This window comes from Pezoporus wallicus, unplaced genomic scaffold, assembly GCF_028554395.1.
Source record: "Pezoporus wallicus isolate ANWC-B61680 ecotype Strahan unplaced genomic scaffold, APGP_CSIRO_Pwel_v1 scaffold_7402, whole genome shotgun sequence".
Lineage (NCBI taxonomy): Eukaryota > Metazoa > Chordata > Aves > Psittaciformes > Psittacidae > Pezoporus > Pezoporus wallicus.
Genome location: NW_026641037.1, coordinates 5,674,890 through 5,739,755, shown reverse-complemented (window position 1 = coordinate 5,739,755; position 64,866 = coordinate 5,674,890). Strand labels below are relative to the sequence as shown.

At 39.2% G+C, this 64,866-nt stretch overlaps 2 protein-coding genes across 3 annotated transcripts; both read right to left on the bottom strand.

Moving 5' to 3' along the window:
- Positions 1–9,976: 9,976 nt before the first annotated feature.
- Positions 9,977–23,667, bottom strand: PLSCR1 (phospholipid scramblase 1). Of its 2 annotated transcripts, XM_057421889.1 has the most exons (9): positions 23,601–23,667; positions 19,167–19,198; positions 18,231–18,332; positions 16,192–16,361; positions 15,039–15,081; positions 13,761–13,981; positions 12,849–13,010; positions 11,645–11,806; positions 9,977–10,398 (listed from the first exon to the last, which is right to left on the bottom strand). In XM_057421889.1, the coding sequence occupies exons 2-9, from the start codon at positions 19,177–19,179 to the stop codon at positions 10,339–10,341; spliced, it is 933 nt and encodes a 310-aa protein (XP_057277872.1). In that variant the 5' UTR covers positions 19,180–19,198; positions 23,601–23,667; the 3' UTR covers positions 9,977–10,338. The 2 variants fall into 2 exon arrangements, with proteins under 2 accessions (XP_057277872.1, XP_057277873.1); XM_057421890.1 differs by lacking the exons at positions 15,039–15,081; positions 18,231–18,332; positions 19,167–19,198; positions 23,601–23,667 and having other exon boundaries at positions 16,192–16,325.
- A 19,312-nt stretch (positions 23,668–42,979) lies between these two features.
- PLSCR5 (phospholipid scramblase family member 5) lies at positions 42,980–54,160 on the bottom strand. The gene is made up of 8 exons (XM_057421692.1): positions 54,082–54,160; positions 53,280–53,505; positions 50,550–50,701; positions 46,914–46,956; positions 46,195–46,415; positions 45,091–45,252; positions 43,883–44,044; positions 42,980–43,155 (listed from the first exon to the last, which is right to left on the bottom strand). Exons 2-8 carry the CDS (start codon positions 53,290–53,292, stop codon positions 43,117–43,119), a joined length of 792 nt encoding a protein of 263 aa, XP_057277675.1. The 5' UTR covers positions 53,293–53,505; positions 54,082–54,160; the 3' UTR covers positions 42,980–43,116.
- Positions 54,161–64,866: the final 10,706 nt, after the last annotated feature.

Below are 64,866 nucleotides of genomic sequence, written 5' to 3'. Positions count from 1 at the left end.
TTTCCAGTTGTCCTGGTTTCAGCTGGGATATGGTTAATTTTCTTCCTAGCAGCTGGTACAGTGCCATGTTTTGGCTTTAGTCTGGGAACGGTGCTGATAACACACCAATGTTTTAGTTGTTGCTAAGTAGCACTTACCCTGATCAAGGACTTTTCAGTCTATCATGCTCTGCCAGTAAGGAGGGGCACAGGGAGCCGGGAGGAAGCAGAGACAGGACACCTGACCCAAGTTAGCCAAAGGATATTCACAAACTAGCCAAAAGGATACAGCACATCATGCCCAGTATATAAACTGGGAGGGTTGGCTGGGAGCCACCAATCACTGCTCAAGTCAGCAGGTGGTGAGCAATTGCATTGTACATCACTTACATTTCTTGGGTTTAATTCCTCTCTGTTATCTCCCTTTAAAATCTGAATGATGATGTTCAGACTATTATTAATCATTTACTGAGCCATCATAAATCCTTAGATAGCTGTATAAAGCTGATGTGAGATATTGCTATTGCCACACCCTATTCAGCTTACCATCTTGCCACCAGTCTTAAGGTTTATCCCCCTGGAGATAACAGTAATAGTGTCCCCAGCTTTCCAGTCCAAAGAATAGAAATCACTTGCTCCCAAAACAAATTAGAATCTTTAAATTGGACCATGCCTGCAGTAGCTACTGAAGCTAGAGAAAGCACTGTGATGCAGTTTCCAAAGAACAACAAAGACAAGGTAAAGGCCAAAAACATTCCCCTCTAAATCACAGACATTCAAGAAAACTTATGCTCCGCTAAAGCCAGGCTTCTGCAAAATGTTAGTTGCAGCCTTTTTCTCTTCTTGGTACCTCTTTTATCTTTTTTCAAATCCGTATCAGAGAGGATGAAGATCCTTGTTGTTTAGTAAGAGTAGGCCATTTAATCGTTCATATCTTCCAAGCTCATGAGCTTGGTTCATGAGCATCCCAGCTTGCTGTGTATGTATATGCATTTGTTCTGTTGAACCATTACAAATAATTCTCTAGTTCTCAAACATAATTCCAGTGTTTTATTCTCCCTGTGCTCTAGGATTATAATTGAGACAGCTGATGGTGCAGCTGAATATAAGCTTCCATAAACAAATGCTGTGCATTTGAACAAAATTGCACTTAGGCCATCCACGCACTTTTTCCACTGTGTCTTGTTTCTCCCTGCAGCCAATTAGGGGAGATGTTTTGGCCATGACTCTGCTGTAGATTACTCTACATCAGACCAATGCCTGATTGGATTGAGGAAAAAACTACTGGTTAAATGTCTATGGTTTTCAGCTGGTGTGCCAAGAGCTTCAGACGAGATGCACTTCCTCTCTCTTCAGAAAAGGATCAGCATTCCCAGGGTGACCTTCAAAGCCGAGCTCTGGTTTTGGGAGCACGTACTCTTCACCTCTCAAAGACAGGGAACTTACTGCAGCAGTTGAAATTTTACTGTCTCTGTTTGCTTTTCATATAGTGCAGACAGGGAATATTAGGCAGGGATTTGCTTTACAATCACCGTTTATGGAATTTACTCTTTTTTTCTTTTCATCCCAGAGAAAGCCTAACCTTTTTCCCATGGAATTTCTCTTAAGTGAGTCACAGAAGTTACTGTTGCCCAGGCACTTACAGGAAAGATGGATTTACGTTTTATGTGCATTTTTAGGAGCACTCTTCTGTCACACTGTAGCTCTCAATGACTAAATTAGGTCATTCCTTTGCTTTTTCCCTCTTTGCATTGTAGATAAAAACAGACATGATTTATCAGTCTGTCATTATGGAGAAGGTTTTATTCTGAGTTTATCCGTTCAATTCTAACTCCACATAAACCTCAGTCTGTGATTCCCATCATTTTGGGGCTCCATAACTGGAGAGCATGACTGGGCAGAGAACGGCTTTGATACTTTGGTGATTAAACATTTAAAAAACACCTAATTTAGATGATGCATAGATGACAACAAGAAAGCAGCACTTCTCTGTGATGTGGTCTCCCCATAACCCACTGAAAAATACTTGGCAGTAAGCAAAGATTCATAAAACAGGTACTAGCAAGTATGCTTTGTTTCTGCACATATGCTGTGCCTGAGACGGCTTCATGACAAGTTCTTGGGAGACAGCATATGTCATTGGCAGCAGGACCTACAGCCACTCTGCACAACACCTTGGTCCTCCCCAGCTGCCCCAAGATTGCACCCTATAGCAGAGCTATAGAGAACCCTTTGCCTTTTCAGTGGCGGTAGCGAAAGCGATTACTGCTTTTAAGGGGATGATTCTTTTGAATGCTTTTCAGCCTTCTAAAGATTTTAAATTTATGGAATAAATACTTAATCTTGCACTAAAACTCATTCAGGAGTTGAATATATAAACTTTAAAACCAAAGTAACCTTCTGCACTGGAACTGATGGGACTCAGAAAACTTCGTTACTGCTCCACAGGCACTGAAATCTCCAATAAACAGAGCATTGTTTAACTAAATCTAATAAAATCATTAATTCAAGTATCGTTATTTGGAGAATTCCATCATACATGAAGATATAAAAACCTTTACCACAAAATTGCTAGATTAACAGGAGCATCTTCATAATTCTACCTGGCTGCCTTTTTTTTTTTTCTTTCTTTGGGGGTAGGGTGGGGGGGGGAAATTGGAGTTCTTATATTTTAACATGAGGAAAGACACTTGATCAACCTTCTGACCAGAATGTTACACTCATTGCATTCCTTGTACGTACCCTCATATTATAGCCAAGAACATGATTTTGATTAAAACATTTTGGTCTTCAGCAGAGTAAACTGTTGATGCCATGCTGACAGCCTGTTAACAGCAACCAGCTATTAGTGGAATTGCTGTGGGAGTTTGCAGGAAGGCATTTGCAAATGCTTTATCAATACAGATTTTACCTCAGCAGCCAAAAAGGCAGACAGCATTAGTTTTTGTGGCCTGGGTAGATAAGCCATACACTTCCTCCTCACTGAAGAAAAAGCACTTGAATCAATATGAATTGCAGGTAGATAGCTCAGGTGGAGCAGAAGGTGATGGTCCCAGGGAAGGGATGAGGTTTCAGGAATTGCAACAGTTTTCCACATACCTGTAATCAGGCAGCACCAAAGCACGTCTCCAAGGAAAGCACTCATTATATTCTCTTACCCAGTCACTCCAGGCTGCAGCTTGATTATGCTGAGACTTCAAGTACTAGTATTTTTGGCATCCTTCTCTTTCATTTTTCCATTGTCAGCAGGTATATTTGTATTTTTAAATGTTCAAATTCTAATCTTAAATATACATTAAACAACAACAACAACAAAAAAAGTAATCTGTACCTGGATAGAAATACTGGTGTGGCTAGATCTGAGCTGAGATGCAGACATTTATCAGTTGTGATAGGTGCCCTCTGGACCAGGAAGCAAACTGCCTTTGAGTTTACCAAGCTTTGGCTCAATAGGGGTTTGAAGTCAAACTCATTTCATGGCTGCTTACACCTCATTACATCTTTTTGAAAGATAAAAACTTGTATAGTGCATATTACTGTTTGCAAATTTGGACTGAGTTTATATGATAGTGAAAGCTTTTGCTATATTTCACCACATAATTACTGAAGCACAAATCCCCAGAAAAAAAACCCAACTGCTGTAAAGATTTCATATTTGCACCTCAAGAGGTGTTGATCAGTTGATGTTTTACTCTGGCACTGCATTTTAGTGGCTCCCTTAAAGCATACATAACTGCTGACATTTTTGTAGTTTATTTTTCAGTACGCATTTTTTGCACAAATATTTCCTTTGACTAAACTTTGCTTAGAATGTTGAACACCATAAATACAGCACAAACAACGTACATAAATTTAGTTGGTTTGTTCAGAGATTTTATCGTCTCTGTCTTGCTCTGTCACTGAAATGTTAACTATTTGGTATGGGGGGGTTGGGGTTGTTTGGTTTTTTTTCCTTTGGTTTTGTTTTTCTCCATGGAAAAATGTGTGCTGCAATGCTCAGGTAAGTTCTTGTTCATTTCAATGGCTGCCTTTAATTCTTACTGCATTTTAATATTAGCTTTCTACCTTTCATGGCCGTTCCAAAGTTTGTTCAGTGGAAAAAAAAAGAGGACAGGGCACAGGGAGCCCTTGTCTGTGTTGAACAAATTCACTTGAATTTCTTTGCTGTCCTAATCTGGCAACAAGCAGAATACAGACATAAACAGAGTGCCGGCAAGCCCAGCCTCAGTCCACTGAAAGACCTATATTTTCCAGGAGCCACAAATTCTGCTCCATGGAAAATGAGAAATTTGCTGGCACAATAAAGCAGTGTGCCTGGGTTCCATTGTACAGCCATACTCAGTGGGATAACAAATAGTTTTATAACAGTTGAAGAGTTTTGTACCAGTTAAAAAGCAGGACTGGCTGCAGGAGTGAAAAAAGATGGGATTTAGCTGCTAACATACAGGTCTCTGGCAAATGTACACAACCCTTGCAGTATTAGGATTTATTTTGTTCAAATTCCCCAGGGCAAGTGTTGCTGCATATCATACTGCATGGCTAGAGAGAGCTACAGTAAAACCCTGAGACAGAGCCTGAGCTGAAATATCAGCTGGGAGATTGGGAAAGATCATAAAGAACTGAAGGAACAACTTGCAGAATATAAAGACTGTAGGAATGAGTTCATCAGTGATGTACATGACAGCTCAGTTGTATAGCAGGGTATAACTACATAGAAAGTAGACCAGCACAAAGCAATGACTGCACAAGTTTGGATACTTTGGGAGGGTATGCTGTTCAAATTGTGCCAAAAAAAAAAATCCCAACATACAGGGGGAACTGTACACTTACACAAGAGGGACTGTACTTCAGAGCAGGAACAAGTTGCCAGGATCTCAATTATAAAACAGTATTGCACTGATGCATACATACCAGCAGAATGTTGCTCAAAACCATGAAGTCAAGGCAGCTCCAAAGTCTTTAGTGTCTTCAGGGTCAAAAAGTATGACTGGGTCATTTAAATTATTAAATTAGTATTTGTTTATATTTTTCTTCTTATGAATAGCTTCAATTATAGCCTTCACCACAAGCCCCAGCCTCCCCAGTTTGTGTAGTTTTTGTGCAGCATTTGCCACTCACTGCCCATCTGTGGGACTCAGTGCCTGCTCACTCCGTCACTACAGTGCCATCACCACAGTGCCAGGGCCATCTCCCAGCTTCATATGCAGTGCTATGGCAGCGTTGCAGTATTTGACCACTTACCTTTGAAATACACCTTTGTCCGTGCTCCTTGCAGTCATGATGTATAGTTGCACAGGAATTCTCCTGGTGTTGAACATCTCCATGTCACTCCCTTTCTGTAGCACACACAAGGAATAGGAGGCTCCTGGCAAGAAGGCAGCCAGGCCAGTGGTTCTTGAGTTTTCTGGCATACATTTGTAATCAGGGACTGAAGCTGGTTGCGCAGCAGGGCCATGAACACCAGGAGATGCTGAGGTCCTGGTGGGTACAGCACCAGTGCAGGCTCCCCTCTGTGCATGCTGCCCAGCCTCCTACCAGTTTCTGTTTACTCCTCAGTAAATGGCAATTAACACAGGAGAAATACTGACTTCCTTACATGCTACCAGCTGCCCTGGTTCAATAACTAGGTTAGTTAAAGGTTAAACCAGCCAAGGCATGGGCAACAAGTTTAAACTTAAAGAAAAATAAACAAAAACTCAAACAAACAAACCCAACAACAACAAACAAACCCGAAACAAACAAACAAACAGAACTTAAGAAAAAAAAACAAAACACAGCAAACGGAGAAATAAAGAAAAACATAACTGAAGCCTGGGGGCAATCCTGGAGCAGATTCCCAGGCCCATGCATAGCCATTGCTGTCCAGTCCCTTGCTCTCTTCTCTGTCCCTTGCCCTCTCTTCCACTGCCCTGCCATGCTTGCAGTCCACATCACAGCCATGCACACTGAAGCCATCGCATGTCTTGGGGCCTAAATGCACCTCAGATGAAAATGTGACATCACCACAGCAGTGAAACTAGCCTGTTTTCTTTGATGTACCCTGCTGTGATATATGAATAACTTTTTGTGTTATGTAGTAAATTATACCAGAAATCATAGTCCAATTCCAAATTCTACTATTTACCAAGCCTAATACAGCTTTAAGAACATTACACAGAATTTGTCTGAGCTTTTTTAAATCAATCATGGTTTAACCATACTTTTGCACACATTTTTCAATTTTCCTAGTGGCACATAAGTGCATTTGAAGCTTAAGATTTTGCAGCTTTGGTGGGAAAGACACATCTAACTCTCCACACTCATTTAGGGAATACATACTTTGGAGATAGTGTAATATGAAATTCTTCCACTGAGAAAATCAGAATGACAACTAAGGAACTGCCTGCGAATCTCAGCACAAGGTTTTAAAGCAGTGAGAAAATAATTCCTGTGCTAACACTGCCACCTATTGCCACCCGCTGAAAAACAGAAGACAGCTGTAGATGCCTGTTCTCGTCTCTTCTACCCCTTCGGTATTTGTTGCAATGCTTTAATACCACTTTAATACCACTTTAATAACAGTGTTATCAGGGAAACAACGCAAATAAGCCAAAATCAAGTGATATGTCAAATGTATCTGCAGAACATAAGATAAACTCTGCAGAACAGAATCAGCAATGTATGGAAGTCTTCCTGTGAGATGTGACAGGGAGCTACTAGATTCCTGGTGCAATCTGATCCATAGTATTAATGAATATATCCTGAAAGCACATATAGAGCCCTGATCCAACACAACAGAATTCTCCACGTGAGAAATTCCCTTATCTGCAAGTTGCTCTGCTTCCACAACTTCCTCCCTGCATCATCCTTTTCCTTTACCATTTATCAATTTCATAAGTATTCCTGTCCAAATTGTTAGCATTCATACAATGCAATGCACATCAGTAGTCAAAAACTTAAGTCATGCAATTTTGCAATACATTCCCTTGAAAAAAAGATTTTATTTTCTTTTTTACACCTAGCATTTCCAATGAGTTACCCCTGCACCTTCAGTAAACTAGCTACATTGCAGTCCCTGCTCCCACTGACAGCTTTTGGTCAAAGTTATTACTAAAACCAAGATGAGGTACACGAGGGATGTAAGGGTTGCCCTTGCGCCTACAAAATACCCATTAGGCCTTTTTATGAACTTTACTAATATGGATTAATTAATTTTAGGAGACCAACTATCATACAATACTTTCAAACAACACTCCTGCTCTACTCCAGTTAGTAAAATTATTTTCTCTCCTCAATTAGCAAAAAAACAGATCTTGCTTAAGAGTAAAGGAGGAGTAAACTACTTTTTTTTCATTTATAATTTTAGTTTCTGAAAATTGAAATCAACTGTGCTTTTCTACTGAGACATATCATATAAATTACCCCTTTCTGTGCTTGCAGACCCTAAGGTTTCATTAAGTGCCTGCATCTCCTGTACAGCTGGAGATGAAAACCTTACAGAGATGATACAGATGGAAAGGTCATTAACAGAACTAGAGAAATGCATCGGCAAATCTCACTCTGTAAAGGTTTTATGTAACAGCTCCATCTAACTGAGATGGTATGGAATAACAGGCAGCATGCTGGAAGTCTTCTAATACTTTCCAAAGCCTGGATTTATGGATAGAAGGATAAATCAGTGTATTGCGTATAGTCTGATGGATAAATAGTGGAGATTTCTAGAGTCTCGTTATTTAGTAAATATGGATACTGTTATGGGTTCTTTCAAAAGGAAGAAAGACAACTCAAAGAATGATCTGTTCTGCTTTTAGCACAATCGGTTTCCAAAATGAGCAAGTAAATACAGCTGTCCCCAGAAGTTCTTGAAAAAATTAAGGAATAAGCATTTTCCAATTCAGTATCATTAGGAAAAAGTGAAAGAAATTACAAAGGTGATACAATACTGTTTTGTTAACTAGAGTTACTCCTTAATAGCTTTAGATTGAATTTCTCATGCAATATTTTTACCTTCATGACAGAGTGTGAACCATTTCAGAAGCAAAAAAGGTTGATGAGCTGTGTAATCAGTATCAGCTAATTAACCAGATACCCAACTGATGGAAAATTCCCCTAGTCCAGTGCTCTCTCTGTCCTTTTATGATATGAGGTTGTGGAACTTCTTTCAGGTTCTTACCACAATTCTGGCAAATCTAAGAGGCTTAGCTTGAGCATCTTATACCTTACTATGTAGGTGGATTCACATACCGATTCCCTTGGGATATCTAATTCTTCACCTTATTTACTAATTTTGCTAAATACATGGTAAAGGAATCATCTGTAGCAATTTGACCACTAGACTCAAGCAGCCCAAAATCAAAAAATAAATGGCAACAGCACAACTTACACAACTTACTTCATTGTTGGGTTTCACTGTATTTGAGAAACTGATTGTAAGCAAAGGTATCTTTTCTTTGATTACACTTTACAGAATTATTACTGTTTGCAACTGCAATTCTTCTTATGATAGAAGAGTTGCAACACTTTTTTCCTACATCTTGATGTGAAGCGGATCATTCTTGGCTGTTTGCATCCTCATTTTCTTCCCTTACTGCTCTACAGAGATGTGTGTGAATTAACATGTAATTTGTATGTAATGAATATGTAATTTTTTATGCAAGGTTGTTGGGACATATTATTCTATCCACTCTTCAAACGGCCACAAACAGGCCTCACTCTAATGTAAATTTAAATTCTCAGCAGACCTCTTATGGAGTTAAACAGATATTTTAAAAAATCTCAGAAAGAAAGAGTATGTGGAGTATTTTGAGTTGACTCTGCTCTCTTCTGAAAGTGCTGCCATTGAATGTGCTTGAGCCTGGGACTTCAGAGCCACAGGCAGAACTGAAGCTGCGTGTCACTCCTTGCAGGGAAAATAATACTGATGGGCTTAAGCACACAGATCCCTACAGGACAGGTTTGGACCTGGATGTGTCACTTTGGTTTCTATACATGCAGCTTCTCTTCCTAACTGAAGGAATCAGAAATTTTTAGCAGGTATCAGCAGGACTGAATTTCCAGTATCTCATTAATAGCTGGTCAATTAAATATTTTCAAATTAATAATCATTTAATTCCCTAAGAAAAGTGCTGATGAATCAAAAATGCACCTCCAGCAATCCCTATTATTAAAGACACTATATTTAAGGAACTTCGTCTTTAGCAGCAGAAGCTAAATTTAACAAGGCATAATATATAATTTTGAAGACTTTCTGAACAGTCTAGATTGTCGTCATGAGTTTGTAGAATTCTTATAACATCAAAGAGAATCCAGGTACATAGCAGCCATGGCACTCCTCTTTTCCTCTGCTTTTTGACTGACCAGGAGCAATCAATAAATTGAAAATACTGAACAAAAGGAATCTTTACCGCAACTAAAATACAAATGAAAATATTGGCAATGACCTCTCCCCGTTGCTGGATGAAAAGAACCACTATATGCACATGCTTCTGTGAAACTGTGGTGAGAAACTGCAAGTTTACTCATAGCTTGCACATTTAAATAAAGCTATAAATGCTAAAAAAACAGACCTGCCATTTCATGTATCTGCTTTTGAAGCAGAATTGTTCTATTATTCCTGCACTTTCATGCCTACAGACAGACTTACAATCTGTGAAATACATGGACTAAATAAGCAGGAAAGAGAATTCCTCTTTCTTTTATATTTCCTGTCTCCTCTAAACTTCTATTAATGAAAATCAAAGCCTTAAGTCTCAAAACAACCTGAATTATGAAACTAACATACACTGCAAAAGTCATTTGACAGCAGATTTATCACCATCACTCTACAATTTTATAGTGATTTTTAATAGTTTTCTTCACTTAGATCACAGAATCAGAAAATCAGAGAATATCAGGTTGGAAGGGACCTCAAGAATCATCTGGTTCAAACTTACTTTGGTTTGAATGTGTATGTTTGGTAAGAAGTTGGAAACAACAGAATGTGAACACCAAGGCAAAAGTACCAAAGAAGGATACACAGAAAAAGATCAGGACCTCTTTAGTAGGCTCATTGCTTATATTAATAATGAATATAGAAGTCCTCTTTTTTTATGAATTAAAGTAACTGTAAGTAGTTATTTTACAATTCCAAATTTCTTGTAAAGGTTGCTATATATTTCTGTAAGTTTCTGGTTTGATCTCTACGAAGTGTTCTTATATGAATACTACAAATTATTTACTACTATTTACTACAAAGAAAAACCCACAATAAAATGTAAAGCTTTCCGTTTATAGAAATATAAACTTGCAGTAGCACAAGATACACATTTCTCACATTCTTACTGGAGCTCTGAAATCCACTGGAAAGTTGGGAGATTTATGTTCTTCTTCTATATAAAAGTCTTCATTGCCAAACTCCTGCTCGCTGTTGGTTATCACCAGCATGCTCAAAAAACATGAAGTCCTAAGAAGGCAACAAAAAGCAAATGAAACACTTCTTAAATGTTATTCTTAGTTCAGAGATCTCCTGGTTGCTTCGCAAGGTATTCAAAGTCCCTTCCTCTCAGAAGCCTCAAAAATAAGATGATGGGGCCACCTCCCTCCATCCCACATTACCTGGGTCTCTCAGAATAGGACACCCACAGAGAGAGAAAGAGGTGGTGAAAGACCTACTTGGAAACTTTAAATTATCGCTAGCCGAGGCTATGCTTCGTTTAAGCAGGATTCCTGCCTTGGCTTTGTTAGACTTCACTCAGCCCCTTCAATTTTACCTTAAAGTGGAGTCCATCATAATGATGACTATCTTTAGTTTACATCTGGGGGCCCAGGTTTCTGTGTCTGGAGTACTGGGTTGCTCGCACTCACTAACACTACTTCATGCACATGGTAGCACATGAATGAACACAGCTAAGAAAACCTGTTTCATGCATAGCTGTTAGAGGCTGGTGAGAATGCTCCAAACTCAAGGTACTTCACATGCCCCTTTCCTCTCCCTCTGCAGCTCTGCCAGCACAGAAGCAGAGCAGTTTTTGAAATGGTACCTGATGCTGAATTGCCCTGGTAAGTGGAAACATGAGTGTATCGCATACACTCATACACATGCACATACAAAGAGCAAAGTGAGCTGCAATGCAATATTTGACATGGCAGAGTCAGAGTGCAGCTGAGAAGTGCTGTATCAAGGTAGATGTGCTTTGCCTCCACAGAAGTCCTTTGCATTGGAAATGACCCCTCTGAGAGCATTTAATCCTGTTCAGCTCAGTTGTGCACACACTTCCAAGAAGGAGAGTCAGGAGGAAATAGCTGCCATATTCAGCTGTCCAGTTCGCCAGCTCAGCAGGCTGCTCTGGTTTGGTCTCTTTGCAATTGCTGATGTGCACTTTCATGGTTTCACCATCCACATAAACAAGCTTTCCTCTATTAATGTAATGTTAAAGACTCTGTAAGGAGTCTTCCCTTTACAGGGTTTCTCAGTCCCATCAGATATGTAGCTCTTCTTAAATGCAATTAGCACTTCATGTAGTCTAGAACAAGCTTATTATCTGAAATAATTCCTTGTTGTCTTCTGCGTTTAGTTCTACACATAGCAATTTCACAACAAGTTATGGCCCATTTCAAGGAGCTCAGAATCAAATTCTTTAACAGTACATTTTGAACACAAAAATGAAAAGGCCAGTCCATACTCAAGTATCAGTGAATGACAGACTTACAATAAGGAAGCAAGCACCAATCATGACAGCTTTCATTTTTACGTCAAGGTCCATTGGGAATGTGATTCCAAAGTTATCTGCATCTGTAAAGGCTTCTTTCAAAAATCCAGTCCACTGCTTAGAAATCCTTCCAACAGTAGCAGTCTCATCCACAGATTTCACCTAGTTACATACAAAATTAAAAAAAATATAATCTGTCATTCATAATATCCCCAAATCCCATTCATCACAGATCCATGTGAAAGCTACAGATTGTGTTATTTGAATTAATGCAGTCATTGAATGTAACTGTACCAAAAAACCAACCCTGACTATCAGAACATCAGTCTTAAGTAGCACAGACATGAACTTAATTCTAAATCTAACTACAGAATTCAGTGCTTTAATGGTGTTGGAAGACACCTACTGCACACATATACACACACTGCTGCAAGTGTTGTCTTTTAAGCAAGAGAGCAAATCACTTTCTCCTGCCATGTATCAGGTGCTGCTGGAGTGAAAATTAAACAAACTACACTGTTCTATTACAAAACAGAAATTAGCCCTTTGGTATTTCCTAAAGTTAGATGCAGTTGTCAGAGTTGCAAAATCTATTTGCAAAATAAAATTATACTAAATTTGCTTTAGCAACTCTTTGCAACATCATTTTAAATATTAAATGATAAACTAGTGTATCTACTAATTAATGTGTACGAAAATAATGATGCATTAGTCACTATTATTTTTAAGTGAAAGTTGTAAGTCTTCAGTCATTCAAATCTGTATTTTAGGTCTAAATCATATTGATTTACTTGGTCATTGCATGATTATTAAATTACTAAATGAGTGGTTGTAGGAAGTGATTTTAATAAATACATGACACAGCTGAGAATAACATCTTTTTTAGGGACAAACACAATAGAGTCAAAAAGATTTCACTGCTAAATATTTAAATTAACAGATCTGTATGCAACCTCAGGGAATCAGTTTCACTGATTACTGATGAGTGGCTTTAAGACATCAATTCTGGAAGTTTTTCTGGTTAATCTAGAGTAATCTACATATCTAGAGAAGTGAATTGATTATACTAGCATGAAAGTATTCTGTACTAATTACTTAATATATATTACAGTTCAGTTGACAAGTTCAAGCAACAATTCAAGCAATAAATTACTATCAAACTACTACCTGAAAGAAGATACATACAACTTTTAGCCTTGCATACCTCAAAATTAACATCATCACAACAGCTGCAGGCAACACATGGGCCAGAAATTTTCAAAATATCCATTCTTTTCTCATCTTGAATGGTAAACTTTGGCAGGCAGGCATGCCAGTTCTGGACAACATAACCAACTGGTGTTCCTGGCGGTGCCTGAACTTCCATCTTCACAGGAAAAAGAAAATCTCCAAGTGAGCAGTCATGCTTTGTTAAGCTTGTTCGACAAACCCCACCATAACATACAAACCAAGCACAACTTATTTTTCCACAACAATCTGGCTTCCCAATGGATGAAGCTGCGTGGGGTTTTCTGTGAATGTTTTCAAAAAATTGCACACAAATTTCAGACCTCATATACATCTCCAGTATAAAGATCAAAGTCAAAGAAAGGCTTTGAGCATCCCAAAAGCATTCACTGAACACATTACAGGATGCAGCTACTACATATCTCTCAGTAAGAACCTCAGATCTGAGATTTCAGAAGTTGCATCATCCCATAATTAAATTAATATTAAAAAAGCTCATCATCTCACGTTGAATTTCACTACAGGTTTCACAGCAGCAGTAAATTGAAAACTCTAGCTGTTACTTTATGAAAGCCGCTGACTAACTCTTACACTGCAAGTTCATCTCTAGCACAGATTTTGGTAAAGGCCACAAGTTGCCTGACATGCTGCTTCATCAAATTTTTCATTACCATAATCAGAATGGCCACAGTGAATCCAAGTGTTGCAGCGAACTTGCTTCTTCCCAGACCAAGGACCCCATAAGCAAATCCCACAGCCCTCTCTCCCCACAATTTACAGGGAAAATGTGACGTGTTTCACCTTGCCTAACTCAAGACAGCCCCATCTCAAAACTGCGCAGATGGACCACTTCCCATGTGAAGGAAGAAAGTGAGAGGGAGTAACTCACCTCCTGCAAGCAGCAGGGAAAGCAGCATGAAGAACACCGGAGGGGTCTCTGCAGTGTTATCACCTCATGGCCCAGGTTGTCTATAATCCGAATGGTGAAGGGTCGTGATGGCCCACAGCAATTCCTGGTACAGCAGCCAGTGTCCTCTGCTGCAAAGTACACCCTTTGCCCCAGCGTATTCTTGATTTCGTATTTGTTGTTTGTTTCAAAGCCAGTCAAAACTGAAAAACAGGAACAGAACGGTTAAATTTCCGAGGTGCATCTGGTCAGAAAAGTCACCATGCTAACTCTAAAGCTACCCTTTGGGAAGGCAGGCCTCCCTCAAAGTCTGCCAGAGGCAGCTACTGGCAAAATGAAGTGGTGAAGGACCTTTGAGCAGAGCAGCCTGACAGAGAAGTACAAAGAGAAGCTACCATGCACATGACAAGGCAGAAATTGTAGAGATGTCCATCAGTCTCCTCCCACCAGACAGGGACACTTACTGCCAGAGCAAGCACCACAATTATATAAATAACACAGCATGGAAGATTCCCACGGAAGGAAGAGCTGAAAGGATGAGAATTAAAAAGAAAACTTGTGAATTTGGTGAAGCAAGAACATTCAAATGAAAAGGCCATAAAAAAAGCCTCACAGTCAAGATTCACAGCAGCACAAATGGAAAACAACAAGAGCCAGGACAGAAATTTTGATTAATTTCTCTAAAAAATGAAAGCACTCTTTGAAGCACTACGGAAAGAAAAGGCAGCAACAGTAGGCATCAACTGAGATGGATGTTTCATTTTATTTCTTCCATTTGAAAGACACTGATAACATGACTTTGATATTCTTAAAGTGAACGGAATAAGGGTAGTAGAAGGAAAGCAGTTCAATTCACTAAAACAGCAGGATTGCCTGGAAACTATAGACTAGAGGTTCATGCCAGTCTGTAGAGTTAGACGGAGTAAGAAAGCACAGAAAATGACATCTTTAAGCAGGGAAGAGAAGCAAGTAGAAATCATGTGGATTAATAACATGGGAAGCAGAACTTCAGCTTTAACTATCTACCAAGATACATTGCTATATATCTTTCAAGATACAGAACCAGTTTAAAATCCCCTGCCCTCCTATCTTCTTGTTTCTCTCCTCCACAACTTCTGCAGAAACTGATACAGATAACAGAGGCAGGAAAGAGAAAGGTTGTGATCCACCTTAAAAAGATAGTATCAAAAGTCTAAATTTTATCATTTCATGGGATTATTGGATTTAAACACTTCTCTGCCATAAATACTTTGCACTTACTCTCAAGAAGTTCAATTTGTTGATGAATTAATATCTGGTCAATCTGTTAATGGTTGAAAAAATTAAACAGAACAAATAGTTAACAAGTTGTAAATAAGAGAAACCTAGTTTCAAGAAGCATTACTGTTTCATTTCAGAATTCAGATTTATGGATCAATATATTGCCTAGAGGCAGATCATCTACTTGTATAGCGTGCAAGTAGCTCATGTACTCCCATCCTGTCCTCTGCCAAATTAGCATAACAGTGTTTCAGGGCACTGGAGCAGATGACAGTTGTTCCCAAGTTGGGCTAGTTACAAGCACACAAGGGCTCAGGCTGGCTCACTTACAGAGCCCAAGAGAGCCTCTGACACCTCATATCCCAGCCACTTATACTAGGAGTCCATACAGACAAAAGCAGGAAAATAATAAATTTTAGAGCTACTGCTCAGCTCTGACAGAAACTCAAGGAATGCTAATAGCAAAATAAGAACAGTTTCCAAATTGCAGAATATGTCCTTGTACTGTAAAAATACAGTTTATCTTATCTCTGGGAGCAAATATCAAGGCTTAACACTGATAGATTTTTGCCAAATCTGCAAATTGCTGAAAAAAAAAAAGAAAAAAAAAAAGGGCACCAGTGAGGGAAGGCCATGAGGCCATGTATCCTGAGTTTCCCTGTATCCTGAGTTTCCCTGTATCCTGAGTTTTCATGTATCCTGAGATTCCCTGTATCCTATGTTGTGAAGTCTGACTAGTATCTCTGCTAACAACATTATGAAGGTGTGAAGAAAGCACCATGTAGAAAACTAAGCAATTTTAATGTGCTACAGGTGCATATATTACATACTTTTATTATAGACACTGCCAAATCTCATTACATCTCACAAATGGTACCTTCAGAAATAGGAAAGATCTATGATAGCCCTATGCCCCTAGTAATTTAGCATCTCACTTGACAGAAGAGTACTACATGAAGTGCTGCAACCATAACAGGCATCTCCACACTGAAACACGCATCAATTCCATTACAAAAGGCTTCACTTAGCAGCCCAAAAGTGGCAACCCACGGAACTGTAACAAAGCCACATACTTTTTTTAGCTTTTTCACATATGCAGGCTGCTTCTCAGGTGAATACCTGTTCTCTGGGGAAGAAGGAAGGGTGCAGGTACCTGAGTGAGGTATTGCAGTCCAGGAGGGCAGTTGGGAAGAGGAGGAGGGATAGGCATCCAGATTGTCCCCTCCTTCACAATGGGCTGGTTCTGTATGGGTGGAACAGCAAGTTCAGCTGGGACTCTCATGGCCTGTACCTGAAAGCCATAGCTCCCTGCACCTGCAACACCTGGTGTGTTTGGAGAGATGCAGTTATTAAAGTTAGATGTTAGAAAAGAATTGCCCCATGGATCTTCAAAAGATTAATGTATTCACTATTTTGACCTACAAAGATCCTTGTGCAAAGTTATACTGGATATGGATGTTCTAATCCCTCCAGACAAAACCAAATAAAATCAGTAAATGAATCATTATAGAATATAGCAGAAATTTTATTCACATAAAGACAGGCAATTCAAATACTAGAAATAAATAAATGAAGATTATTTCTAAATAAAGATGACAGAAACCTTAAAATAGATAAAAAGTATGAGCATTTACAAGTTGTCAGTTGAGCAAATGGGGAATTTTCAGACAAAGTGTTCTTGGAATCATACCTTCTAGTTATGGGTTAGGAAATGTGCTTTTAGAAAGTTCATCTGCAGTTTTCAAACTATACGAATGTGATCTAAAACCAGCACTTTCCCATTCTCTTTCAAAATTCAGGAAATCCACAACTCCTTCATGGAGGAGGTGCATAGTAAAGGAGGAAATTGTTCCACATTTTGTGAATGCCAAGTAAATCTTCAGTTACCACTCAATAGAAAACACAAACTCTCATGAAGCACTTCAGGGTCTAAATGCTCAGCACCCCACCAGATGGCACACGCAGCACTGCCTTGGTGCTCACAGCCTACCCCACATCCCTGGCTGAGCGCGGAGCCCTGCCTTGCCTTCAGCAACAGAGCCTTTGTAGCTGAAGCTGCTGAAGTTGCTGTTGAAGTTACAGAACAATAACTGTATTTTTTCCCTCACTTAATACTTCCCTGGTAGGCTGTAGGTTTTCACTCTGATAGAGGGGAATTTTATATTTTACTTGATTATTTATAGCTCGAGTTACTGACTTGTAGATTTTAGCCCAAAACTGTTCAGCACCAGTGTTTCACATTACACTCCAATACATGGACTGTTACATATGAAAGCTCACACTGTGGCCGTAAATAGGACAGTACTTCAGGTGATGTAAACAGCTGTAGCTTAAAATTCATAGGTGGCAGAGGCCCCCACTCTAGAGAAGGATTCACCCTTACAGAATACAAAATCGCTTTTATGTTTGAGCACAGGCTTCACACACAAATGATCTACTGCTCTCATGCATAAGTATATGCATGCTCCCCTGACCTTCATCACACAGGCAGCACATGCTCATTCCCTGCTGAAGCTAACTGTACTTTTAGACCTCAGACTGCCCTGCCACAACATGCACAAGCTTTAACTTATGAACAGCACAATAACTCAGGCCAAACGGTTTGCATTTTATCTACAACTTATGCTTTGAGTCTGATTGTTAGACTTGGTTCTTCAGAAAGCAATTAGTTGCCAGAACATGAGAAGCTATTTAGAAGTGCTGCATTTTGAATGTGGAGCAGGAAATGAAATAGGAGAGGAGAAAAGCAAATCAGTGCAAGGTATAATCACAAGCAAAGTACAGCAACAGGGTAGGAAACAGACAGAAAATCGCAGAACAGGCAAGAGGAAAACAATTCTTTCTTCAGTTCTGGATTTCTAGAGAAAAGTAAAGTGAAATACTGAAATAGCATATTAATTAAAAAATCTGATCATCAGGAAGAAGCTACCACACATGAATTGCTTTGCATAAGTAATACCACCCTAAAAAACTCCACACAGTAACCACTGAGGAACATTCAACGTCTTTAACTCCTACCACTGCTGGTACTGCTCAGCACCACAAAGGAAAAGATGACATTTTAGCAAAACAGAAATTAACAGAAACTCTACAAAATTAACAGCAGAAAAGGAAATCAGAGATGGTCACCCTGGTGAAATGAAATCTCACATTTCCTGTCCCTATTTCCAGATCTGTAGACAAGCAACCTACCTTGGTAAGTCCCAGGTGCATGCTGAGGGTAGCCATAGGGGACTTGATATCCTGGCACATGGTTAATGTTTGAAAATCCAGGTGCTAGGTCAGGTTTATGTGCTGGAAAAATGGAACATAAACTCTGAGTATTGCGCATTTGCTCCTGCCCTACAGTGAAAAATCCCCAACACTGCCTCCTTTTTCAGGCTAGATGTAACAAAATTAAGCAGCGGCTTTCTGTATAGCAAAACCTGCATACCAAGTTCGTATTTATGCACAATACGTATATTAAACATCAGCATAATGTTTAAGAACTTAAAGGAGTTCTCATCCTTAACATGCAGAATAAAAGCAGGTATTGCACATGATGTCATAAAGATATCACAGAATCACAGGAGCATTTAGCTCAGAAGGGACCTCTTGAGATCACCTAGTCCAAGCAGGGTCAGTTCACTGTCTGGACCAAAAGCGCCTTTGTTCATCTATATTTAGAAGCAGGCTTTAATACAAAGAATTGCCAGAGAACTGACAGGCTGCCCTCCTGTACAGAAGTGACTGGCAGTGAGTCATTCTTCATTATATAAAACATTTTCCACCAATTTCTTCAAGTCAGGACTACACTAATAATGCCTCACAAGCAGACTTGGAGGGTTATGCATTTAAAACATTTACTAAGTTCTTTTTGTAAGCAGAAATAACTTGAATTTCAAGATGATTTATTTGTTTTATTTAACTTTAGAAATCACAATCTGAAAATGTAAGCTATATTTTGGAAATTATTAAATTTCAAAATGTAAATAATTTCAATTCAAAACATATTCAACAAAAATTCATACATATTTCATAAAAATAGAAGGTAAGTAAACTAATAGCTAAGCTAACATTGCTTGAACACTGTGGAAAGACACATATTATCTTTTGATACTAACAAAAGATTGTTTATATTTTACTCACCTTGCATTGCCATGGATGTGTTTATAGAAGTTCTGCAAAAAAAAAAAAAAAAGGAGGAGGGGGGATTTTTAATACATACATACAATTTTACACAAGAGTTATTCAAAGTTCTGTATTATTGCTAAAAGATGCTTGCCTGCCTAAACCGTACAGGAAAACTGAATTGCAAATGCAAGTATCTCTGCTTCCTCCTAGGCTGTCTCCACCACACCGTAAGTCTGAATTATCTATGCCTGTATTCATGCTTTGAGTATCCTGAAATTATTAAGTCAGAGGAAAGCATTGCTATGTGCAGTTATTTCACTGCACTACAAGACTATTGTGCAGCCATTCAGAAACATCATGCAATTCATATGAACAAATTCCTGCAGTAATTTCGCAGCAACTGGTTTAGTATATTGATGTTGACTACAAAACCTGCTTGGGTAAATCCTGGAGCAGCCCTGATGCCATGCTGCCACCTATTCAGTTCTTTATGCTACTCCACTTCTGACATGGTACTACTAAATATCATGTATCCAATATTTGTCTTAACATGATAATGATGGGTTTGCACAGGGGAGTGGGCTTCCACAGCAGAACAGCATGAGTAAAAGGGCCAACTGCTTGTCTTTTTTCCTTATACTTTTCCAAGTATAACTCCAAAAGGAGTTAAAAAAAGGCAGAAAGAACATTTACTGATGCCAGCATTAACCTTAAGAGATATTCCTTTCTGCCTCTGGAGTAATGAGAGAAGGAAAACAATGGCAGCAACTTTTACTTAAGACAATGGTCCAAACCCACCAGGAGAGCCACAAGTGGAAGTACAGAAAAGAACAGCATAGGAGCTCCTTTTTATAAGATTGAAAGCTTTATAACAAATGATAAACCTAGCTATTCTTTAGACAGAATGCAGTTCAAGTTAAACTAGCAATATATTTTGTCTGTTACGACTCTTCCAACTAGAAGATGGCCATTCAAAGGGAAGGAAAGTGAAACTGAAAATAATTCCTTCCTGCTTTTTACTCCCGGAGTAAAAGCAGACATCACACTAGGATGTTTAATGGTTCTGGAATGACATAGTATCTCTCTCACATGCCAGCTTGCACACAACATCCTCTTTCTTTAGTGTATTGGTCTTAAAGTGTTCCTTTTTCAAACCTTGTTCTTGCAGTTGATAATACAAACTGACAAGTTTAATATATGACCATATTAAAATATGTTGAGAAAACTACCAGCTTGTAGGCATAGCACAAATTAAAGATGAATTAAAAAACATAATTTAAACTAAAAAAAGCTCAATTTATACTGTGAGGTGTCCCAGGTACCTGAACTTTAGTGAAATACTGAGAATTCAAACTGAACCCTTTGGTAAAGGAACGGTAGAGACCATATCATATGATTTGTTTATAAGAAAGGCTTTACAATAGCCCAGAATCTTTCTTCTCCCTACAACCACACATATATGCCACTGCACAATCTAGGATTTAGAAAATGGTGATAAGCTCTACGGCAAGAAAAGTAATAAAGATTTTACATTTTACAAAGTTCAACTCCCATTTGATCAGACATTATGTTAAGAACGGTTAAGATTATGTCTTTTACTAAAATTGTCTTTCTTCTTCTATTGCTTTTTATGTAGACTCCTTCTATCACATCCAACTCAGTCACCAAGATTAGTACATTGCCATTCATGCCTTTCTTTTAATCTGAATAATTTATGAAGATTGTGAAATAACATGAAATTGTGAAATACCAAAGGAACGAGGAACAAATACTCACTTTTGTCAACTGTATGTTGCACAATATATTGTTTAATGATGTCGCTATGCATGGGGAAATTCTCACATGGTGAAACCTCAGTCAAGAAACAGCAGTAACAAAAAGACCAGTCACTTAGAAATGAGTTGGTTCCAGCTACCTGGGTTACACAAAGCAATGAAGACTACATTTTCACTTCAGTTTAATAAAATAAGGCTTTACAAGCTGCTAGGTGTTACTAGTTCTAGTAACAGTTTTAAATATAGGGAACAATCACTGAAACATTACTTTGCAAGGAAAAGTAAAGGTATTTGCATTTATCTTCCACTAACACAAAAGAGGGAGAATACTATTTCTTTTTAATGGAGTTAAAATTCCATAGAACTAAAGAAAAAAGGGAAAAAAGTGCTTCAGCAAGTAAAAGTTCATTACTGAATTAACTCTGGTTTGATAAAACAGTAGCTGCATGAATCCCTCTCACTACACTGGCCATGTGCTGCAACCTGAATTTACAACATAAATCGAGAGTAAATTGTGTTGTAGTGAATAAGCTGGACATGGTGGTCAAGAAGCAGCTGTGAATCTTTGCATACACTTGATAAAAAAACCTTTGCAAGGCTCTGAGCAATCTGACCTACACGTGAATTTAGGCTGGCTTTAAGCAGAGGAATGGACCAAATAACCTCCAAAGGTTATCCTTTCCAACCCAAATTATGCTAGGATTATAAGGGTCCTTCACATTTTATTACATTACTTGAGATATTTGCTGATCAAACACTCACCAAAATCCCCCAGCTGAAGCACTAAAGGGCAAGAGAGGATAGTGGGGTCCAGGCTCCAGCTCCCATCACCTCACCCCCCTGCGGGGGCCATTATGTTTAGGGCTATGCAAGAGAGCCTGTGCCAGAAAAAGCCTGACAGATTCCTGTAGTAACTTATAGCTCTGGACCCATGCTCCCAAAGGGAGTACAGATAAGATATAAAGATACCTTGGTTCAGCTTTACACAGGGGAAAGGAGAAGTGATTTTGCTGGCAGAAGGGAAGCACCAGGGAAACACTTCATGGACAGCAGCTGTCTGATAAGGAATGACCCTTATGAAACAGTCTCTGGATGATCTGAGGTACCCCCACTGCGCCTGTGCAGTGGGAGTGGGAAGGGCAGGGGCTGCCAGCTGGCTCTCCTGAAACACACTACTTGAACCCTGCAGTATGACTGATGCAGAGAGGAAATGAAAGGCAAAAGAACACACACACCTGCCCCCAGCAGTGCTTCTACTGCCAAGAGCAACCGTTGAGCCATGGGTTATCAAGCTGACAGCAGATCCCCAAACCTCATCTGCTGTAACGCTCACAAGAGAAAGGAATTTGTGTCAAGAAGTCTCATTCTTCACACCTTGTCCCTATACACTGTACTACCCAGAACCCATATTGTCAGCCTTCCTCCTCATCCATAGGAGGTCCCCATACTTCTTCCCTTTGCTCTCAGAAGTAGCAGTCAATTGCTGCTAAACCCTCTAACCCGGCACCAGCATACCGCCACCAGTTCCTCACTCTCTCTTTACTTTCTTGAATCATTATTCAAATGGGTAATGCAGAAACAGTGCATCCAGGTGCCCAGGTATAGTGGTTTTTCCCCTCCAGGAGTTTTGAATCAGGACACTTAAGGACAGCCAAAAACTTTTGGAAAGGAAATATAGGAAATGTTCCAAAGGAAGTCAGAACAATACTGTTCTGGTTCAGAGAAAACTAAGGAAATAACATTCCTAGCTTGCTCTTTTTTAAGGAATGAAAGAATAACTGTGTTCCTTTTCTGTCACTTTCCATTTTCAGAACTGCATTACACATATTCTTTATTCTGATACATATCAGTAGGTACACTGTAAGTCATTTACAGAGATCTTAATTCAGTTAACTACAAAGCTTCCCGGTTTTATTAGAAAACCAGGCTACTAGCACGACAATCAGTTTCAAATCTTCTCCAGCTCGCTGAAATACTGCCAAGAGCATACTACCATAAGCCCTCAAGCACAAACATCAAGCATGGTGCCATTTAAATACCGAGCCAGGCCATTTCCAAGAAAGCTGATGATTTAAAAAAAAAAAACCAAAAGCCGAACAGCTGTAAGGCATGCATTAGTTCACCCTAGCTAGCTTTGTGGCACTTCATCATTAGACTATTCAGCCACTGGATTTTAACCTCAGCTACTGCAGAAACGGTATACTTTAAGACAATTTAGTTAATCTAATTAAACAGGTTATTTTCTGCTAAAGTTAATAAAACAGCCTTCAGAGAAGGAATTAAATGAGATACTCGTTGGCATTATTTTCTTCTGATGCAACAGGGCACCCTCTTTCCTCTGACATTGCCATCTCTCCTGCAACCTGCGAGTGCCAACACCCAAGGGCCAAAGAAAACAGGTCATGGTCTGGGTACCCAGCCTCAGGGACATGAAAGCACGTGCCTAACGCTGCTCATTTCACTGCGGGATGACACGACCACCGTTGCCCGAGCCATGCCTGCTGCTGCCAGCTCTCTTGAGCACAGCCTCGGCAGCAAGATCTTAGGTTTCTTAAACCATTTCTTCAAGAGCGAGTTACTTTGCTGAAGACACATTTTCTAACTGGACCACCGAGAAAGACCACCGAGAAGAAACCGCACACGGTAAAGACACTTCTATCCACAAAAAGAATACCCGTTCCCAAAGCCGAGGAGCCGCTCCGGCACCGAACCCCGCTTCCAGCCGTGTTGGCCCCACTGCTGCCGAGCCCCTCTCCGCTCTACCGGTCCCCGTCCCGTCAGAGCGCCTCCGGAACCCCCAGTGCCGCGGGGCGGAAGCTGCCCGGGTCCGCCCTGAGGGAGGCCGCCCTGAGGGAGGCCGCCCTGGGCGGGCCGGGCCACCACCACCCCTCCGGGAAGCGCAGGGTGAGGGGACGGGGAGGTCTCCTGTTTCCAGTGGAGGAACCGTGTTTATAAACCGCGAGAAAGGGCGGTGGGACGTTCCTCCGACCGGGGCTGTGTCGCGCTGGACGCTGTATACGTGAACGCTGCTTTCTCGGTTAACCGCTGTTTTGCTACGGGAATAGAATGGAAGGTCAAATATTTGCTTAAAATTGAGCGATGCACTAGTTCTAGAAGGTAGCAATGTCTCTTGCAGTATAACTGCTACAAATGAAATAGCGTTGGTGTTCTTCCATTAAGGAGGCAGTTCACGCTTTACCATGTAACTGCTGTCTTTGAGGTGTATATGAAATTATTATTCACAGTAAAATATAACCTAAAAAATAATTTAAAAGTATGTATCTTAGGTTTCCTGTTATCTTTACATTGTCATCTTCGCCTTCAGATAAAGCTTCCCCTGTCAGCTAAATGTTCAGCAAAGACAGCTAGTTTCTGTGAAATCATAGAATCATAGAATCGTTAGGGTTGGAAAGGACCTTAAGATCATCTAGTTCCAACCCCCCTGCCATGGGCAGGGACACCTCGCACTAAACCATATCACCCAAGGCCTCGTCCAGCCTGGTCTTGAACACTGCCAGGGATGGAGCATTCACAACCTCCCTGGGAAACCTATTCCAGTGCCTCACCACCCTAACAGGAAAGAATTTCCTCCTTATATCCAATCTAAACTTCCCCTGTTTAAGTTTTAACCCGTTACCCCTTGTCCTATCACTACAGTGAGCAGTCCCTCTCCAGCATCCCTATAGGCCCCCTTCAGATACTGGAGGCTGCTCTGAGGTCTCCACGCAGCCTTCTCTTCTCCAGGCTCAACAGCCCCAACTTTCTCAGCCTGTCTTCATACAGGAGGTGCTCCAGTCCCCTGATCATCCTCATGGCCCTTCTCTGGACTTGTTCCAACTGTTCCATGTCCTTTTTATGTTGAGGACACCAGAACTGCACACAATACTCCAAGTGAGCTTTCACAAGGGCAGAGTAGAGAGGCAGGATCACCTCCTTGGACCTGCCAATTGAAGCAAAAAAAAAAACAAAAAACCCCAACAAAACCAAAACACTAAAATCCTTAGTGCTTACCCTGATGGGCTGTTTCTGAAAGACTGAAAATACAGGTGAAGAAATTATTGCCTTACCTTTGGTTCATTCTAATACCCGGCACTGCATTAGTACTTAATGGTATGATACTAGAGTTTGGATAGTGCAGTGCATTCATGTTGCTTGAGGAAACACAAGTCTGAAAAGGTTTCTAAAAGTTGTGTAAAACTTCTGAAGTGCGTTTTTGTTTTTTTTTTAATTTAAAAAGCATTTTACATTAGATAGGTACCCCAAAAATGAGTCTTACAGAAAGGAAAAGTTTCATGATGCAGAATCCAGGCATATGTGGTGGTGAGAGGAGGGGTAAGGAATGGGGGCACCATTCGTTTACTCCTTTGATAACAAATTTAATTGTACACAGTGAAGCCCAAGAAAGAGAGATAGCATTTTAATTTCAAACTGGACTGTATACAAGTACATTTTGTGCATGGTCCTAGGTTTATTGTACTTTCCTGTTTTCATATAGACACTGCAGAGCCACTCGCCATCCTTAATCTATTAGCAGCCCCATTTAGGATAAAGAATGAGAGGTCCAAAAAGAGAGTATCAGTAGAACTGATGAAGGTCTTTCACGTAAAAGCAGCTGGACTGTTAGGCCCAGATTATCACTATAAAACAAAGGCTTATCAGGTTTTCTGTTAAATAAAGCATACCGTAAATATATTAAGAAAAAAAAAAAACAACTATTATATCTTAAAGTGCCCCATTTGTTGGTGGATTTGCTGTTGAATCATGCTAGATTAAGACAGGGGAGCATTAAATCCCTCACTTTCAGCTCAACATTTTAAGAAAGCAGCTCTTTTATTACAAAATGTGTTGTATATTTGTCCTGGGTTCAGCTGTAACAGTTTTGATTTTCCTCCCTATCCTGCCTGGAGCAGGGGATGGAAATGGGGGAGTGAGAGAGTGGCTGCTTGGTCCCGAGTTACCAGCTGGGCTTAAACCACAACAATATTCCAAGTATTTTCAGGTTGAAGATGATGAAAAGATGCAGTTAACACCAGTGTCATGTAGATAAGCCATTGCGTGAGCTGGCACAGGTAGGATGCAGGAACAGCTACAAAACCACGGAGGAAATACAAAGAATAAATTTAATTACCTCACCAGAAAGGGTGTCCCCAAAGCAGCACACAGGCAGAGGCACACGAGTGAGGACATATGCACCACAGAGTTTGGTCCAATGCTAAAGGATCACTGAGCCTGCTGTGTTGGCCTGTGTATCAGGGATCCACAGAGTGGTTTAACACTGTGCTTTGATTTTTCCTGCAGCTGGGCAGGAATCTCAAGCGTGTTCAGTAGGGTGCCTCCCTATGTTGGCCTGTTATCCAAACACGGATGACTAAACAACGATTAGTATATGTGTTTTTCTACATCCCAGCTGCAACTCACTTGAGCATGTTTACAATCCTCCTTACCAATCTTCTGTTATTTTTGCACAGCCATATATATTAAACCATAATGCCTGATTTTACAAGGGTCATTTTAGATTTACACAGTGCTTGTTAATGATAATCATAAAATGTGCCAGAAAAACAGGTGAGATATATTTTAGAAGATTGGCTTGTGGAGACGTTTCTTTAAATGTCACTGTTAAGATTCACATAGAAGTCCTATTGTCTACAAACACGTGGTCTGTATTTTCACTGTAATTCATTTTCATTTACATATTAATGAATCTTTAATATTGAGGTTGTATTAAAAAATTACAGTCTAGGACTTTTTCTAACACATCACAGTGAATAACAAAGTATTTTCTTAGGTTTTAAATCTAATACTGAAATCTCCTGTTAGTCTCTTCAGTGGTTTTGTGTCCCAGATCATTCAATAAACATGATAAATTGAGCTTAAAAAAAAAAAGTATTAGGGTCTTTCAAATTTCTGTTCATACTGTTGAAAGCCCTGTCTTTCATTCTTCAGGAGCTTTTGGATATCATTACATGTACAGTTGTACAGGTGCAGATAAAACCTAATAAGATGCAGTATGCAAGTCTTATTTTCAGGACAGAATTATAAAACAAAGCAAAGAATGGTTCTGTTCTGTCAGAGGGTCTAAATAATGGATCTGTGGTAGCAAAATGCACTTTTGATATTTGCATCTCTAGGCTGCTGCTATCCTTTTCTTTCATTATCCATTCCTACTCCACAAGGCCTGGGAGTACTCCCAGACAAGTACTAGTTACCTATGAAGACAATCCTGTTTGAGAGACGAGTAGAAACAAATATGTATGATGTTTTCAAAAGAACGGAAAAAGCTTATCTCAGAATCAAATGATCACAGTGTCGAGTAGGCTATAATAAGTAGCCTCATTCTGGAACACAAGGGATTTTGGATGGCATCAAATAAAGCCCCTTGCCCAGACAGCATAACAGTTAGATCCCTCAGCTTTGAATACCTTTGCAGCAAGGTTTTCACTGCAGTTCAGCTTGGATCACATTATATACCTTGAAGCAGTAGATGGAGGAATTTGATGCTGTATTTGATGTTATAGTGCCTAAATTAGAGACTTATAGTAAAAAAGCCAGCATCAGTCCTGACAGCTTCTCCAGGAATACCAGGGACACAGGGAACTCCTGGTGGGTAACCCAGAAAGACAAAATTGCTTTGTCCTTGGTAAAGAACAGAACTTAAAATTAAACATTAACCTCACACCACTCCTAGGTAGAATGCTAGAAAACAGTATGAAATCCTGTCCCCAAATGTCACCTCTTACAGCTACCAAATTAATAGCCCAGTTTTCATGGCCTTCAGTCTGACCAGGAATGCACTCAGCTACACCAAGGGCTGAAATCTTGACAAATTGCTCCTGGAATATGGGGCTTTGAACTTCCATAGAAATACCTAAGAGCCTCAGCATGAACAAAACAGTGAAAGTGCTGAGGGCCTGATGAGCTACACAAATTAGTACTTTATCACATGAAAACATTCAAATGATTCAAAATGATGCTTTGGTGTGCTCCTGCTATCATCAGGGAGCTGGCCCTTGATGCCCATCCTAGCTTTTGGAAAACTTGGATACATCTGGAAAAGTACCAACTTTTCTGGATTGCCTTAAAGGCAACCTTATAATAAAACTCAGCAGAAAAGAGTAGTAGGGATGCTGCCTGCAGCCTCCCACCGCTGGCAGGCAGCCAGCCCTTGCTCTCCCCACCCTGCCTCCCTGAGTTGGAGCCACACACTTACATGGGTGCCAGGGCAGGAGCAGCACTTGGCTGGGCTTCAGCTCATTCCCATAACAAAGTCATGCCCTCAGAAGAATGACATTATGATGTTGTTGATGTTGAAGTCCATGCTGTTTACAGAGCCACATGTTTAATATCCACTACAAACAAACAAACAAGCAAACAACAGAAAAGCAACACACAAAAAAACCAAACAAGGGAAAAAAAAAAACAAAATCACAAACCCCAAACCCCAAGAAAACCAAACAAAGCAAACCCAACCTGCTATCAGAATGTATTCCTCTGTTTCAATAGGAAAGAAGAAAAAAACAAACCCAAAAACAAACAACCCAAAACTCTTTCTCTTTTCAGGGTTTTTGTCCTCTCTCAGAGTGGGAGGGCAGAAATGATATTTTGTTTCTGAGTGTAAAATCCAAAATATTTCTAAAGATTTCATAGCTTTTCTCTTTATGATTTTGACTTTTTCCATCTCCAAACTTAGAATATAATGGCAATTCAGTGCCTTTTTTTTTTTTTTCCTTCACTTTTTTAGCCCACAATGCATGGTCCCCTGGAAAGGAATCCAAATTGTATTTGGAACAACTTTACCTTGCATATGAGGCACTACCTCAGCAAGAAAGTATATTCATGTGGACTCCATATTTACAGGAACATGAACAAACAAAGACCGAATTGTTTGGGGAAGAAAGCTCTTGGAGCTACTTGGCTCGTGTCCTGATTAATAGCATTGGTGAACTGACCTTTTCCATCCTTTTGCATATATTCACATAATCCAGACTGAAACTGCCAGTGTCCTTGTATGTCTCTGCAAAATAAGCTGCATTTAATCTAAACCAGACAAATCTGATCACAGTAATTTGTGCATGCATGAATTCCAAGACTGGAAATTAAATTTGAGACTTTAATAAAGAAAAGAGAAATGAGCAAGTGCAGATCATTTTGAAGCTTTACATACTCTTTCTCTTCTAACTCCCAAAATAAGGTCTCCATATTCCACTTCCCATAAACAAAAAATACCTATTATTCTAGCCCTACACTGAATTTAACCCAGACACCAGATATGTCAAGGATTCGGGAATTTTGCTAGTTTTTTCAGGTACATAAGAATCTAATCTAAAGCTGACTAGCCTTTTTCTACACATCTGCATTGAGTGTCTTAAGAGGATTAATACCAGTCACCAAGAAATAGGTTTTAAACACTTTTTAAGAAATAGGCATAGAATAATTTTGACATGGTTTGGAAATTAGAAATACACAGTAGCTTTTGATACTACCTTTCTTTTTTAACAGGAATATAACATAGTTATATTTAGCTCAGTTCACACTTATACACAGATTTTATTGCCCAACAAATGTGACTTTTTGACATAGGAATTAATGTTATTTCTTACATGAGGATATCTTCATCTTCCCAAAGAGAACAGAGATAGCAGCATATCTCTTCCATTTCCTTTCAGGCATTTATCAGTAGGAAAATACCTATTTACCTGCAGTGGCAGAAAAAAGATGCCATGATTCACACAGTACAAAGTAAATTATCAGGTTTTGCCATATCAAGTAATGTTCCACTTATATCCAAACTAGGATCACTGGTGTTATGACTGGCAGTCAGTGCTTTTTTGTTAGATCAGTGGGTTGAATGCCCAGTACCTTTTTATTTTCTCCAGTGAGCAGATGTAATCAGAGCCACAGGCGCAACCCTTAAACATTAAAAAGAAAAGTTAGAATTGCTTCATAGGAAGTGAGAAAGGAATCAGGCTCCTAATATTTTTTTTTTTTAGGTTTACCTGAAAAAAAAAAATAGATTCTTGACCTCACTTTCTAGGTATGTTGCCTACAGTCTGCATATTCAGAATATCACTTTCTGCCTCTTTGGCTTCTGATCCCCCTGAGTGGCATCTTGTCTGATTCCATGGTGCCCAGCACCAGAAATGGGATCGCTTCCTCCACCAGCTTCTGACACAGTCTCCAGTAAACTGATTTGCTGGATGGAGTTTTGTTGGCCAAAACAGCTTCATCTTTCTTCCTAACATGACCTAAGCAGCTTCTTTTTCTGTAATGCTCAGGCAGCACAGTCCTTGTCATGGAACATGGAAGGAAATCCATTCATGGCTGTACAATAGAAGCAAATAGCTTTTGTACAGTTCAAACCACGTATAACTGAATTTAATGTCAAGAAAGGCATTGTTTGCATGCCACAGGAAAAACAGCGGTTACCATCAGGTTTTCCTTCTGTATCCCTGGACGTAATCCCACAGAAGACACAGAATCACTTCTCCAGTGTTTGTGAACTTGGAAAGCAAATCCAGAACAGCAAACAGCCCTGGCAGACGCAAAGAAAGGTTAGCTGTGAATAGCTGTTATTGTCTTAAATACAGAAAAGACAGACAAAATGGGGCTTGAGGTGCAAACTTGAGGGTGCTGCCAGGAAATAAACAGGGGAGAAGGGAAAAAAAAAGAAAAAGAAGAAAAAAAGACATCCTCCTCCCCACGCTAGGCCAGGAGGGGTTCCTGAGCTGCAGTGGCAGCAGCCCCAGTGAAGTGGTACACTTTCCTTCTTGCTGTTTCCAATCCCTCACTTGCACACAGCTCTGAAAGGCTGCTGTCACTCAAACTGCACACACAGAGGAACAGAAAAGGTACTGAACAAAACCAGGACCTTCAGTTTTTGACCTATGATTTAGGACTTGCTGAGCAGTGCTTGGACACCTGCATTGTAAAATCCTTCCACCCCACTGCATGGAAACTGGTGTAGGGGTGAGGCAGGATGGAATAAACTGAAGTCAGTTTTATCATCTGTGAATGATGGGGCAAAAGAGAAACAGTATCAGCTATCAGAAACATTTGGGTAAATATGTACCAGAGATTGCAATGTTGGCTGCTCTGGACTGTTCAGGCTTTGCTGGCAAAGACCACACAATTTACAGTCACACAAAAACACACTTTTAAAATCTGACTAAAGTGACAGTTGTCTGATATGATTCTCACAATGCTTGAACTTGTTGGGAGAGTGTCTTATAAAAGGCTAACTCCACCCCCGATTTATTCACGTTTTAGGAATCTTATCCAGAATCAATAAATTATTATTTGCTTATCTGTTTTCAAAACCACTGCTAGTTTGGGTACAAGAAGAAACATAAATACAGAAAGGAAAATAAAGAATTCCAATAGGTAAAAATCTGCATCTTAATAAAACATGATGAGTCTAATATCAGACCACCACCAGTGTGTCAGGCATGATGTACATACAGTAAAAGGCAGTTTAAATCCAAATATTTTTAAAAGTAGATAAATTACTATCATTATTATTTCTTTGATGTAGAACTGGGGCAAATGGATTCCATCATGCTAACAGCTGACAGGCACCTGACATCTCCCGAGTCCCAGTGTAGCTCTCTTTTTGGTTCTGTAATAAGGCCTTCACTAAGATAATAAAAAATGTATTCATGAAACCAGAAGAGGCAGCTAACACATTATCTCTGTATTAAAGATTTGTAACTGTGGTAACAGGGCTGTTAGAGTATTTGATTTCATTTAACGATGTCAAGTCAGTTATCAAGCCTGCAGTATAACAAATGAGTTTTAGGTTATCCTTTGAGAGAGAAACTGGGTGAAAATGGTTTTAGTATTGTAACATCTTTGTTAATTTAGCATCCAGATAGCAGGATTGTATAGTTAAGAGTTCGAAACTCCATAAAGCAGCAGTCCTTATATTTTTTACACATGCTGACCAGCAACATGTCCCCTTAGGTTGTCACTAAAAATCATGATAATCATTTCAACAGGAAATGCAATTCCCACAGTGAACTGTCAGCCATCATCATCAATCTTTCCTCAAGATATTTGAACACAAGGGGAAAAAACAACTAAACAACAATAGAAACAATAAGACACAGTTGATTTTGCTACTGAATGTTTTCGTGCCAAACCAATTTCTTTCTTAAACTGAGAAAGAGGCTAAATAAAATTTTACTGCTGCCTGTCATACAAGTTCTTGAATGTCAGCACTGCAGCTGAACTGGCATAAGCCGCTTTAGACTCAGAAAGCAGGTTATAGGGAGAAAAAGAACAACCCGACATAAAGAAATAGGCCATTACAGTTTACAGCATTTAGGATTAACCATGGTACCAAGAGTTTAAAACGCAGCGTGTATAAATCCTGTTTTCTGCTAAAGCGATATTGATACTGCAAATAGATATTTACAGGGAACATTTTCCTAGGCATGATTTATTGTCCTAAAAAGCATACTTATGACCAGCTTAATTAATACAATACACTAGGAAAGCAAACTCAGGCCAATTCCATGCACTCCATCCTGCAGATGTCCAGCTCTGTGTGTCAAAGCTGGCACCTGGAATTTCCAAGCTGCTTAGAATTGTCTGTATTTGGGGTTTTGGTTTTTTTTTTTTGTTCTTTCATTTAAGCAGTGCTACCGGCAACATTAGATCAGACAGCAGCAATGAAGTGTTACTAGTCCTTAAAACACTCCCTCCCTCCAATACATTTCCTCACAAGCAAGGAATGCTCATGGGTGGGATCCACTGGCCAAATTCCTCTAGAGCTGACATTGCTACAAAGCTCACATAATCACAAAGCTATGAATCACATAAAGCGGTTATGTTAGAACATCTGGTTCCTTGAACAGACATCTGCCCTTTTAAAAGCCATCAAGCAGCAGCCCAATCCCATGATGCACGGGGTATCTTTGGCTCCAGGGGAGGAGTCCTTCCACTTCTTTTGCCCATCCTCTGGAACCCCCAGTCCTCAGTCCCACCTCTGGTCCAGCAAAGCAAAGAATATCTGACAGCACTCAGGCCCACATCCGCTTAGTTTATAATATTTTCATCTTTCAGATGCTAGCATTGTATTTGAATACAGCAATATAAAAAAAAAAAAAAAAAGGTACCCTAGGTTTTATCAGGGAGCTGCTATAAAAGGGGAAGCTTTAAATGAGGTTGGTTGACTGTGCTGTGATATACACTGGCACTTTTACCAACCTGAAGATGAATAGTGCAATACCTAAACACATAACCAGGCTGAGGAAAGGACATTGTTAAAACCAATAAAGTCCAAGGTAATAAATTTCATAACAGACTTGTCTGATAAAAATGTACTGGGGACATTGAGGCTTTCATTAATTAAGAAGATAATTTAAAAGTTGTGAATGTAGAAGGGCTACTAGATCTGCAAGAGTTTATGAGGTGAATTTACAGGACAATTAAGAACAAGAATAGAGGAAAGCCAGCACCATGCACTGTTTCTCACACAGAGAACCGAGGAATCTGGGGAGGTTTGGAAGCTGTGGAGAAGAACATATAGGAAAAGGAAAACAGAAAAGATTTACATCAGACATAAACCTTATTCATGATTAAGACCTAGCCACTAATGTCAGGTACAGTAAACTCCTTATAGTGATTACTTGGGATGAGGAGTAATTAAACATGAAGAAATTGCTCATCAAGGCAGTGACATCATGCTTAGGCCAGGACTGTTCCTTAGAAATCCTGAGCACAGCTTTCAGGAGATTTACATTTACTCCTCTTATTTCTTAAATCAAGTTTGTCAGATTTGCTACTAGCAGTCCAGGAGATATTTCTCCCTGGTTGCTGTATCATGTGGTATTATAAATTGTATTTGACATCCAGCCCTTGATTCAGTTGTTTAGGTGATGGTTCCTACTGATCAAGGGGATGCTCTCTCCTCTCCCCTTAACAACATCCCACTTCCGGCAAGGCAAAAGCAGGATATATCCACCTTGCATACACAAGGTCTTGTTGGGAGCTCATGGCTAAATACTGCAGTTTCTCTTCCAGCTGCAGAACATTTGCAACGTGCTGCTGGAGGACACCTCGCTGGCAGAGATGCACACCAGGAGCCAGCCCACGGTGCTCCTGTATTGCTGCGGGAGGAGGTTTAGTGCCCCATGGCCCCCGATCCTGAAAAACAGCCACTCTCCTGCTGGTAACAGGAGGTCCAGACCCCTGGACTTGCAGCTTCTGCAAGTTGGATGGGATAAATTGGCCTATAACTCTATAAGGTGGGTTCTGCAGGCTTCTCGAGCAAATATGCTCCTTAGGCAGGTCTTCAAAATGGAGGTTAAAGCCTTTTTTCACACTGGTATTTGCAATTTTCTATATGACTCGGTTTCAACCATCATTCCCAGAATTTCAAAGCATGTGATTTCTACTTAAGTGGATCTGTGTCAGCATTAATCATTATTTTCTACAGCTTTAGAAGTAAAACAAATGTTTTACACCATTTACTAGTTATTTTCTCTGAGTTAGTAATGTAAAATACTTCCTGGTAGAGCTGCATACAATTACTCTGGACTCACCTGACAGAAGAACCCTTTAATGACCTGATCTGAAGGCTAAACTTCCTTTCATTGGGCTTTGAATGAAGCCCTGTGGTTTTAATGCTTCACTGTAGTGCTGAAGCTCTAAATCCTTCTACCTTAACCAAGACTGCAGTTAAGATGATGTTGCTTCATAACAACAAACCAAACAAAGCTATTTACAGAATTTAATTTCCAGGACAGTGGGGGAGAAGAGAGGAGTCTGATCTGTTTATACAAGTTACGTTTTTCTTTTTTTACTTCTCCTATGATGCATCTTCCTTGTCTCCTTCAGTACACCAAGAAAGCTAACATGCTTTTGTACTAATAAATATATATCATGCCAAGCACATCAATGCTGCATGATGCATTTGCTTCTCTGCAGATTTTCTTAAGACATTTTTTCCTTCTTAATCACCTTCTATCATCAGTATTTCTGAAGTACAAGATAAAAGTGTTATAGCATGAACAGATCAGCAGTGTATTAGATAACCATGACTTCATCAAGCAGATGCTTGCTCTGTAATGAAGATCCATTATCCTTTTTCCAATGAGCACCTATTTGTAAAGACCATATGAGACTTCACAGTTAGTTGAAGGCATTTACTTACTTTTGATAGAAGCATTTCATTCTCCTTGTCCTCTTCTGCCCCCTGGTTGTTTTGTTCCCATGGCACCCTTCGTCTTTCCTTCAGCTTAAATTACCCAGTGGGTTACAGGGATTCATGTGGGTCAGACTCTTCCCAAGCTCCACAATCATTCAATCTTCTCCTGATATCCTTGCCAACAGCCTTACCCAGGGTGGTGATAGTTCAACTAAAACACCATGTTTGTTCTCTGAAACGTGTCAAACCCAGTACTGCCAAGAGAGGACTGAGCAAAAGACCAAAAATAATTAGATAAATAATTTCAAGAAATTGCTTATACAATCAGGTTAGTCTGAAGTTGGGTCACACACTTCCCACACCCCCACCTGTCTATGATAACAGTGTCCGCACTGGTGTGCATATAGAGGTTACATGCATATACCCATAGGAGGAGATTGAAAAAAAACAACCCAAACCACCAAAACTCAGGACAAAATGGCTAATCCCACTGGTTCCAGCTGCTGCAGCTAAAAGCAAACAGTTTCAGTTCACAGGAGTTTTTATAGATTACATGTTTTCTTTCAATGTCGCACTTGCTGGCATATTTGTTGTCAGCATATCAGTCAGTGTTTCTCTTCTCTTACAGATCAAAACCTTTCCTAAAGACACACCTGGTATGTCTCTTGGCCTTAGCTCATAGTTCACATTATTTCCTCATGCTTGCAATTACTCATCAAAGCAAGACACAAATGCATCCATTCAAGCTTTCCTCAGTGGCCAGCACAGTACCACTCCATGTTGTGTGTGTTTGTAACAAACGTGAGCACTGGTCTGGCATCACAGTGATGAGCATCCAGGAGAATGAAAGACATTGATAATGACACATCTTGCAGATCTTTGAAAGGAAAAAGACTTTAATTTTCTGTTGGGCACCACTAGAAAATGAAACAAACTGCAGGACTGTATTGACTTTGCTGGTCCAACAGCCACAGCATGGTATCAAGAAAGATGAAATACATCGTAAGCTACTAATTTTTTGGGGGGTTTCACTTTTCTGTGAGTTTGCACTAGATGACACTATCTTATATCAGGTCCTTGATAGTCTGCAGCAATAAAGGCAGAGATAAAACTGTTCGTGTTACAGAATTAATTTATTCACTTACTTGTCAGCTTAAGTAGTAGCATGCTTGTCCTGGCCTCCACTAAACTTGTTTGTTTCAGAGCATTGGAGTGATGCTGCTCTGATATGGTAGGCTCTGTTTCTGAAAACAAATAAAAACTTTTCCAAACTCTAGGGAGTTTAAAATGCATGTCTAGATGATTTAAATACTGATATTTAAGAAAATTCCTTGAGTGGCAAACTGTAAGGACTTGTCTAAGCCTAGTCTTATTTTCAAGGGAAACTTGCTGTTCCAAGTGCAACATTGCTGCCTTGGTGCTGGAAAATGCTGGAGGCTAGAGAAAGCATCACTTATGGCACCTACTTAGTTCCCAGGTGTTCTGAGCCTTAATCTACAACTATTTGTAAGTAGAGATAAGACAGAAGCTAAAATAAGTAAACATATTTTTTAAAAATCTATTTTATTCCTACTCTATACACACAACAAACTGTCCTATATAATAGCCATCGTGGCAAAGCAAATAGGATTTTGCTTTTTTAAATAAAATGGTATTTTGACACTTTGGGTCCTTCATGAAACCCAGAAAGAATTAAAAAAACAAACAAACAAACAAACAAAAAAATAATCCAAAAAAACACCCCACCCCAACAAAAAAAAAACTAACTCAAAGCTTTAATTTGGCATGTAGAAAGATGTGAAGCATGTAAGGTACTTCTAGTAGTGAACCTTATTTTGATCCTAGGCTGAATTTCTTATTTCAGTCCTTTTTAGTGTATACAAGGGCATTATCATGACAATTGCCCAAAATTATTCCTGATGGCAAAATATAATTCTTCAAGGGTCTAGAAAAAACACGTGGATTGAAAACTAGAACAGTCATTAGCATTGTCCAAAAATTCCACAAACGTCTGCAAGCAATCCATAAATGACTACAAAAAGACTTAAAAAGCAAGACTGAACCTTAACACATGCACTGTGCATTTTCTTTCTCTGAAAATGCTTACCAGGGTGTTGGTGGTAGGGAAGTCCATGGTCATTTCTAGATAGAAACAGGTATTTCTCGATAAGAGCTATGGGGGTTTTTGTGGTTTTGGTTTTGTTGTGTTTGGGGCTTTTTGAATGCAAAATATCAGTAATGTAAAAACTTACCTGATAAGGTTGGCACAGAGCAAAAGGAAGTTCCTCAAATTAATATCTTAAGTGGAAAGATACATCAAACTAGTGAGTCCTGTTGAAATGACTTGCAGGAAGATTTTTCCTTCAATAGTGACCCAGCTGCCAGAATAAAAACGTTATTAGAAACATTGTGACTGGAGAAAAAATATGTGGTGTGTGCTTCCCTATTTTGAAGTTTCATATAGCTAAAGTGCCACTTGCCCTTTAAGCAACGGAGGAGAGGGTGTCCAAGCCCTGGGGTGCTGCAAGGCTCTCCTGGTGCTACCTCATGGCTCTCCACACTCACTCCTATCCTGTATTTTTGCACAGTACAATTTTATTTCATTGCATACTAAATCTATTTTGTCAGACTTTACCAGGAAGTATCCTTACCTTACAAGGAAAAGCGAGCAGCAGAACTGAGGTCACTCAAGTAAGAGGGGACTTTACTCCCAATTAAGATTTTATGTGAGAGCTCAGGAGTTCTTGTCAGCATTTTTTATTGCATAGTTATGCAAGGATTAACCCTGTAAGGTGCTGGCTTCTTTAGAAACAAAAGCAGACAAAGTGCTCACTTAGCTTTAAGCATCTGAGCAGGCTCCATCCTTATCTGCTTTCCAATATCCAGATTTTAGGACTTATTCTGTGCAGAGCCCACACAATAAGAAATATACAGAACTGAACTTGCAGCCTGTAAAAGCACTGAACTTGGGTCTATACAAGATTGCCTCATTTATTCCTCGTGAATGAGGATATTAAGTGGAGAGGATAGATTTAATCCATTCAATACAGTAAATTTATTTCAAAACCAAGATGGGCAAACCAGCTGTGCAAGTAACAGTGCTACACAGCTTTGAAGCCAACCCTGGGACTCCACACTGGAAATAGACCCTACCAACATGTGCTGTATACCTGGTTCAATTATCACTGAGACCTGAGGTTCATTGGATTGAATAGTCCTATGTACCTTAGCACAGAAGGTTTAATATGAAATCTGTAGTTTTCAAGTAGGTTTGCTGGGTATCAAGGCAGATGAGGTCAGGACTCTGATTCTTACAGCAATACTGTAATAACTATGTTTATACTCCTTTGCCAGAAGAAAATGAAGGTGAGAATACTGGTGAGAAGTCTCTGCATTGGTGTTTACAAGAGAGACTGGAGAATAAGACCTAATTGTGAATTGAGATGAATTTTCAATGGCAGTCTAGGAGATAGCACAACTATATAAGGTTACCTGCAGGTCTCCTTTTCACAGTGGCAGGAATTCACTGTCATTTGGGAAAAAGGAGTGAATGAACCTTGAGGGCACAGTTGCTGGGCACCCATCTGTCTCTGTCCTTCTGACTTTGTTTTCTAAAAGGTTACTGTGCTTTTGTAAATATAATACTAGGAAATTTGGAAAGAAGGCAGAAAGTTGTACCTGGCCAGGGCTGTCTCACTCGAAAAAGTAGGCATTAGTCTCTTAAAAATTGGTTTGTTAACTTCATTTTACATGGAGGAATAAAGTAGTGAAGTGCTGCCAAATCATAAAAAAAACTGTTGTCTTATGGCAGATGCTAAAGAGTACTTTTTGATTTGGCTTTTAGGAAGCGATTTGATCCCTCTTAGGAAAGCACATAGAATTCTGGGGCAGGTGTGGGGGGAAGAGGGGAGAAGGAGGGGTAATTCTCATTTCACAGGATATGGGATAATTTAATTTTCCCTAAGGAATTGGAGTCTTTTTTTGCTCCTTAAGGGAGCCATATTTAGGGAAGAAAAAAGCATATTAAAAAAACTGAAGTTATCTTTGAATTAAACTAGTATGTATTGTTCTAACATAGAACATACCCTTCTAATTGAAAAGAAATCAATAAAACTAAGAAGAGAGTCAGGAGGAAGAAATTATATTTATTTTTTTCCCAAACAAGTACCACTTAACTCCATTAGAAAATGTGTATTTTGGATCATTCTAGGTTTGTTTAATTAAAATCGAATAACCCAATTGAAACAAATTGTTTTCCATATACATAAAGTGTACAAAGCCGTACTTTTGCATCCACCACATTATCAGATAAAACAAACCAAAACAAAACAAAAAAATAAACACCAAAAAACAAACGAACAAAAAAACCCCAACAAACCAAAATAACGTCAGACTTACAGAGATTGTGTTGCCACACTCTTACTAAAAGCGGCTGATCTCCCCACAGACAAACTAGCTCCTTCCCACGTACTTGTGTCACATACGTGTGTGGCATACTAGAGGGGGTTTCCGTGCCTATACTCCAGGACAGCGCATAGTGATGGACCGTGATGACATGACAAGGGGCAAATTTGACTTCCACACTCCTAGGGACCCCACCACAAAGCAGGCTTCTTTAGACACAGCCCTGTTTCTGCAGAGGGTGGGGAACATCCTGGGAGTTCTCCTCTGTCCACCGGTGGAAGCTGGAGAGATGTTCCAGGTGCAAAAATTAGGCTTTGGGCTGACCAGAAAAGCTCACTTTGTGGTAGAGTGGATTCTGCCCATGCACCTGCCAGAGCTCATAAAATACCAGTCACCAATAATTCAGCTGCAAATTGAAGGCAGTAAAGATAACCTAGCATCATGTGACAAAGATTGAATAGAAACGAAAATAGAATCCTCCAGATAATGGTAGAAATCAATTAGAGGTTAAAGGTGTGTTGATTTTTAATCAGCAGCCTGGGTACAACTAGTGATATGTGGAAAGCTAACCACTGTAATAATGAACTGTTGCTGCCATCTACTGAACACAAGAATTATATACTACTCAGATTTGGCTAGTGGTCAACTATGAAACTGTTCACTCGGCTGCATTAAGTAAAATTTCTCTTTCATTGGAACAATCGTGTTTCTTTCTAGAAGATGTTCAAGCCATGAATCTGCTTTAAAGAATAGCTGTTTCCCTTTGGGAAATACAGAATTCTCCTTTGGAGAGCCACTCCTAGCCCATTGGGGAATCAAGAGAGTTGGGATTTGTAAAGAGCACATATAGCTCCCATAATGTGAAAGCTATTAATAAGAAAGAGTGACTAGTTAGAGGTGCTTGTTAGCTTTTCTTTAGTAATATCCCAGAGAACTCCATCATCTTTGCCAAGGATGAATACCTGCCCTCATATGGCAGCTGTGATTTAGATGAAGGAGCTTCTAGTCAAAAAAGTGCTGGCATTGGCACGGAATTTCTACCAGGATGTTGAAGGGTAGGACCAAGGTCAAACAGGCTGCTGAGGAAGTTCTAATCATCAAGAGCTATCCCAACCCCAGTGCTTTGTTTTATTCGGGGACTGAACCTGTTCTTGTATGTCCCAGAAGCTGCCTCTCATACAGCAGAGGCATTCAAATATATTCATACAGGCATGCAAGCATTACGCTTCTTTAAAAAAAGGGTTGTACTAACACAAAACCCAGCAATGATGTCACTAAGTGCAAGAAATAATGCTATCATCTGGTTACAATACATAAAATCTATATGCATTGCTTACCTACAAGGTATATATGTGGACACTCAGCCAAATTTCAGCCCCACAGGTAAATAAGACCCTATTTTGTATTGACTTCAGTGGCAGTTGCACACATCTGCTTCAAAGAGGTCTTTAGCTTGTTAAGGGTCATAAGAAGTCTGGAAATAGCAGAGGAAGTGGCAGATAGCAAGGGAGCACACTGATCTCACCAGGCACTACATTTAGCTGTGCATTAAGATATATACAACTCGGTAACAGTGAAGAACATGTTTTTGCATGAGACTAAAGAATGTTGGCTACAAAAATAGTCACTTCTGCCTAAGATAGAAAAGGGATTCAAAGAGAAAGATTACTATTAAAATCTGTCTCTTTTTCTCAATTTGCATTAGAGTAAGTCAGGAGTGAAAGGACTGAATTTTATAGAATTACACCAATGTGAAACTAGTGAGAATAGCAAATTGGCATCAGTCATCTGTATTCTTCTGCAAAACTATGAATTTCCACACGAGGGAGCCTCTGCCCACAAAGCTCACAAATTGCTTCCTCCTGGGAAAGGTGATGGCAATGGTTCCCTGTGAGTTCATAACTTCTGCAGATTGCAGCCTGATTGCACTGCTACGAATCACAGCAAGAGTCAGTAATAAAATGGTTAAAAGATAATGATGATTGTCAGAGCTTGTTAACCACAATTATTTTGAAGACATATGTAAATCTGTATAAATACCTAAGTGTGGTATATAATCTAAAACATACTGTTTAAATCTATAAGCAATCCTGAGTTAATTTCACTAAGGGAACATTAGTTGCAACTTCCTGACTTCACTGTGTTTGAATTCATATCCATGAACATTAATTTAAAATTAGTCTAAATATTTGTTGAGAATTAATCACCTGATAAATTTAGCTCTTTTTCATTTTTTATGAATTATTCATTATCTCCTCTCCTTTCCGTTGATGTGTTGGTTGTTTTCAAGAATTGAATTACTAGTTCATGATAAAAAGAAATATTCAGCATTCCCTGATTTATAAGATGCTTCCCTTGGAAATTTGACCAGTGACTACAACAGGATTTCTTTTTTTACCACCAATATTGTATCCTACTAATTTGCTTCTTGAAGGACTCGTTGGAGTTTTTAGGAGAGGATAAGCAAGTTCATACAGAAAATATTTCACAACAAAAATTATTCTGTTCATGACTTTCATATATATCATGGATGCTTCTACAAAGAAAGTTTGTATTAATAGAAGCCTGTTGGCGAGAATGTTTGGGAATTGTATAATGAGGTGTAACTGCAGGAATGAACAGCTATGTAAAGCTGCTATCTGAAACAGAAAAAGCTCTTACTGTACAGTCTTATCATAGAAAATACCTGAGCTTGCCAAAGGAAAAGAATAATTCTGTTCTAGGGTGGCCTCAGGCAAGTCTGAATGAAAAGTTTCTAACCACCAGATATTATAAAGAAGAACAAACCTTTTAAGGGAAGGCTTGAGTCAATGGAAGCAAGAATCAATGCTGGATAGTTCAAAGTGCACCTCTAGCACATAGAGGTCCATCTCTCAAACCTTATGGCCTGCCTTCAATAAAAATAGTGGAAGACCAGATTTTCTGAATAGAACTTATGTTCCCAAGCCTAATGCTGGAGGCCTAATTCCTGGCTGTAACAAACAAGTCTTTGCCATAAAATTAATTTAATAGCAAACATAGCTTCCCTTCTTTCAACTCATTGCAACAGATAACATCTTAGGCTTCCCATTAGGTGATGTCTATTTGTTACTTTCCAACTCAGTTTGCTACTATTAATTAAATAACAAATCAGAAAATTGCTTCTAAAATTACGAGAAACAAAACCCCCGGAACACGCTTTCGTGTGGTTGGTAACTGGTACTAGCACTTGCAAAACATCAAAGGCTTCTCTAAACATAGACTTTCATCAGTGATGCTGCAAGCCTTCATCAAATCTTTTATGATTTCCCATGCAGAAACATCAAAAGAGAAAGAAAAGAATAGCACAATTCCAAAGCAAGTGCTCTGTGTGAAAAATATGTGTTTAGCTACAACACATATAAAATGTAAAAGGGAAATCATTATTTACGTGAGACGTATTTTAATAAACATCATCATTAGCTCCCTATCTTTTCCTGTAAGGAACAAGGATTTGTGAGGTTCAAAATCATGTCCAAAGCTCAAGCGATTTCTGGAAGAAAATGAAAAAGAATTAGAAAGTATCTAATGTATAAGTCTTCAAAGCAAGAAGCTCAATTTATGTTCATTTTTACTTACTGAAACACATTCTGCATATTTTATTGTTTCTGTCATCTTGTTATAATCCATCCAAAGAGTTTTCAAAGAACATTAAGTCCTATAAATAAACAAACTGTGAATTATATGTATGGTACAAAAATACAACAACTGCTATCAAAAGTCTTACTTGTAGGCTTTTGTTACATGAAGTAATTAGATTAGTCAATCATTTTCTATTACTCTGCCACTAAACAACACAAGTTTCGGAAGACACAATCCAAAAATCTTAAGTATCATGAGAGTTACATTTCTATTTCTGAGTTGTGGCTATTTCGTTCCCACATGAATCTTAACCTCATCCTTACCCCTAGCAATGAGTATTCACTTTTTCATATAACTCTTATCTTCTTTTTATCTTCACAATTAAATTTTTCATAGGAAATTTCATATGACCTGAAAGTCTTATATGTAATACTTGATAGAAGTGTTTAAGTGGCACTCACAGTTTGAAATTACCATTACCATACCACAACAGATAAGGGGGTTTGGGGAGTTCAGTAGGTTTGACGTTTACATTGATATTTGATCCTGCCATGTGAGATATTGAACTATACATGGAATACTATTTAAACAGTTTAATAAAACATTTAGGAACCTAAAGATTCTCAGCAATTAAGAAAAAAAAAAAGCAGACATAAAAACTAAAAGGTTTTCACTTAAGTTCAGTTAACTGATTAACTTATTCTTTTAGATAGCAGGTTTGGCCTTCCACACTTAGAGCTTTGTAGGTTCACAACTGATAGCAGAGGCCATATTGGGTCTACCTCTTTATTTTGCATACTTACAATGAGGAAACAAGCACCAATCAGTATTGCCTTGATTCTCACATCAAGATCTACAGGGACCTGGATCCCAAAGTTGGCAGTGTTGGTAAAGACATTGTTTACAAATCCAGACCAGTACTTGGAAATTTTGCCAATCGTTGACATCTCATTGAGAGTTTTTACCTACACCAATAAAAAACAGGAATACACCTAACTGTAAATAAATCTAGTACACACCAATATCTCCCCACAATTAATGACTGTGCCCTGACACACAGAGTATGCTATAGTTGTCAGGTTGTTCTTTTATTCTTATCATTGAGATGCTCTATTAGTGTCAGATTTTCCTTTAGGAGTGGCACACAAGAAAGGGTCTCAAGTTTGGAAACATCAGCATCTTTAGAGCTGACAGAAAAGTGGAGGAAATGAGATGTAAAAATTTATACCATACTTTTGCTCTTCTTTCCCAATGATTTTGTTTTCTACATTGCGTTTCTGATATGCTCCAAATCATAGCAGTACCAATGCTGTGGACCACTTTCCCTTACAACTGACAGGTAAGTTTTCAATTATGTAGCTATCTACATGTTTCTCACAGTATATTGGGACTTTCAGTCAGTACCCAGTGAAGTCTACTTATTTGGCTAACAAGTTGATCAATGAAGAAGCTCTTTTATGATTCCTTAATTAAGGAAAAGCACTTTGTTCACATCAGAAAACTCTGTGCAGGGTTTCTTTGATTATCTCCCATTCTCCCTGTCATCCATTACATACCTCAATGGCTCCTCAGAATTATTTTTCTCCTGATAAATGTTGTCAACTGAATTTAGACATATTGGACAGTAGTCCTCCCTGTGGTTCTCAGTCTAAAAGTGATGACAGCAGCAGATTCAATGCCACAGGATTCAAGGGACTGTTTCAGGTAACAGTGAATCCATGTGGGATAAAACCCTGAGTTTATAAAAAGCAATGGCTGAGTGCTCAAGGACTATAGAATATCAGGACTTCACCTAGCAACTTGTTTATTTCCTTGAAGGGACTGTCACTCCTGTCCAGAAAACATCTGTAGAAATCTGAGTGTACAAGTCAGGAACTCCAATGCATTTTGTTGTAGTTCTGTTCCATAATTATAGCAACATATTTTTAAGGCTAGAATCACGGATTTTTGAGTAAGAAATTTATTCAATGTAGTAAAACCTTAAAATTCTTAACTCTCACAAGAAACATACCTCGAAGTCAACATCTTCAAAACAGCCACAAGTTGCATATGGGCCAATTATTTTTAGTACATCTTCTTTACTTTCATTCTGTATAGTAAACTTTGGCAGAAAAGGGTCCCAGTTCTGTACAACATATCCAGCTATTGTACCTGGTGGGGACTGAACTTCTAACTAGCAAAAAAAAGAGAAAACAAAGATCTTCTAAAGTAACTTTATAGTAGTATATTTTAAAAGTGCATTGTTTATATAATGAAAAAATATATAACTTTACCAAACTGTCAACTTGATATTACAAGGCTGTGTGATGGTGGGTTTAAATATATTGGACAATATGAAAGTCAAAAGCTACACCAGAAGCTAATAGCTTACGTATAAAAAACTATATATTGTTAAAAAATTTTGTCATTATAATCAATGAGTAGGTATCCTTATAAACTTTTTTTATACAGTAGCTGTGCTAGCAAAGGACCTCTTTTAAAAAGGATCGATGCAGTACTGAGAATGTAGGTAGATGAGTCAACTCTTAAAGCATTTTCATAAAACAAGAAAAACGTCTGAATAAGAGAGAGTCTGAAACAATAAAAGACCTGGTATGTTACAGGATCTGTGGTTTTCTGTAAAAGCAGATTATTTTCAAGAGATATATGGCCTTGAGGAGAAAGAGCCATGGAGTGAAGCATCAGCTGATTCAGAGGGGTGCTTCCCAGTCATACCCACACATACTAATGGTTTCCAGGGATTGTCTATCCTTCACACTTGGGGAGTATAGTGGGTGATTTCCATCTGTAGCACTGATACTAGTATGTGTCGGGCCAAGCAGTGTTTTGGGGTGTTAGCTGACTGGAGGGATAACTGTATCATTAGACACAAAAGCTTGGGATGTCAGGGAAAGTAAATACCCATGAAAGAGGGGAGGCATGCTGGGAATATAACTCACAAAAGCGCTCCATTTATCAATAGTTACTTCTAAGCAAAGGCCTCCATGCAGTCCTCCAGGCTGAGATGTGGGTGTAAATCTCTTCCTGCCATCCTCACAGGGGTTGCACAAGGCTTTCTTAATGCTGTGCACATACAATGAGAAGCTTGGACAAAGGGCAGTTAGGATTCACTCACCTCTTGCAGGAAACAGGGGAACCAGCAGCTGTTGCATCTCAAGGGTCTGTTCACTGTAATCACTTCTTGGCCCATGTTATCAGCAATCCTTATGGTGAAAGACCTTATAGGCGAACACAGATTACGATCAAAGCAATCATTTTCTTCTACTGCAAAGTAAACTCTTTGTCCCAAATGGTTTTTTATCTCGTATTTGCTGGAGGTCTCTGTGCCAACTATGGCTAATGAAGCAAAATAAGTAGAAAATTGCCTCAATATAATATTAGCATATATATTAGAATATATTCTAAAAATCTATGGAACAAAGTGTAATAATTGTTTTGAAGTAATGACACAAAGGAAAAATGCAATTATAAGGAAATAATAATAACAGGTCTGTATTTTGAAGGAACATTTAGTTCAAAGATTTTGATTTGCTGTACACTAAATCGCATTATCACAGAACAGAATTCAGTTGAGTTTTAGTTTGAGCTTTTCCTTACTTTATCATCTGTGAAAAGTAAAATATGAGGCTGCCCCACTTCAGCAAGCAAAACTTTCACCCAGTTGAGGTAGCCAAAAATCAGGACATAAACACTTTGAAGGGAGAAATGCATTTTAAAATGTTTTCAGTTCAGAACTTAATACTTGTTCAGTACTTTGAAATTCTGAGGAATAGAAAACAGATGCCTCCAAAAGGCTTCCAAATCCTTCCCCCCACCTCACTGAAGTCACCGTACCTTCAAGAAGCTCCACTTGCTGATGAATAATTATCCGGTCCAGCTGTTAAAAATACAAATAAATAAACAAGATGGTGGGTGCTGGAAAGGTCTGGGGCTACTGGTGATCACCATCACCTGTCTATTTTTATTGCTTATCTCCCTTTTACTAGGTTCCCTTTCCTTCCAGAGGTGCATAAGTTGGGTGCTCAAGGTCTATCTCAAGTCACACTTTAGACATCTCTGAAATGATGACTGAAGAGTGTGACATTGGGTGTTGTGGTTATATAATTCACACACATATTTGAAGAAAAACAAGCTTTGAGGCTCACGGGAGACCTTATCACCATGTTCCAGTATTTAAAGGGTGGTTACAGAGAAGATGGAGACTCCCTTTTAACAAGGAGTCACATGGAAAAGACAAAGGGTACAGGTTACTGCTGTGGAGATTCCGATTAGACACAAAAGGAAGATTTTTCATAATGAGGACAATTAACTGTTGGAAAGTGGTGGATTCCCTGACACTGGGAACTTTTAAGATTCAGCTGACAGGGAGCTGGGACAATTAGTATACATCAACTAAGAGAGGTTGACCTAGTCACTGGACCAGGTGATACCAGAGGTCCCTTCCAACCTGGCATTCTATGGTTCTACAATTTGTCACTGGGAGAATGAGGAAGGCAACAGCAATGGAAAGATGTATGTGAAAAGCAGGACCCGTTTCAGACTCCTGTGCATCCCTCCTGCTCTTGGCCCCTTACCCCAAAGCTAAGGTTAGTGCGGGGCACCATGGCAGTGAAAGAGTGAATTAGTTTAGACTCAAGCTGAAAACATGCTGCAGCCACATTCAAAGGGCCTTGCTAGAGCAGCCTATCAAGGCAATTAGATGATGCCAGCAAAGGCACACACAATCTTTAACACTCTGATCTCAGGCACTGGTAGTTCTGCACCCTAAATCTGGCAAGCAGTCACATTAGGGTGCCAGAATGGGCAAAACACTCCCCAGAGAAACCCTCAGCTTACTGAAACTGTCTTCCCCTGTGGGCTGGTTACAAATGCAGGAGAATAACTGCCACAATACCCTTGCTTTGCTGTGCTTACAATCCCTCCGACGTTACTCTTCTTTAGAGAACAGTCATTAGCATTATAAAATCAGCAAGACTTAATTTCAGTCTACCTTTCAGTTTTATGTGACTTTTTATGCCTGTTTTATGCGATAGTTTAGGCTTTGCTAATCTTTTTTTCCTTAAATTCCTGATGGGCAAACACGTGGCACAGGATTTTGCTGTTACTCACAGCTGCAAACAGAAAGCACACAGCGACCTTCTGAGACCAGCATGTCACTGCTCTCCAGCGTCTGTATATTTTACAATTGATAAACCTTGCCTGGTACGTATTCAAACTGTTGCAGCCATTTGTCAGTTCTAGTCATCTCCTGCAGCTAGTTCAGGCTGCAAAGAAAAGCTGGTACAAGAGAAACTTCTTTATCCCTTTCATTAATCTCTGAAATGTGCATGCCAGTAATTGAAATAATAAAAAATATTTGGACTTAAAAATTTTCTCCCAAGGATCTCTGCTGTTTGTTGTTTAGGTTTTATGAGAGATGTGAACTCTTGGAACTCATGGGAAGTGCTCTGATGATATAAAAAGAATAAAAACGTTAAAGATGGTAGAGCTGCTTCAGTATTTTAGTTTTGATTTTAGTATGGATTTCTTTGCCCCACATAGACTTTCACAAGGAAAACAAAATGACAGAGACTGAACAGTTAAAAGCTTTGAGTGATTTTGATCTGTTTATTGGTTTATTGTGAGCAATGTATAAAAAATGTTGAGACAACACGGCAGTAACACTTGTTAGGCTTGTTTTGCCTTCCCTGGTTTGGGCAAGACAGCTATTCTGAAGCACCTTTTATTGGGACACTTGTGGATCAACTGAATTCTGCACTTGCATTTGAAAGATGTAAAGCCCTTTTTTTTACAAGGATATGAGCCCTCTTGAGTTCAGATATGTTAAAATTCCTTATACACAGCTAATTCTTAGTATTCTGTTTTGTGGAAATTAAATTTACATCTGATCAGTCTAACCAAGTCTAAACCAAGAAGCATTTACAAAACTAGTTAAGCCTGAATGGTGGCACAACATGCTGTTAAGCTACTTGGAAAGTTCTCCAAGGTCTGATCTGCATATTTCTGCTACGGGAAAAGGTTCCCTCGATTTTTGTGACGGACACTGGACAATTCCTCAAACTATGGCTGTGATCTAGAAGATAATAATGAGGTTTGGTCAATTTTTTTTTTTTGGTAGGAAATTGTTTAGAGTGTCGCTTCTGTGACAGTGAAAGAACAGTATCTGTCTGCCAAGACAGAAGCAAGTTATTGGCCATTTTTGATGCACCTTGAACAGCTGAGCAAATCACTCCTCAGTCTAAAAAATGTAGCTCCCACGCTCTGTGATCAAATGCTCATGTAATTGACAACTGATATTTTGTGCATGGGCACCATGAAATGAAAATCATAGCTCCACATGCAAGATGATACCTGTAGTGACTCCCAGTTTCATTAGCTATCTGGGTAACTTAGATTGAAATATAAGATGTATTCAATTTCTGTTTCTGTGCAAAACTACCAGAATTGTATATCTAAAATACACACCTCAAGAGAAATAAATATTTCCCAGCACCACCAAAATACAAACACAGCAGAAGTGTGTGTATCAGAATCACAGCCTGACTATCCTGAGGCCCAGTTCTGTTCCTGATCATACCAGGCAGGGTGTATGACCCATTGCTCAGCATATGTAAGAGCAGCAGAATCCAGCCACACCTGAAATGCAAACAGGACTCAGTGTCAAGGCAGTAGCAGGGAGTGACTCTCCCAGTAAAAAAGTGTAGGAAGAGATGAAACTTCTGGAACAAAGTTGCAGACCATCACGGGTCTGAGCTCCAGGGACTGAGAGTTTTCACACAGCGAGATGGACAGCTCACATTTAACAGGACAGAGAAGACTTTAGCATTCCTTTTCCCTCCCCTGCCTGTGACCTACTGGTCTGCTTCCATTTCTAAGCATTTTCCTCTCTTGGGCAGTAGCACTTTCCTGCCCCATGACCCAACACAATGCAGGTGCAGGTTTGTAGCTGCCCAGACTTACGCTCACAAGTTGTGTCCTTGAGAACTTTTCTCCCCAGGACCTTACATCCAACCTGGAGAGCACTGTTGTGGGCAGCAGTTTGCTCATGAGACCTTCATGTTCCTCAAAGGATGGGTTGCAAGGAGGTGATAATTCCTTCACACGCTGCCTGTTTTAATCTTTTTGAGGCAGGCCAGAGTTTGATAGCCATTTCCCTGAGGGTGAGCTCTTAAGCAGCTGGAAGAAAACTGGGGGGACACTGAGCAGTATAATAATATGATCTAGAAAAAGTCCTAGAGGGAAGAAAACCATGATTTTGGTGCAAGAAGAGATGCTTGCACAACAAATGGATTTCTGTGCAAATGAACAGCCACAATGAAGGAAGAGCTTGTCACTCCTATGGCTCCTTATTTCATAGTAATATCAAACAACAAAAAAACCTTTCCATCTCTGCCTGTCCCTCCCTCAGGAAAAACGAAATAAACAAACAAAACCCCCAAGACAATTCTAACATTTGGAAAGATTCAGGACCTGGTTCAGGTACTCCAGACCAGGTGGCAAGTTATAAGGGTGTGATGTTTGCTTCCAGAGGCTTGTTGGTTCAACAGGTTTATTCTGTCCAGAAAGGTCAGAAGAACCAGGGAGGTGATCCCTAAAAATTGGGTTGGTTTGTCCCTGATATTCTGCAGGGAAAGAAGAAAAATAATAATTACAATCAGAAAGTAACAGGATCAAACAGCAGCTAGCTGTTCAGATCAAAACTGGAACAATATCATATTCTGCCTGTGACTATATCAGCATTTTGATTCACATCAGGAGTGAGGATCTGAAACAAATCTTCTGATGGTCCCACACTTACAGCACTCTGATTCAATTTATAAAGAAATCTTAAGAGTATGCAAAGTGGAATTGAAGCTAACCAGGAGATATGTATGGTCTTGGATGGTAGCTAATCCACTCTGACAGGTTGCAAGCACTGAGTCTCTGTGACAAGGCTGGATGGAGCTGGTCTGGATTCACACACACGGGATGGCCATAAGCTCCTCAGCACAGGTTGCTGAGCCCTGCTCCCCATGAGCTGCCCTGTGTGTTAACGTATACCAAGTTGCTGAAGGCTTGCTTCTAGCAAGATGCTTTCTAGCATCTTGAGGGTATGCATATTTTCTCTTGATTAGAGATAATCTTTCCAGAGATCTCAGATACCCTAAGCTAGATGTTACAACTCTGGTATCAAAGTCTAAACAGCCTCTTACAGTGTATTATTCATTATTATCTTAATGAGAAGATCAGATATCATTAAGCTGTGTTTTCTGGTTTGCTATTGCAAACTCATCCTTTAGGACAGTGATGGTTACCTTGGCTAGTGCTGCGAAGGTAATGAGAGTATTTACTGTTACAGGCACCTGAATGCCTGCACCCCTTTATATGCATAGGCACAGTCTCTGAGTGGACAGTGATAACCTTAGCCATTTGATTCTCAGCAAACTCAGCAAAGCCAGTAGGTTTTACTCCAAGCATCTTTCCACAGCCTTCACTAAGACTGGCTCTGCCAGAGCAAGCAAGAGCAAACTGAAGCTCTCTGCAGAGAAAATGGCAAATCCTTCTAATAGTAAGCTGAGCCTCTGTGCTTCAGCAGTAAAGCAGTACCCAAACTGATCATTTTTATCTCATGTGTGACAATACATAGGCATGATGGGATTTGAGGTCCAGAATGAATTTTGGCTCTAAGTCTGAAGCTCTCTTTTGCTGTTGTGGGTTTAAATGAGATCCTTTAGTATTATTTGAACTCACTGTGGCTGATTCATCATTTAATCATATTTTGATCTTAATTTGTCTTTGCAGCTACTGCTTTCTTTCAAAGTCTGAGACCACAGGAAGAAAAAGTAACCTCTTTGAATTTGTAGCTGGCTTTTAAAAATGTATAAGTGGGTAATAAATATTTTATAGGCTCTTCTGCATCATTTTACCTCACAGGGTTCTGTTACTGCCGTAATTCTTGTTGTTACATGAAATGCCATGAAGTGGCCGAGTGTTAGTGTTATTCTCGAATGATAAAGAGGAAAAGGAAGACAACAAATTGCAGTTCTACCTGTCAAATTTTAAGCTATACAAAAATCAAATAGTAAATACATTAAATATTCATGACAGTCTGACACTTTGTCTATTTTCGTGGATGTTTCCCATTTCAATTATGGTATGGGAAAACTTAAAAGTTAGCATACAATACAATGAGCTTTCTGTACAAACATAATTCGTAGCGTTACTTGTTCCTAAAAGAAGTATATTATCAAATTCCTTCATTTTTAAAACCATATTAAACAACATTACTATTTTCATACTTATGTTAACTACTTTGCATTAAAAATATACAAACCCAGATCTCTTATATGGCTAAAGGTACGCAAAGTGTATATAAAACCCCCAGTATTTTGCAAGAGTACAACAATGCCATAAAACCTGCTTGCTGCTGAATACCTTTTAATGTTGTAAATGCAGAATGTTGTCAGTATTTTGGGGGCAAAGAGGGGTAAACATTTGAGAAACTTAAACAGACATTGCTGAAAGTCCCTAGGCCAATATTTGCCTCTGTACATCACAGCAGGGTGACCTCTGTGGAGTTGTATTCATGTTGAGAAAAAATAGATTTGTATCCTTCTGCTTAGTTTAAGTATTTGAAAGCATGGAGAAAATAAATTTAGAAGGCTGGTTAGATCAGCATGCTGCAAGGTTGGCCAATAGCCCTGAGTACCCACCCAGCTGCAGCTAGAACACAGTGTGTGACAAAGATGAACCCAGATAGGAGTAATCTGATTAAATTCAGTTATTCTTAAGATATTTGTTTTTTCCCTACATGGTTATCAGGACTCTGGCCAGTTCTGAAAGTGAAAAGCATTTGCTGATTTGGTATTTTTGAAGTGGAATAAGAAAGAAGTGTGCAAAAATAGTGGTACCTTTAGCTCAATACCTGCCCTTCCCAAGCATTCTGAACCAACAACTTTAAGAAAAAAAAAGACAAATGCTATATTTTTGATTGAACGTAGATGTTAACATTTTATTCAAATAAATTCTCGTATAGATTTTAGTCTCCTTAGGAGCCTCCTGAATTCTAAAAAAAAATTAAAGGAAGCCAAAACAATTGTGCTTTGGCTGATGTGGTTTTAGCCTGAAACTCATTTCATCAGACTGCTGATTGCTGGAAACGTACAAGACTGTAGTTTTCTGTAAACATGATCTAAAAATACAGACTATAGATGCACTTACCTTGAGAGGCCATGAAGCTTCCTGAGTTACTTCTTCAAAGGAAGCCAGGTTAAAAGAAAAGGCTTTTCTTGTTGCAGCAAAGAAAAAAAGAGCACAGCATGCACAAAACTTCAGAAGGTGTCTGTCTGCTTCATATCAGCTTACAAAGAACTGGAGGAAATGTATTGCCTTTCTCATGTTCCAGAACACTGCATTTTATGTCGATGGACAACAGGGGGAGATGATGCTAACAAACAAGAAAAACACTATTCATTTCAAGTTGTTTGCACCAATGGAAAAAAGTGTTTTGTGAATACGAAAAGGCACAACTTCAATGTACCTACTGGCTAACTGAACACATTTGACCTAAAATTCTGCTTTATATGTACATATTCTGAGACTACACAAATTCTGTCTTTATAATTCAATATTTATGTTTCCATTTCTTCAGGGTATCCAGTAAAGACAGAGGAGCTAATTACCTGTATTTCCCTACTGCTAGCCCCCAGTCAACTCTTCCAATGCACAAAGAAAGAAAATCTACCTTGGATATATCACTGTATTCCACCTATGCAGCATAAGCCTCCCCTACAAGGGGTGTCATGGCTGCATACAGAGCCAAAAATGGTTCTATAACCCACCCCCTGCACACACACACCCCATGCATCTGTGTGAGGTGTTTAAACTGGATTTGGAGAATTAAAACAGACTCGCTGTGCTTTGCTCCAGACAAGCACCATCCATACCAAAACGTAACGCATGTAATAACTCATACTGAACTGGGAGGAAAGGAGGAGGAGGAGGGAGGATAACCTTGACTTACCAGCTCATATTTCTGCCTCAAGTGCCCAAGTCACCATGGAGATCCTCACGCACATGCGATCTGCAGACAGATAAGAAGCATGGCTGCAAAAATGGCAGAGACTATGCACAGAGCCCAGCAGAGCAGACTGAGATGTTGGGAACCATTTTCTGTTCTCCCCGCTAGTACAAGTCCTACTGGTTTGAAACAGTCTCTAGGAGCATGTCTGAGCAGATTTAACTCCAGAGTTTGTTGTTCAAGAAGATGCTGATGAGGATTCCCTGAAGGAAGAATACAGGAAAACCCTCCCCCCCCCCCCCCCCCCCCGAAAAAATATAAAAAAGATATGGCAGCTGATTTTTACTGACTATTCACAAACGCAAGGGCCTCAGGTCTACCTACAGAATGTGTTTAAAAAATTTAGCTATGTGAAAATTCTGAGAAGTTTATCATTGCCTGCTTGGGAAGTCCTTGTGCACTCACCCCTGGAAACTCCAGTGAAGGGAGAGCAGCCCACAGACAAAATGGTTGTGTAAAATGAGCACTAAACAACCCTTTCTGGACTGGGAAGAAATTTGACATCAATGGAAATAAAGATTAAGAATGACTAAAAATTTTTGCTTCTTTTCTCCCTGTCAAGGACGTGCTTCTTTGGAGCAGAGGATCTAACCTGGAGAGCAAACACCAGTAAATATAGTAAACCTAATTATGAAAATGACAGATAAAAACTCAGGCAAGACAGTATTTATCTACCTTAGAAAGGAATAAAGATTCATTTTACCTCCCAGAATACCAAAGGAAAAAAATATCCCAGTAACTAAACCAAAGAAAAAAAAATCCCAATAATTTGGTCAAGGCATAAAGCAAGTGCAGAACATCAAGAAAGGTGCCAAAAAAATCTAAAAATAAAATGTGCTGAAAGAAGATACTTCAAACATTTTAAAGGCTTTTTGAGAAGTCCAAGTAGCTCACTTGTTGATCTGGAGAGGCACAGAGGTGCCAAGGCAGCCTGCCTGTGCTGTACTCTGTAACATGGGACCAGCCCCAGTCCTTTCCTGCAGCCACTGAAGTCTGTGGGATGGAACAGCCTGGCTGTGCTGGGAACTGCTGGCACCATGGAACAGGCTTCCAGGAAAGAGCCATGGTGGTACAGGCAGGTTCACCTCTCTGCAGCAGCCAGGTTTCATTATTCCTCTGCTCATGAAATAAACATTTTCCTGAGGCTGTTCTGCCCCCAAAAAACTGATTTTCTGACATTATTTACAAAATTGCAGTAAATAGTTAATAGATAGAAAACTTGAAGTGCATTTTATATTTTTCCATTTCTTTCCCAGATTTCCACATCTTTTGCAATGTCTCCTCTTACCTTATTCTTATAGTTTTATTCTGAAGCAATAATTTTAGTAGATTATATCAATAGATTGCCGCAGGATTTGTAAGCAATAGTCTTTTTGTAAGGACAATTGGCATATGTCCTTACAAGTAAAACTATGTTTAATAATTTCTTTAATCTGAATTTTTGGCTTTTTTTTTTATTTTTTAATAAATACATATTGGTCAAAATCTGCTCCATCTGTGATTAAAAGTGACCTCAAATAAGGCCTTCCAGAACAGAAGACTTAATCATACTTATCCAGACACAACTGCAGCCATACTTTGGTGCTATTTAGAATTGCACAGGAAAAACTACTGAAGAAATCAGGACGAACCTTTAAAGAATTGCATACAGCTATTTCTAGTTAAGATTTAAGGACCTCAGAAGGCAGAGTGGCAACATCCAAAGGGGAATTCTGCCAAGTCACAGAGCTTGCTGCCTCTGCCCTTGAAGGCGGCTCCGGGGGATCACAGCCTACATTTACTCTATCATCAGGAGCCTGAGCACTAAAATATATTACCTTCCTCTGTACAAACGTGGCAGACATCTGTAACACATTCACAGGTATTAAAAATAAATAAATAAACAAACTGAATTTGTGTATATATATCCCCTCTACCTATAAAATACACTTGCTCTATCCCACGCTGTACAGCCTATAAAAATTGATGGGCAAATCATCAGAAGGTGCAGCATGGATCCATTAAAATCAATGAGACTATTCAGATCAGGGCAAGCAGTGCTTGAGTGAAGGAGTTTATACATCTAGAACCATCCGTTTTGTCCTGTTGCATTCTATAATTACGACTTCCTCAAAAGCACTGGGATGCATCCCCACTAAGCTTATGTACAAACACCACTGCAATTAAAGCCTATTACGCAAACTACTGCAGCCTGTAGAAAACATAACCATGGACAAAGACATCATTGTCCCAGGACAGCACAGATCCAAACCACAGATTTTCATCCAGAAAGCATATAGTAATAGTCAGCCAGGTAGATCAATAGGGCAAAGATACCATATGGCTCAACATAGGTGCTGCTTTTCTGGAGCCTAATAACGCTTCTATTTTCTACAGGCACCAGAGCCAGAATATGGCAATGGTTTCACAAAAAACAAAACACTTTCACTAGTGATCAGAAGTGCCAAGAGACAGCAAGAAAACTCAAAGTATTAGGGAATGCTGATTTCTTGTCCTGCTCCCTTCTGCTTGGAAAACTGCCTTATAAAGCTGGTGCAAGATATTTGCCCTTGTACACAGTGGGAAAAAGACAACAACGCCCTTTCCCCACTGTCTCACTATTGGCTTCCCCAGGTAAGCAGGAACTGTCTCTTCCCTTGTCCCCATAGTCTACACGTTCAGGCAAGAGACCTCAGCTCCTCCTCTCCTGCTTTTTTTGAAGTCCAAGCAGCCAGGGACGCCTGGTGCTATCCAGCAGGCAGGTTGAGGAGAGTGTGCAGATATCACGACATGCATCCAAAACATCACCAAGCAATGCCTGATCTTCCCTTCTACTAAGAGGGGTGATCACTAATGCCTATTTCCATTTAAAATTTCCTTTCTTTAAAATATTAATTTTCACCAGCATTAAAATACATTGTTATTGGTAGTATTTTAATAGAAAATTATATAGCCTTATTCCTTTTTATAGACTTGCCTTTAGTACAGGAAGAAATGCTGAGCATGAGTATATCAGACTGTGACCCTGTGCAATAAGAAGCTCCAAGGATTTTTACAGAGTATTGCTTTCTGCACTAGGGAAAAAAAAAATCAAAAAAAGAAAAAATAAATTTCTAAAACCAGCTACTGTCAAGTATGGAACTCACCTTGAACTTTGGTTTGTGAGGCGTCTTGCTTCAGCTCGTGTCTACAGTAACTCCTCCCCTCTGAAGACGTCTGCAATTATGCTGAAATACTGCAGGCAGCCGCCTGGCATCGGCAGTGCTGACCGGCTGGCTCGCCAGTCAGTTCCCGTGCTGGCAGCACACGTATCGCAGACCGTGCTGCAGAGCAGGCTTCTCTCATTTGCCTGTCGATGGTAGGTTTACCGTAGCTACTCAACAAGGTGACTACTGTGCGTGAATTAATAGAAAAATACAACCTTCAAAATAACAACTGCTCAGCAATCTGTTCTTTATTTTGCATTTAACTGAACTGAAATGGGTTCAAAATAGCAATCTTAAAATGACTGCATAAGAAAAGATCAAGAAAGAAACCTTTAAAGTATTTGTATTTAGAAATGGTAAAAGGGTACTGAATATGTACCAGAAATTTTAATGCTGCACCTAGCAAGTACTGATACAGGTCAGAGCCTGAATACAGATGTCAGCAAAATGCAGCAACCAGCTGGAAATTCATAACCCAGCTTCCATACCCAATTTGGACACAGTAGATGAAGAAGGCTTTTGGGTGTTTTGCCTTTTTCCTAGGGTTTTGGGGAAAGCAATGTTTGAGGTTTGGTTTTGTCAGGTTTTCATGGTTTTGGGGGCTTGGGGATTTTTTGGGGGGAGGTTGGGAGTAGCCTGTTTTTGTTTGGTTGGTTTGGGTGTTTTGTATGTTTGTTGGTTTGGGGGGTTATTATGTTGTTGGAGTTTGGGGGGGAGTTAGGTTTGGGAGGGGCTTTTGGGGGGAGTGTTTTGTGTTTTGGTGATTTTTGGTGGGGTTGTTTTTTTTGTTTTTTTTAAACCACATGTAAAATCTCATTCTCATGAAAGTACAGCATACCGAGGGACTGTGGGTACTGCTGGTGAACACTGCCTCATGTACATTCTTGTTTCCTAGCAGTTCTGAAACAGCTGCATGAAATAAAATAGTGAATTCAAAACCAAACTCAAATATTACAATTTGAATCACATTTAGCATGTTTTAGGATAAAAGAAGAGGAGGTGTGGACATAAGAATGTTGATCTATGTAAGCAGACCAATGAGATTTAAGCAAAAATAAGGCCAGGAGGGAGCAGCGCGCAAGACCTGAACATTCATCTTTCACCAAACCATGTACCAAACCTTCTCTTTGGTCATGAAGGAACTCTGAAACTGATCTCTCATTTGAATTTGCCCTAATGAGCATGCTGAGGGAATTTTTAAAAAATGTATCCTAAAATTATTCAGCTCCAGGTAAATACTTTGAATATTCATTAGGTTGGAGCGTCAGAATAACTTTATAGCTATGTGGCAACAGCACTCTGAAGGTATGTAAGTTTACTGCTTTAACTGTGAATTGGACACAAAGACATTTCATATATCTTTCCTGCTTCTTTAGTAAACAGTACTGTGATCTGTTTTAAGAAGCTGAAGTGAATTTTATGTGACTTTCTTTTTATTTTGGTTTGAAACCATTTGCCAAGTTCAACTGAAATTAAAAACCATCTCAACTTCTTTTTGCTTATTAAACACAGACTCAACAGTAAAAGAACTACATCTTGCCCTTCTTTACATGCAACCAAATCACTCTGAACACTTTTCAGGCTGAAAGCAAACAGTAGGCATTCTTCCTTGGAAGTCATAAGCTTTCACAAGTCTAATCAAACTGCAACTGCTCAGCAGCCTCTAACAATTAGATATAGTGCTTATGTCTAATTAAATTTTACCCATTCAAACCAGTGATGAAACAAGATAAAATACTCAAACAATACATGCTGGTATATTGATAAGATTCTTTCTTTCAGTACATTGAATGACAGAAGTTGTGGATACAAATGTAATTAACACTTTCGGTGATGATGCAGAGCTTTGCTGGTCTTAAAAATTCATTAGGTAAAATTAGAACAACTGTGCCTTGCTGTAGAAGAAAAAACAGTATTTCTGTCATTCGTACCTGTCATTTCCCCTTTCTTTACATTGTGAAACGTTTAAATTGCAAGAAAGCATACTGGGAGGCCAGAGTATCAGAAAACACCAGGTATACTTTTGGTGCTTTTCCTTCTGTAAAAATTACTTAAAATCAACATTTGCATCCACCATCATATCAATAGTCTGATCTCTTCTCAAGGCACTAGGTAATGTCTATGTCAGCCAACAGCGCAGTGCAAGCAGTGCTACAATAGCAGCAGACCTACAGAAAGAAAAGACAGGCACTGAGGATTCACCCATGCTCAGTGGCTCTGGGTTTTGCTTTGGTTCTTGTGTGGCTCTTCGGTTGAATGCTATTGGTGGTTCTTGGTGTGCTCCTGGAGCACATCTTCCAATTTTGTCCCACCCAACAGGAATCAGTTTGCACACTCCAGGATCATTTCAAAACTACACTCAAGCACAGCAAGTGAGGATGACTAAGAGATTCCCTTTATAAACTGTGTATGAATTAAATCACTAACATGGACATACCCACCTGACCAGATGATTATTTGCTGTCGGATGATACCTTCTATAGAATCATAGAATAGTTAGGGTGGAAAGGACCTTAAGATCATCTAGCTCCAGCCCCCCTGCCATGGGCAGGGGCACCTCACACTAAACCATGACACCCAAGGCTCTGTCCAACCTGGCCTTGAACACCGCCAGGGCTGGAGCATTCACAACTTCCCTGGGCAACCCATTCCAGTGCTTCACCACCCTAACAGGAAAGAACTTCTTCCTTATATCCAATCTGAACTTCTCCTGTTTAAGTTTTAACCAGTTACCCCTTGTGCTATCACTACAGTCCTCATGAAAGACATTTCATTAAGGTGCAATAGATTGTTAGCAGTCATTACAATGTATGCCTTATGGTTGATTTTTGCTAGTTCCATCTCTGGAAAATACAAGCCAATATTACTAAGTTACTGTAGTACACTACTGAAGTGACTGTTTACAAGTTAATCACTAATAACACAGATCCAGTGACCCAGAGGCGAACAGTTTTGTACTCATTTAGAGCACGAAGTGAACAGTCCTGGCACTCCCATGGGCGCTACAGCTATTCCAAGATTATCAGCTGATCTCCACTTCTTGAGAAAGTCACCATTCAATATTCTAATTCTAAATTCAAAGTAAAGAAAACATTTTTCACTTTTTGAGGGAAGAAATGGATAAGACATCCATAAGATTTAACGATATAATGGTAACTCTATTAGGACATCAAAATTAATTTCAGTTTCCCTGAGGTATCTTATTTTAATTAACAAATCCATGATCCTTCTCTATTAATTAGCATAGTGAAAGAATAATAAGTTTCAGATGAGAATTCTAATACAGCTTTTCATCCCCTAAAAAAATAATAAAAGGAATTAAGGATCTTAGTCCAATTTGTTTTATATATTTAGAAGCAATGTTTAGAATTTTACCTAATAGTACAGCACAACTATTAGGCATTTGTTTTAATTTGAAAATGTTTTGGGTTTGCAATTATTGCAAAATCATTTCAGACATTCAACCTATCAAAGGGATGACAGTGGCCCACTACGAAATGTAATTCGTGCAGAATACCAGGTAATTTTATTTTTCCTTATTATTTCCTACTGTTAAAACTGAGTGACTGCTATACTACTGGTAAAATCACACGTTTTTATAGACATGCTAATTCATTCATTACTCTGCTCAAAACAGATCTGGAAAAATAACTTTCTTTTCTCAAGTTTGGTTTTCTTTTCCTCTCTTTGTATCACAGTTCACTTACTAGTTGTCATGGTTTACACCCAGCCAATAGCTAAGTATCATGCAGCCACTCACACACCCCTGCCTTCCCACCCCTGGGTGGGATGGGGGGGGGGGAGAAACAAAAGAATGTATAATACTACTAATAATAATTATTATAAGGGAAATAACGAGGGAAGAGAATATAAAACTAAAATGGGAAAGATAAAAAAAGAAAACAACAATAAACACAAGTGATGCACAATAGAATTGCTCACCACCCGCTAACCGATACCCAGCCAGGATACCCAGCCCGACCCAAGCAGCAATCGGCTCTTTCCAGGTAACTCCCCCCCAGTGTATATACTGGGCACAGAATCATAGACTCATAGAATAGTTAGGGTTGGAAAGGACCTTAAGATCATCTAGTTCCAAACCCCTGCCATGGGCAGGGACACCTCACGCTAAACCATGCCACCCAAGGCTTCGTCCAACCTGGCCTTGAACACTGCCAGGGATGGAGTATTCACAACCTCCCTGGGCAACCCATTCCAGTGCCTCACCGCCCTGACAGGAAAGAATTTCCTTCTTATATCCAACCTAAACTTCCCCTGTTTAAGTTTTAACCTGTTACCCCTTGTCACTACAGTCCCTAATGAAGAGTCCCTCCTCAGCATCCCTGTAGGCCCCCTTCAGATACTGGAAGGCTGCTATGAGGTCTCCATGCAGCCTTCTCTCGAAGGCTGTACAGCATGACGTGCTGTACTATGGAATACCCCTTTGGCTAGTTTGGGTCAGGTGTCCTGTTTGCTCCCTTCCAGCTTCTTGTGCCCCTCCTCACTGGTACAGCATGAGACACTGAAAGTCCTTGATCAGGGTAAGTGCTACTGAGCAACAACTAAAGCATTGATGTGTTAATCAGCATTGTTCTCAGACTAAAGCCAAAACAGCACTGTACCAGCTACTAGGAAGGAAAAAAATAACTCTTACAGCTGAAATCAGGACACCAGTGAAAAATCACAAGTTTTTCCATTTGTTTTTGATTCCCAAAAGCCACAAGTTTGTAGATTAGATTCCTGCAAAGTACTTTGTAGATTCCCTGTTATGTGAAGTAAAAAGAGAGAAGAAAATATTAGCAAAGCATCAAAGGCTTAGGTTAGCAAAAAAACAAAGTCAAGGAGAAAACTTCTGCAGAGATGAAGATGTATTGATACTTGTAATTTCAAAACTACTTGCCCTTAAAGACAACCTGCTTTTTTGACCTAGCACCAGTTTGTAAAACAAACAAGAGCGAAAGAGGACATTAGGAAGTTATGTGTGCTAGTGTATCTTGATAGCTATTTTGCTTATATATTTCAACTACCAGATTGAATATTTTCAACACTTTTCTGTAGAACAAAAGTCAAAACAGTTTTTATGTAACAGGAAAAAAAATAGCATTAAAGTAATACAGAAAATAGAAAAAGAGCTGAACTTAAAAATACGAGTTATAATGGAAAATTCATGCGAACTTCATTAATCCTTCTGCCAGCTCTGTCACTGCACAGTCCCTTTCTCTTCCAGCACTCATGGAGTGGGGAAGGGTAGGAACAGCTCTATGCCCATAACAAGATGTTCTGATAGTTAAAGTTGGTCCTGTTGTCTCCCCATTTCAGCTTCCTTGACTCCCTTGGGTTTGACCTGGACTGTTCTATATCCCATGAGATACCTAAGCAACAACCTGTTGATTATGACTGTTGCCTCACATGTATGCAGGAAAATGATGGGTATTCTCTCTAAAGATACTAAGAGCATAGAGCATTCATTATCACAGATAAAAACATTTTTGAAGAATGTTTAAAGACCTTAGCTATGTTTGCTTTATTTTCTGCTCTTTTCCATCTCCATGTGGTCCATCAAGGAAGCCTGATTTGCAGGTCACACTCATATCTGTGTTTATTCCTCAGACACCTAATAGCAATCATTCTTCATGTTTATTTTCAACTCTTTGTGTCCCAGTTTTTTTTAAGGAGGAAGATATTTCTCAGTAAAATGAGTAACATGCTATCACCTTATAATTTGACTTTTCTAAATGCTTTGTGATGTGTTTGGTATTTTACTCAGAAGAAACACAATAGTTAATAGAAACAAAATTTTTCTCAAGAAAACAGTGCAATTCTTTCAGAGACTCATTGCTCTAATAATTCAGCTTCTTGGAACAGCCTTAATCATGGAAGACTAATACCACAGAGGCAGTGAACATCATTATTTCTTGCTTTATGTTTTTTTATGTTTTTGAATAAGGATTCTAATTCTCAGGATTGAGATTTTTACTACAGTGGACAGAGATGGAACCATTAATTTTCTAAAAAAATACAGTATTTCCTTAATGGGACTGTAAGTTAATGCTTAATAATAAAGCAGATAGCATCTTAATTATCCTGTACGTGCCAGTTCTCAAACTTACTGCATATCAGGTAAAAGTACAGTACTCCAGGTTCCAGATTTGTTCAAAAGAATAGAAAGTTAAAGAAGATTCCCCCCTACTAAACACACACCCCATTTTCAAGTGGTAATTATACTAATTTACTCAAATACGTACAGTTTAAATACAGTAGACAGACAGAGGAAGAGTTAGTATACCAAATGCAGAAGATTTAATGAATTATAGCAGCAAGAAATGAGAATAATCAAATATTGCATGAAATTCTGCCCTCATTTACTCTGGCATAATAGTTTATTCTGGTGACTAGTATGTGAATGTGGCCTCTTCTGTATTTTTTTTTATACAAAGAATTATACATTTTATAGACTCCAACATTTGGTTAATGGTTACTAAATCTGGCATTTACAGAGACATTAGGAAAGATGGTATTTATTTGCAATTTTATTTCCCTCATAGTGAAACGTAGAATCCATACAGCTGTACAATGAAGATGATTAGAATTGCTAGAAATGAAGGCCTCCTGGGAAAAAAAAAAAAATATCAATAGCATAGTTTAACTACATGAACCATAATTGCATTATTAGCTCTGCTGTGCACTACCACAGGAAAGCTAATGACATGATTCTGAAGAAGCTTTATAGATTATGGAAAACTATATAACCTCTTGTGCTCCCATTGACAACACAAGTCATTTGAGATCCCTGCCATTACGGGAAGGAAAACTGCCTCATTTTTCACAAATCTTGTGAATATGTCTTTTCATGGATTTTAAATATTAACTGTATATATGCCCATGGACCAGTAGCTGCAATAACAAATAACTGTTTGTTTAACCTTAGCTGTGGCAAATTTAGCAGTGAATTGTGTCTTCAGTCCCAGTCTAACAAATAAATGACTGTTGCAGAAGGAGCAAGGAAGTAAAGGCACTCCCCACTCCAGACACATGCTTGCTCTGAGAGGTAGTGAGAGGATTGCTATCATAAACTGTCAGTGAAATGAAAAGTTGGACTTTTTTCAGAGTTCTAAGTATACTTACTGCTAAATCAATCTGCCTACAGCTTACTAGCACAATTCCAGCTTAAAAGCTGAAGACCAAAATAATTTTCATTACATTCTGACAACATGCATGTTATTCCCAGTGAGTCACTCCCACTTTGTCCCTGTATTTTCCCCTCTCACCCAGTCCTCAGGTTGCAAAGACATAAATACAGGAAAACCATAACCTTTTCAGTAGTTACTGAAATAGAAGAAATGCATAATTAAGATTATTAAGTCTTGAAAGGCAAAATAGTACAAGACACAATCCTAAAATGCTGGGCCTGAGAGACATCTCATCTCCTCCGTCACATTATACATAGACAACTTGCTTGACTAGCCAACTTACACACGTTTGCTTTTTGGCTCCTTAGTGATCTGCAACAGCCAATATATACTTTTTTCTTACTTTACATGTG

What these genes read in the sequence shown, in the direction of transcription:
- PLSCR1 (XM_057421889.1), bottom strand. An exon ending in GTGATGATGTTAATTTTGAG is followed by an intron (nt 11,807 to 12,848) that starts GTATGCAAGGCT and finishes GTATGTAACTAG; the next exon opens with GTGAAATCTGTGGATGAGAC. An exon ending in TTGGTGCTTGCTTCCTTATT is followed by an intron (nt 10,399 to 11,644) that starts GTAAGTCTGTCA and finishes TTGCCTTCTTAG; the next exon opens with GACTTCATGTTTTTTGAGCA.
- PLSCR5 (XM_057421692.1), bottom strand. An exon ending in GTCTGGAGTACCTGAACCAG is followed by an intron (nt 46,957 to 50,549) that starts GTCCTGAATCTT and finishes TATTTTTAACAG; the next exon opens with CTGGACCGGATAATTATTCA. An exon ending in TTGAAGATGTTGACTTCGAG is followed by an intron (nt 44,045 to 45,090) that starts GTATGTTTCTTG and finishes TTATTGGTGTAG; the next exon opens with GTAAAAACTCTCAATGAGAT.